Here is a 72,089-nt window from a genome sequence, read left to right as displayed (position 1 = left end):
CCATGTGGCCTCCTTCAATTCCATTTTACGATTGGCCAGCATTTTATTATAGTTAGTGCGAAGACTACGAATCTGCGATTGATCCCTAGGGTTTGCTTTCAATGCAGCCTTTAGTTCTCTGGCGGGTTTGGCACATAATGGGTTAAACCACTTGGGGTCACCGATAATCCTTCTTTGGGCCGGGACAGATAACAATGTCCCTACTTTAGAGACAATCCCATTGAAAGCTTTAAGAATACCCACGGCAGTAGAATGAGGTTTCACACAGTAGGAAAATTCTGCCGCACAGGATTCATAGAGCTTTTCATAAAAAATGGACGGAGTTACTTGGGCCCATTTAAGGCGTCGCCTACCATCGGTCTGCTTCGGCGTGCCTGAAGCTATCACCGAGTCCTTCCTTTTCAATATACTCCTTCCCAAGCACACACACACAGGGTTATGATCACTAAAAGTACTCGCTAATATTGCGAAGCCCACTAAGAGGGGCTGAACGCTTGTAGAGATCAAAATGTGGTCTATAAAAGATCCACCACTGCGACCTTTGTAAGACAGAACCTTTTGTTTACTAGATGGGGATACAAAGCTCATGGATGAAAACTGGTCATATTCGTTGAGAAAATCGTTAAGAACATCTCCCTGTGGAGAATGCTCAAAGTGAAGGCCCCGGATCCTTGGACATCCCAAATCACCCATGTTAGTGGATTCAGGATCCCCACATGGGTGAGCAATAAAATCACCTACAATCATAAGGCAATTTCTAAAGGGGCCACAATACTGCTTAACAAAGTTGCCCAGCTGGTTTATCTTACATGCCCCTTTATTTGCGTACTGCGTTATAAAAATTGATCAAACAAAGACTAAGGTTTCCGCGCCCTAAAACGATTGCCTGAAAATCACTATAATCAGCGGAGATAACCTTAATCCTGGATTTCAGGGACAAAGAAATAACAATAATAAACCCACCCCTTTGCACTTTTTCACTAGATGCTGGGGTTGCAGGAACAAAAAAAGCTGTATACCCCTTCAAAAAAGATTACAATTAACCAACCATGTCTCCTGGAGGCATATCACAGGAAATTGACAAACAAACTGCACCCATAATGGGTCTGCAGCCTTCTCTGCCAACCCCATGATATTCCAGGACAACACATTATAATCCTGGGTCTTAGGTTGGTCCTCAGTGGGAACAATATATGGATCCTGCTGTGGGGCAACAAGTAGTATTCCTGGCAGCTCCTGTTCCGTTGGCCCTTCGCCTATTATGACATCCAATGACTCTGCGTTTGGTAACACTGTAGACGTTTCAGTTGGAAGCCCATAATCTGACAAGACTGAATCAACAGGCACAAACTTCTGGGCTATTTGATCCAAGGGAACTTCATTTTTGCACAGTCAATCACAATCATTCAGCCCTGAGAGGACTGCAAATCTATTTTGCCCCTGAGCAAAGGAGGAAAGATGACAGTCACCCCGAGGATTATCCCTTTCTACCCAGGGGTTAAAAATACCAGTCCTACACTGTTCCACAGGCATATGGGGCCAAGTATAATGCTCTAAATTCAGATTATTCTGTCTAGGGTTCTCCGCCTTATAAAAGAATCCCAAGGGCAGTATCTGAATACCTTGGCTCCTATATGCCAGACCAGCATTGACCTCCCTGAAAATTCTCTCTACGGGCAGTGGGTTGCTAAAATTCACCACAATACAATCCCCCCTTCTTGTTTTCCTGGAATTTCCCAGGCAGGCAACACGACAGACCATAATGATAGCCAGGCAACACGACGGACCATAATGAATAATTTTACTTGTGGCCACATTACTTTTTCTTCTAAATTCTTTTGTTTATTTTCTAACTCGTCTCCACAATATTTTGCATATTTTAAAATTTCATCTATCGGCTTGGCCTGCCAACAGATCTTATGATCTTTAATCATTTGCGAAATTTCTGGTTTTAACCCTGACACAAACCGATAAATAAAATGTGTCATGTCTTTTGTATCAATGCTTTCTAAGCCTCTGTACTGCTTGAATACCCGTAGAAGGTGCTCGTAATATGCATGTACTGATTCATCGTTTTTTTGGGTAGTTCTGTCTATTCTTGTCCAATCTGTTTCTTTTGGGGGTACCTTTCCTTTCAAGTACAATATTACTTTATTATATTTTTTCATCACTTCATCTGACGGGGCTCCTGTTTTTGGATCTCTAGGGTACTCATCATTAGGCCAATCAACTGCTATTTTGCGCTCTGTCCATAAATCTACCGGAACAACAATGTCAAATAACCCATCCAAATCCTTTAGCAACACTTTCGAGACCTTTACAAATCTTTTGACCTGCCTGTACCACTCTACAGGTTTCTGTCCGAGTTTTGGGAAATCATTCGTAAATGACAAAATATCCTGTCTGGACAATGGAACATGCACATAACCTCCTCCTGGCACCTCCCTCATTGGGCACAATTTCTCTACTTTCTCTGATTCTTTCAATACATATTCTGATACAGTGCTTTTCGCTTGAGCTTCTTCCTTTTTCTTTATCCATCTAGCTTTCCATCTGTCTAAACCACCCCATTTTTTCAATAGTGCTAACAACTCTTTGATCTGCAATTTACCTCCTGACACATTCATGTTTTCTAAATCTTTGTCAGAAAATTCAGCTCGATGTGGTTTCTGTAACACTTTAGATTTACCAATATCAATTCCCATATCATTTGCCAAACTTGTTAATTTTTCATGAAATGTTTTAGTATTAAGAGTGATACTTTGACATATAAACAATAATTCATCTTCATTTAATGCATTTAATCGGTCTAACCCCATATTTCCAGCAAGCAGTTCTTCCAATTCAACTCTTAATTTAAAAATATCCAATGTCTTTGGCTGTGATTTTGTTTTTTCTATTTCTCGCGACCATCTTTCAATTTCTTCTGGGGTAACTACAGTAGCACTTCCCGTACTTGAAGAAGTTTCCATTTGTACCTCTCTAGAATTTACAGGTGTGGATTTCCTAGCTGAGTTACTTACTGGTTCTCTTATAGGTGAATCCATCAAAGAAATTTCTGACTCACATTCACTTGCTTGATCATCACTATTAATGTTTCTTTTCTTGGCTGCACTATAGGTGTAGTTAGAACAGGAGGTCTAGGACTGGTTTGCTTATCTCCATATAAAGGAACAACAGGACCTATAGTCACTGCAATCGTTAAGGCTTCAGGACTTATATTTAACTGTGTAATTTTCTGAATGAATTCATTTCTTTGTTTATTTATTGCTTCTCGTTCCTTTTCTTGTAACACTTTTTCTAATGATGCCTCATGTATTACTTGCGGAGCTAAAGGTGGCTTTAAGAACGGAGCATTAGGATTAACTTGATTTGGCTCCTCATTATAAGGTGGCGTATTTTTCATTAATAAATCCTCTAGGTAATCATCCTCTGGATCAACACTTGTCATTAGATTTTTAGATTTCTCTGTAGTTTTACTTCCTGTTTGTTCTTCTAAAGCTCGGACAGGATATAATCCTTCCACTAACATGGACTGCCTCCATTGTTTCATCTGTATATCTCTTGTCTCTATAGAAAATTTAGGATAGAATTTACTCCAATTTCTGTCGCTTCTAGTTCTATCTCGTTCAAAAGCTTCTGTTTCCCATTCCTCTAATGCTTTATATTGCGTTAATCTAGGTCTAGGATCTATTTCATTAATGCGTGCTCTTAAATTGTACAAAATTCTACCATTAAAGGTACCATTTTCTGGAAAGGCCAAAACTCCATCATCTTTTGTAAATTCTATCCAATTTTCTAACCATACGCAAGTATGATAGCCTCTTTCAACCATCATGTATGATGCGGGCGTATTCGATGGTGGAATAATAATCCAGTTACCAGTTTCAAATCTTTATTTTGATCGATTGATCATAAAAGATGTACAAATTATCTCACATTGTTTAAAACCCAAATGCAAAAAAAGAAAAGAAAAAAAGAATAAACATGTCGTTATTCTAAAATACATTGATGGTTAAAATCAACTTTATGAACAATTTCAATTAATCAAGGGCAAGAAAAATTATTAAGGGACTCCACCTCCCTTTACCAGTCTAGTGCGAACATGCCACATTGCAGTTAAAAATGTGGCCATGGAAAAGACAATCAATGGGGATAAGTCCGTCTTTAGAACTCTATATGCGGGTAACAGTGTTCTGAATCCCAGATTTTTAAGGACGGGGACAAGCCAGTATTTTCTACTTTTCCTGTAAGCTCCGCATATGAATACTACATGAACCTCGTTCTCCTCAGACTGGGCACATACCGGGCATGTCCCTTTTCCATACTCGCCGGACCATGTTTTTGTAAAGGACCCGAGGGGAAGAGTCCCGTACCTCCACTGTAGGAATAAATTTCTTGTAAGGGGCGGAGTTATATCGTTCAAAACAGCTTCCAGATTATAGGAATCCTTATTTTTAATGAACTGGGATGATAAGGATCCCTCACAAGTGCCCTCCAGAGCCCGTGCAAGCCTGTGGTCGTAATATGCTCTGGACAGCATTTTCCTTGAGATTCTGGTACAGGCATTTTCCGGGTCTAACCACAGTTCTGGCATTCTGAGAGTTTCACAGATCCTCCTGATGTAGATTAGCCAGGGCATGTTGGCAGCATTAGGTAATGTTAAAAATTCCTGGAGCTCAGTTCTGTAAATAGTAAGATCTTGGCTACTCCAGAGGCGACGCCAAAAAGTTAGCGGTTTGAGGCCAAGCTGCTCGGTAATAGGCCTCACGCCCAGATCCAATCTCAGGGGTAGTAGTGGCGTGCCTGGGGGGAGAGCTGTCAGCTGCCTAAGGAATTTATTTTCTGTAATTAGGAGGCTTTGTGATTGTAGGTGGCCCCAGAGCTCACCCCCATAAGTGACTGCCCCCCTTGCCTGGACTTTGTAAATCTGCAATGCAGGGCCTAGTGGGCGATGGGATGATTTGCTGGCCATTCTTAGAATGCCCCCGCCTTCTGGGATAGTTTCATGTTAATTTTTGTTTGGTGTGCCCCCCATGTCAGATGTTGATTCAATGTCATCCCCAGGTACTCAAATGTGTACACCCTTTCCAAGCTTACCGGACCTAGCATGGGATTAGGGCGATTGGAGGGCCAGGGGTTTAAAATCATGAATTTAGTTTTCTGGGGGTTTACTTCGAGACCCCTTGCTGCGCAGAAGTCCAGAAAGCCATCTAACACTCGCTGGATGCCCATTGGCGATCTGGACAGCAGCAGGGTGTCATCCGCAAACATTATTGCGGGCACATAATAATCCCTTCTCTGGTTTTTATCGGTTTATCCTTCTTAAAGACATTTTTTACTTTCTTGACAAATTACATTTTTCTTTTATCTCCATACATGATATAAGGTCTCCCTCTAATCATCTGTTCCTTTGCAAAACCTAGATATTTTCTATCTGGTCTATTTCCTATGAATCCTGGATCTAAATGCCACATATAATTTATGTCACTTTACTTTTGTGATGACACTCGGTTGTTTACAAAAACCCCCAATACCAATGCGTTTCTTATTTTTCAATGACCAATCAACAATTAGAATTCAAATAAATCCAGCCAATAATTGCGTGGCTTTTCTCGTGAGACAAGTTCTCACGCTCCTGTACTCATCCCTCCTTTACAATATTACCTCAGCTACACACCCGCTGTCTCAACCAATACCAGCGCTGCTCTGAGTGACGTCAGCGCAGCTCCACAACTGACGCCCTCCTTTGCAAGGTAATATGAGAACTTATTTCTATTTACTTTAAATGTTCATTTTCATTAATTAACGACATAAAACATTCGCCACTGTGCCTGAGTGACTAATTCAAAGAAAAGAATGATTTGTATTCACTACGAGTAACTCTCTTCCGTTTACTCTTCATACACTACAAGTAGATCCCTTCCGTCTACCTTTCACACAGAGAACCTGTTACTCCCTCAGTCTTACCCCTTTCTAGGTGATATAAGGCCAAAGTTTCATCAGTGAACCCCTTTTGCTGTCAATCAAGCTCAGAAGAACCTGTTACTCCTTCAGTGTGACCCTTTCTAGGTGATAACACACCAACGTTTTACTAGCGAACTCTTTGCTATCAATTATTCACACATTTATACAGAAAGTCCCTAAAACAGTGCTTCCGGTTTAACCTAACCATGCATTTACTTCCACAGGCAACTGAACTCACTACAGAGTGGCTTCCATTTACCACCTGTTATTCTGCCCCTGGGGATTCCAAAACAAACATATAACAAGTACGAACAAGTTTGGTTAATACATAAAATCAATATAAAAATAAACAATACAATTCAATTTAACCAGCTAACTACAACTAACTACCTATCTTAATAAACCCTAACCATCACGCTGCTACCAAATTAACTGATAGAGCGCAAGTTCACCTGCTCGATATACTCACCTGGGCCCATAAACTATATATATATTTAAAACAGGTAAACCTACACTCAATCAATTTTAAATTTTACCATTCGGGACTTTTACCATTTGACTTACCAATCCAAGACAGCAATACCTAAAGTCCTAGAGGATCAAGGGAGTTAGCAAGAAAATAGGAAGTAGAATAACATTAGCGTTTCATAAATAACCACAAACTCGGGAAAAGTTAAAGTTTTTTATCTAAGACAAATTCTTGAATGTTGAAAACATAACAGTAATGAAATAATTTCTTGATCTATTATAGTGATTAGGTTTTTAAATGAAATGTGCAATCATTTGGAAGAAATATCATTAAGCATAAAACACAGGGTGGGTAGAAAAGGGAAAACAGTATAATGAGAAAACCCACACTTTATAGTCACATAAAATGGTGTGAAAACCAACCCTGGCCACAGGCTGGGATAAAGGATAGGAACCCCAATGTACAGGTGCCAGCGAGAAAGAACAGGTGCAGACCAGATTCAGGACAGGTTACGGACCAAATTGGATCAGAATAGGACCACCGCAGATCAAGACCGGCACCCACAGCTAAAGTGCAACGCCAGCGTCACACCCCTCTCTGCAGCTAACAGTCGGACCCCGATTGGGTTATCGAACTCCTTCCCTGAACCCCAATTGGGTTATCGAATCTTCTGTCAGAGTGTTCCGCCAGCACCTCTGCTCTCGATCACCTATTGAGTGCGTTGGGTCAGTGACAGGTCAGCTATTCTGACAAGTCGTACAATCTAACTAGCTAAGCCTACCCTAGTTATACTATTTTCCAGGTCAGTGTACCACCCCCAAATGTTGCAAATGTGTAAATCCCACAATTTTATTGGTCAATGGACGAGGAGAGGTCATCACACCATATTAATGAGGTAACTGTCAATCATGTATTAAAATTACGTTCCCTCCCATAACTTTATCTTCCCATGTATTTTTATTCCATCCGGGAGTGAATATAACAATAACATACAATGTTTTAACAAATTATTCAATTTAGCTTCCTCTGGCAGGGTGAGGAGGTCACTTTCTCATAGTTTCACAGTTTGTGTCTGATGCTGGCATCGGTTCAATGCCACGGCTTCAATGGCTTGGGATTCTTTGCACAGGCGCAGTCTGTCCAAAGATGGAGTTCAGAGGTACATTTCAGGCCCAAATGCGATACATGCAAAAATAGAAGAGAAACCGTTTTAGAGACACAGAATAAATTAATGCACTGTATACCACTTATCTCTATTCTATTCTCATTATTTTATTTTAACTATTGCATTAAGGTTTAAGCAGAACGAACAGCTTAGCAAAGCAGCGATGCAAGCTTCTTGCACGTTAGCACACAGAACAGCCATCTTAGTTCTAGTGCACAGAAGCAAAAGTTTCCCACCAAGAGACACCAAGAGAAGGAATACGTCATGTCACGTGAGTGTGACAGACGCATGTGCAGTAGAAAATCCTGCATAGCAGCAGCCATTTTAATGCAAGCGGATTATAGTTAGTAAAAGCACATTGCCGAGCTTCCCCTAGATACTAAAAATGCCGTGTAATGCAATACTAATATAACAAAACATGTTAGTTAGTACATTAATTATTATTCTCGAGAGGGCTGAATACAAGCAATTCGCTTTACATGTGCAACCTTGCTCCATCATAAGCATGTGATTCTATGTCAGGACCAGAGGCGAGGATTATGCTTTACTTTCTTATACCTCCTTATCTTTCTGCAGACACTAAATCTTAGTGGCCTGGTCCTGGCTCCATTTCTACAGACCCAAAATTAAGTTCTCCTTTATTTCTGCATAAAGATCAGCTTTTATCGGATTAACAAAGTTGGTCAAGTTGTCTTTCAAAAGCACAATGGTCTCTTTGAATGGTAGAGGTTACTTCAGGGCTCCAGGAATTAAATAAGTTGCTGATGTTACTTTCCTACGTTCGAGGGATCCTGGTATGGCTCTCTGTGCGCGATCTATGGGTGCCATGAGTGGAACAGCAAAGGAGAGTCAATCCCACCTCCTGTAAGTCGATGCCTACACAATTATCTGTTCATTTTGCAGGTGTGCGTAGTTACACCAGTTGCTCTACAAGTCTTGTCGGTGGTGAATGAATCAATATGGCTCTGAGACACTACAGGCTTTGGTGTGGGGATTTCATTCGAGCTCATTAGTACAAAATTATCTGGATGACTTGGCTGGCCACCAGACCCCTCTCTAAATACAGATGGCAGTGGCACTTGGCCATCACCTGAGGTAGGTTTTCAAACATACTTGCTCACAGAAGTGTGCCGCTTAGGTACAGCTGAAGCTGTCTCTACTGGTGAAAGTTCTTGCTAAATATTTGTAGTCTCTACTAGCCGCCAGGTGGCAGAGGGCTGGGAGTGGATGGCCCCAGTCCAGCTGAAACAGAGCAGCAAGCCAGGAAGTGAGGTGGGTGTGATGTGTATTGTATCTTTAAGATAGCCATGGGGTTTTAGTTAGAAAGTAGGTAGGTGATGTAGTTCACAATTTGAATGTTAGGTGAGATCCAGAAGTCAGTTGAGAGGGACTTAGCTGCTCTTTAGGTCGTTTGGCGTGTTATAGCCTGCATTTCTCCAATAAATCTTCTGTGAAACCCTGGCGGTGCAAAGCATGTTTCCTTTCTAAACCAAAGCATATTTGGGGAAGAGTAGACCCACGCTGGCGCACATATTCGACACACCCAGAGCCGCCTTTAGAGCGGTGCGACTGGTGCGGCTGCATTGGCTACTAACCTGGGAAGAAGGGCGCTGACCTCGTGGGGGCGGGGGTTTATGAGGGGGTGCTGTGATTAGCAATAACTTACCATTTGAAAACAACTACTTCCAGTTCCTTGTGTGCTCAACTTTCAGGAAGCAATACAATGGCAAGATAACTCTTGTGATTAGTGTTCCTGGGAAAGAGAGAGCTTGGAGTTTTGTCTAGAGGCAGATTTGGTTCACCATAGCTCAGAGAGTTAATATGCCTGATGCAAAGACACCGTGCAGATCACAGATCTGTATTTTATGTGGAGAGATGAGTGGATTACTGCTTTTGTCCCAGTGATCCTTTTGTTACTGCAGTTCATAAGATACAACCCTAATAAAGAACAGTGATAGTTACAGAACTGTCTTCAAAGAGCTGCATGCAAACTGCTTTAAATAGGTCAGGAGGCATTAGGGAAAAAGTGGAGGACTGCGTGATCCATTTTGACCTGGTGTAATCTGAACAGAATAGGATGTGAGTTTACCAGAAAAATCTTGAGCTCAAACTACCCAGTCACTTTTTGCAATGATTTTGATAATTGCGCCTGAGAGGACAACGAAAGAATAAAAAGGCCTAGAAGAAGGTGCCGAAGCATACATTAATGAGGGTCCAAAGAATTTGCTTGAGGACCAACAGAGGTGCCCAAAGACCTTGAAATGTCCTTGCTAAATTTCATAATTTTGAAGCGAAGGAGGCAGTACTGGATGAAAAACGTATATATGAGGATGTGAACCTTCGTTATTTTCCAGAGATCCTGAAGACAAAACTCCATGGTTGTCCTTGACAGGTTGGGACCATCAGCAGGATGGCACCAGCAACTGATGGATATGTTCCTTTGGCATGGTTTTTGGATTCTAAGGCAAGATGCACTACTGCACTGGCCCTGAGTATACAACTACTCGAAGATCTGAGCAAGATCTATGGACTTTTTACAAACTTCTCCGAAATTGTGCGTTCCCAATCTCCCCAGAGGCTTCGTTTTGGTCTTTACTGTGTTGCAGATTCACGTTAAAGAGTAGCAGTAAAACAAAGGCTCTGTGATTAATTAAAACAATGTTTGCTCGCGTTCTTCTGCCCAGTTTTAATAGAAGACCAGAATAGGCTCTTAACCCCTTCTTTTTACAGACAGGCTATCTGTACTTGCCATGATTCTGTTATATAAAAATTGTTTAACTCTTCTGACATGCAGTTAGTTAGCATATGTGCAATATTTAAGAAACTAGTACAAAACGAAAGGGATGATTTGGTGGTGTGTGAATCTTGATGAATGTATTGCAACTTCTGTAGCAAAAGTGTGTTTGGTCAGACATTCGTGTATTCAGTATGAAACAAAATGGCAGAATTTGTGGTATGAGAAATCTGATTAACACTTTAATATTCTGTACTGTAAGGGCTGGTGTCACATGGTTTAAGTGTTCTATAGATTTTTTATGTACAAATTTCAATAATTTTAAATGAATGAATAGAAATGTTTTTAAAATTGACTTACATTCGTGTATTAAATTTAGTATGTTGTAATCAACTCAATATTCATTTTAAAGAGTCTAGAACGGGCCCTCTCACAAGATTGAAAACATGACTACCAGGAGCAACTTTTCTTCCGCCCTGCTTTCCCCCTCGTATTTCCTCTTTTTTCTTGCACTTTGCCCATTGGCTCATTGTCTTTTATACAGAATCAATTGTAGGATGTTTTAAAAATCAATGTTTACTCATTTTAACTCTACAAGACGCATATAATTCTTGCATGCAAATTACATCATTCAGCCAAAAGCAAAAAGATAAATAAACATCTGAAAATCAAGTATTGTATCATTATCTTCCTGGGAGACACTCTAACATGTTATGGACACAATATATGAGGGCGCTGATGATGCTCCCACACTTTGGACTTACATTTCCAGTGATCACGACTGATGACGGAAATTCCACGCTCTGAAAGTACCATTGGTGGAATTTACAACAAGGATCCCTCAAAGTGACTCATGTGCAGAACTCTCAAGTTTTTAAAACTCTCAGAAGTCAGAACTAATAAGCATGTTTATAACAACACATCAAGAAATGGTACACAACCTTAGATATCAATGACAACTTGAGAAGCAATAATTTCAAATAAATTAATTCAAATCTGTATAAATGTAGACACATAGCTTACAGATGTTGTGAAGTGGTCATCCAATTGGCCCAATATGCTTCCTCACAACATCTGGAGGGGTTTTCACATGGTATCCCTGCAGTTTGATGGCTTTCTGAATCACGTGCAGCTCTTAGAAACCGCTCTTCTCTGCGCACAGCAGAAATCTGAATAAAGCCATCACTAGGATTCAGATTCGTGCCCCAGTAACCAACGCTGGTAATTAAAATGTGAGCCTCACTGGCAATAAGTGAGGCCTGACGTCTGTCTCTGTGCCATGGCAGAGACTACCACGTTCGTAGAGAAACCCTGCCACCACGATGGAAACACAACATGCAGATGAATTTCCACTGACTGTGTGGCAGGGAACTAAATCTGAAAATTTCCAAATCAGCCGCATTGTCTGAACTACAAACCAAAGATAACTAAATGGGAAGAGGAGTTGGCCATAGAGCTTGAGCAGTCGACCTCGAATCTGGGGAACTGGGTTTGAGTCTTAGTAATGACACTGAACATCCTGTGATTCTGGTCAAATCACTTAACCTCCCCATGCCTGACAAAAATAAATGTGTCCTCATGTCATGTAATGCAACTGGTGCTACCTAAAGGTCTCTGATACCCGATTTGGGTCAAGTTTGCGCTGTATAAAACTCTGTTAAAAAAAATTAGATTTGAAAGATACTGATGTAGAACTTTTTTCTGGTCTCCAAACATAAGCACAACCTATGAATGCTGTCAGTCATGATTGCTAGGTCTATAGCTGTGCCACTGGTGTAACGAAAAGTGAGGGGGCCTCCCTGCACGGTACTTAGGGGGCCCCCCCTGCACGGTACTTAGGGGGCCCCCCCTGCACGGTACTTAGGGGGGCCCCCTCCGGGCTCAATCAGGAGCTCTCAGGCCAGAGTGCAGTGCCGAGGGGGCCCCTTGGAGCTAGGGGCCCCCGCACCGCGTGGGCTGCGGGGGTCTGTGTTACGCCCCTGAGCTGTGCTGATTGAAAGATACGGGGTTAAAAAAAGAATGGCATTTTAGTAAAGAGGCTTAAACAGCAGTAGATATGCTCATGCGATCTTATATGTGCATTGATTTACCATCTGTGGGTGTTCCTTTCATTGGAAACTGTCAGGCGTAAGAGCAGTCGACCTCGAAGCTGGGGAAGAGGGTTCGAGTCTCAGCAGGGACGCTGAACATCCTGTGATTCTGGGCAAATCACTTAACCTCCCCTTCCCTAACAAAATGAATGTGTCCGTCTGTAACGCAACTGGTGCTCATGTAAATCACTCCTGTTACATAAATGTGGAAATATACTAGTTTCAACTTCATTTATTCCCTCCAAAAATATAAATATGGATAAATACAGATACCATTAGCAAAAAATAAATTCAGATAAATACAGACGAAAATGTAAATAAAATAAATACCGGGAGCCCTAATTATAATGGAAACCGTGAAGATGTATCAAAAGTTAAAGGCATTGCAGTAAGTAAATAAATGTCACAGTCAGTTAGTTATTTGTCATATAAAAGCACGAAACTCTGAATAAAATGAAAATCATTAAATAGCAGAACAGATTGAAATCCAGCTCAGCAAATAAGTCATTAATCAGAGAACAAACCAACAGATTGCCACCTTCTAGAGATCAGGGAAGAGTGAACCCCAAACCCTCTAGTTAAGGCTAATTTTATATGGTAAAATATAATTAGGCTTATACATTTGGTGTATAAATATAAAAATCTCACCCAATCATATTACAATAAAGAGACTGAAGCAAGAGAATGAAGCATCATGTTGTAAATGAGAGAATGACGTTGTGTTTCAAACATTGTTTACAAATTAACAAGTGTTTGCTGAGCCTATGGTGTGGAAAGGACAGAGTGTTTACTATGTGTAAAAATAAAATGGCTGCAAACAGCAACAACCATTTTGAAATCGAGGCCTACATTACGGATGTTGAACAAACATAGATCAACAGTAAAATATCACAAATTAGTAATCCAATTATGTGTCTTCATAAAAAAACACTTTACCAACCCTTCCTCTGATGAGTTTTTGAACTTATCACAATACAACTTCACCATCTGCATTCGCTTTCATTACAGTTTTCTTTGTCTTCGGCTTCTTGCGTCCGCTTTCTTCCAACATTTCCATTTCATCGAACACCCTAGTTGGGTTTTCGTCCATTTCAAGATCATCCCTTTTCCTTCTGTTCATAGCTGACAGCTTCTCAGTATTTCCACAATTCAGTTTTTCCTTCATCATAACCCTTCTGTCAATACGCAAATAAAAAAAATTATTATAGTGGTCTGTATCCAGTTTCCGATACCCTGGCCTAGATTACCAAACCATTCGAAAACCTTCAAAAAGTCATCATTCAATTGCACTAAACCAGGTACCTGTGTTTTTCAAAACCTTTTATTTCACACATTATAATATTGATATGAACAACATATATGTTGCTCTGATTACTCTTATTAGGCACATACGTGGAGCATTGCTGAACATTTAACATGCAACAGAGTCTACCCTCTTTTGCTAATAATATATCTAAAACACTAGGCTTCCCACTTCCAAGGGGGTGTGCCATGAGGGGTTTAGTACCTTAGTCAAAGAAGATTTGCAGATCTGGCATGTATTGGCAAGGGGGAGGCCTGCATAATCCAGTATCCCAGCTCCAGAACTCATGCGATAGGCTCCCCCATAGTGAAGGCCGCGACCAACAGGAATTGCATGGGAAAGGTGTGCCTGTTTATTCCAGGACACCTGGGTGATGTAACCACTGTATCGGCCTGGTTATATACATTTTAGCAAGGAAGTGGCCTCCAATGGTAGGGGAAGACCGTCAGGAGGCCTAACCACCTGGGTTCGTTCTAATGTATTAGGGAAACTCAAAGAGGTTCCAGTGCCCTCAGCTGACTTTCTAAGTGTGTCCATCACTAATCTGACTGTTGTTGTGTACATATATAATGTTTAACCTTAGACCAGGAGGTTCAGACTATGAATTGCATACTTTGGAGCTGTTACTCTCCCATATGATTGATGCACCATGGCCGGCTCTCATAGTAACTGGTGGCGATTTCAATCGCCAGTTTGAACTATTGTGTGATGAAGGTGAAGCTGGCTCATATGAAGAAGACATTGTCTGGGGCATCCCTAGGTTGTCCCTGGAGCCCATTAAGAAATGGACATCACTCGCTGTCCAAATTAATGCTTCGACATTAAACGTAGGCTTTCGAGCAGTGAACGGGAGATCCCTCTCAGACAGTATGGGGAAACACACATTCAATAGACCATAAACTACCAGTCTTATTGGCTATCTTCTAATAGATCCACAATTATGGTTTTCCCTCATTGACTTTATGGTGATAGATCGGTTAGAGAGCGACCATAATTCCCTTTCACTTGAAATTGTTCTCTTGATATCAATGCCCGAAGTCTGTCCAAGAGTTTAGATTTGCATATAGTTGTATCTAGAATTATGCGCACAGTTAAATGGGTACGTTTGAGGGACTCATAGGTACAGCTGGGTAAAATGAATTACTATGTAGCTACAAGTTTACATGAGATACTGAACATGGGAAGGGACCGCACAGGGAAGAGGTATTTATCACCCATCTCCCAAATACATAACAGGCTGTTTAATGATTTGAGGGCTTTATTTTTTGTAGTATCTAGGAAATCCCGTTAACCTACCACTTCACAGTTGTGGTATAACGTGGATTGTAAAAATGCCAGACATGCCTTATTTCTATCAAAAAAGGGGGGGGATTAGGGACCGGGAGCCGTTATTTAAATAGGACCTACAAACAGGGCTCCTAGTAAACTGTGCTACAAGAGGTATGCAGTTCCTAGGGGGGACGGGGAAGACAAGTCTTTCTTCATAATGCCCTCACACACCCCGAAGGATATCATGCTTCATCATTGGGCTTTGCTCTTCGTCGGGCCGGCGCTGCAATGCTCGACGGGCTCACTGTAAACGGGGCTCTTTGGCGGGGATCTTTTTTGAAGAAGCCATGGGGTGCGTGCGGGTAAGAGGGCAAAGGGTAGTGCAAGGAATGTGGTAGTTAAAATAAGTCTGGAGCATTCCTAATCAAAAATGTAATGTTAACGGTAGTTCCAGCTTGGTTAAAAATATGTGGATACCCTATATGGATGCAATGTTCTTAGAGGGCTATCAGTGTAATGGGTCGACATGTTTCGTGCCTGTATTGCTCCTAACAAGTCATATGGCCCTTCATCAGGACCTATGTGAATAGCGTGGTGCACTACTAGAGGTCTGGCTCCATATTGGTGTGGTGGTAACCAGATAAAATAAGTGACGCCCTAGTAGACCTGTACTGGGCGGCAGCGAATGACCCTCAGTATGGAGGTCTACAGCCTGACGGCAACTAGCTTTCATCCTATCCTCGCTCTGGGCTTACCATTAGAAGGTCTAGAGGTTTTGGAAATGGAACGTTGGAAGCTTATGCTAACAGCAGTTATTGATAAAGACCAGTGCAGCTTCTGGAATTTGGTTGTGTTGGGCAGTAAAGGTGGAGTAGGTCCATCTATGTCCAATATCTCTGCTACAGACTGGGTAACACATTTTGCAGCATTATATTCACTGGAGGGTGGTGGTGATTCTCACCAGCAGTTGACTTTGCTTGAAAATTTACTGTAGGAAGGGAGTGATCTGCCACAGTCAAAATATTTTTCAACTATTTCCCTGGAGGAAGTTCATACCGTACTTGGTAAATTAAGTTGAAATAAAGCTCCAGGATTGGACAAAATCCCAGGGGACCTCTACAGGGAAAACCAGGATGTGTGGGGTCCATATTTCAGGGTACTATTTAATAACAATTTAAATGGAGCAGCTATTCCCCCAATGTAGACGGGTGCTAAAATTATCCCCATACATAAAAAGGGATCCCCAGAGGACCAACTAGCTTAATAGATTGTTCTCAAAAGCTCTTTGGCACCAAGCTTTTAATTTGGCTACATTCTTGGCTAGAGGAGCATAACGTTTTAACCCCTTTCCAAGCAGGCTTTGGAAAGAGTGTGAGTACAATTGATCAATCTTCTGTCTTTTGCTAATTTATTGGAAATTTGTGGTGCTGGGTGGATGCAGCTCTTACATTGTTTTTGTTGTTTTATGTTCAGCTTTTGATATGGTCCCAAGATATAACCTCTGGCAAGTTTTATCTGATAAGGGTATCCCATTGGATCTTCTGGCTATTTTAAACCGGCAAAACAAACAATTTGATGGACGTAATGTTTACAATGGCAAAACATTCACCCCCATTCACAGATCTGGGTTTAATCCATCGTTATTTTGCTCACCAAGCCACCCCAGTTCAGACATGGCCATATGCAAATCAGTCTTGACCCTGTGCCTCATGGGAACAGTCCAGCCTGAACTGCCAAGCCATGTCTTCCCTGGACCGGAATCAAGCATCTTAGGACCGGTTTCTGGCTATCAGTCGTCTTCAGCCAGGATAGTTTGACTCCAGTGGCGTAGTGAGCACGGGACCCACGTCTGGGCATACCCTTCCCACATATGGTGAACAGCAAAAAAAACAAGATGATGGACGGAATGTTGCACAATGGCAAACCATTCACCCCCAGTCACAGATCTGGGTTTAATCCATTGTTATTTTACTCACCAAGCCACCCCAGTTCAGGCATGGCCATATGCAAATCAGTCTTGACCCTGTGCCTCATGGGAACAGTCCAGCCTGAACTGCCAAGCCATGTCTTCCCTGGACCGGAATCAAGCATCCTAGGACCGGTTTCTGGCTATCAGTCGTCTTCAGCCAGGATAGTTTGACTCCAGTGGCGTAGGGAGCACGGGACCCACGTCTGGGCATACCCTTCCCACATATGGTGAACAGAAAAAAAAACAAGATGATGGACGGAATGTTGCACAATGGCAAAACATTCACCCCAGTCCCAGATCTGGGTTTAATCCATCGTTATTTTGCTCACCAAGCCACCCCAGTTCAGACATGGCCATATACAAATCAGTCTTGACCCTGTGCCTCATGGGAACAGTCCAGCCCGAACTGCCAAGCCATGTCTTCCCTGGACCGGAATCAAGCATCCTAGGACCGGTTTCTGGCTTTCAGCCGTCTTCAGCCAGGATAGCTTGACTACAGTGGCGTAGTGAGCAAGGGACCCACTTCTGGGCATGCCCTTCCCACATAGGGGAACAGCAAAACAAACAAGATGATGGACGGAATGTTGCACAATTGGAAAACATTCACCCCCAGTCACAAATCTGGGTTTAATCCATTGTTAGTTTGCTCACCAAGCCACCCCAGTTCAGACATGGCCATATGCAAATCAGTCTTGACCCTGTGCCTCATGGGAACAGTCCAGCCCGAACTGCCAAGCCATGTCTTCCCTGGACCGGAATCAAGCATCCTAGGACCAGTTTCTGGCTATCAGCCGTCTTCAGCAAGGATAGCTTGACTCCAGTGGTGTAGTGAGCACGGGACCCACGTCTGGGCAGACCCTTCCCACATAGGGTGAACCGCAAAACAAACAAGATGGTAGACGGAATGTTGCACAATGGCAAAACATTCACCCCTAGTCATAGATCTGGGTTTAATCCATCATTATTTTGCTCACCAAGCCCCCCCAGTTCAGACATGGCCTTATGCAAATCAGTCTTGACCCTGTGCCTCATGGGAACAGTCCAGCCCGAACTGCCAAGCCATGTCTTCCCTGGACCGGAATCAAGCATCCTAGGACCGGTTTCAGCCGTCTTCAGCCAGGATAGCTTGACTCCAGTGGCGTAGTGAGCCCGGGACCCACGTCTGGGCATACCCTTCCCACATAGGGTGAACAGCAAAACAAACGAGATGATGGACGGAATGTTGCACAATGGCAAAACATTCACCCCCATTCAGAGATCTGGGTTTAATCCATCGTTATTTTGCTCACCAAGCCACCCCAGTTCAGACATGGCCATATGCAAATGAGTCTTGACCCTGTGCCTCATGGGAACAGTCCAGCCCGAACTGCCAAGCCATGTCTTCCCTGGACCGGAATCAAGCATCCTAGGACCAGTTTCTGGCTATCAGCCGTCTTCAGCCAGGATAGCTTGACTCCAGTGGCGTAGTGAGCACGGGACCCACGTCTGGGCATACCCTTCCCACATAAGGTGAACAGCAAAACAAACAAGATGATAGACGGAATGTTGCACAATGGAAAAACATTCACCCCCAGTCACAGATCTGGGTTTAATCTATCGTTATTTTGCTCACCAAGCCCCACCAGTTCAGACATGGCCTTATGTAAATCAGTCTTGACCCTGTGCCTCATGGGAACAGTCCAGTCCGAACTGCCAAGCCATGTCTTCCCTGGACCGGAATCAAGCATCCTAGGACCGGTTTCAGCTGTCTTCAGCCAGGATAGCTTGACTCCAGTGGCGTAGTGAACCCGGGACCCACGTCTGGGCATACCCTTCCCACATAGGGTGAACAGCAAAACAAACAAGAGGATGGACGGAATGTTGCACAATGGCAAAACATTCACCCCCATTCACAGATCTGGGTTTAATCCATCGTTATTTTGCTCACCAAGCCACCCCAGTTCAGACATGTAGAGAAGTGTGGCTCAATGGTTAGAGCGGCAGACCCTGATGCAGTAGTCTGGCCGGGACCAGGGTTCAATTCCCGCCTCGGCGGGTCTCGGGCTCAATTTCCTCGGACCTGATCATTCTCACTTCGGTGCCTATTCTAATCATGAGTTCCACTCTGCACGCCTTCCGGACCGCCACTGATGCATTAGCACCACACTCCCCCCATGAAACCCATGACAATCTCCACCTCCATTACCCTCCCTCTCGTATATATTTTTCATGTTACTGTTCTAAAGTTTATTGATATACTGGTCCCATTCTCTTTGGGCCAAGCCTTTCCAAGTTGGATATCCATGAGGCCTCTGAGAGTAACAGACATGGCCGAAATTATCCTTTCTGGATACCGGTACAAATACCAAACACTCTCACTGGGGTGGATAAACTGTATTGGTATTCGCTCATCAACACACTTGGGATGCTGACTAACCTCATCCCTCACTATTCCTGCCCCACGTCCTCTTGGGAGGAGCGCTCCACTGACACTCCTCCTCATACCCAATGGGTATCTAAGCGAGCCACAATCCGTTCGGAGACATTGCTGAGAGCTAGCATAGCCCTATACCCACGGGATCACACATATTACAAAAAAAAGAAAACTCTACAGACCCACATCTCCACATCACCAAATGTCTGTATAATTGTACAGTGTTGATATTGACCGTTTACGCCGCCGAACCTCAGGGTTGTCGGCCTTGAGGCTGTGTTCATTGCATACCTGTGAAACGACTCGACATACATGCGGCTGGCCCGGATGGGTTGTAAGCGGAACGCTGTGTATCACCCCTGTTGATTCATAAAGGTCTTAAAAATTAAAAAAATTTAAAAAAAATGAGTCCCACTCTGCACCTATGGGCAATAGCTTGCTTAATCTCTACAATGGCCCCAACAACGCTGAGGATGCCTGACTTCACCTTGGGGGTGCCCAGGAGTGGGCTCCTCACAGGGAAAGGCCAGGAAGGGTTCCTTGGCGGTATTCGTACAAGCGCCGAGATGCCAACGGGTAGTCGTGCGCTATACAAGTGCGTAATCATTTCATTTCATTTCATCATTTCACAAACTGCCAAGCCATGTCTTCCCTGGGCCGGAATCAAGCATCCTACGACCGGTTTTTGGCTATCAGCCGACTTCAGCCAGGATAGCTTGACTCCAGTGGTGTAGTGAGCACGGGACCCACGTCTGGGCATACCCTTCCCATATAGGGTGAACAGCAAAACAAACATGGCTTGGCAGTTCTGGCTGGACTGTTCCCATGAGGCACAGGGTCAAGACTGATTTGCATATGGCCATGTCTTAACTGGGGTGGCTTGGTGAACAAAATAACGATGGATTAAACCCAGATCTGTGACTGGGGGTGAATGTTTTGCCATTGTGCAACATTGCGTCTATCATCTTGTGTGTTTTGCTATTTTAATCCGGCTTCTCTTTCGGGAAATTATGCACAAGTGCGGGGCAGGACGTCAGGCAAATTAACAGCCCCTTTCTCTGTGGATCATGGGATGAGGCAGGGATGTGTGCTTGCTCCCACCCTGTTTTCACTGTACATGAATGACTTAATTTAATTCCTGGATGATTGTGATGAGAATGCACCTAGATTAGCGAACACTGGAGCTCCGGCCCTAACGTTTTCAGCTGATACCCCATTCACCTCCAAATCTCTGATGGACCTTCAGAGTATTCTATGTCGCATTGAGAAATTTTGTGAACTGCAGAGCCTAGAAATAAATGTAGCGAAAATGTATGATATTAAACCCAGGCCATTCTACAAGACCTAATCCTAAACTTCTAGGTGTCTTGTTAGAGAGAGTTAAAGTTTTTGACTATTTGGGGCTGTCTCTTAGTAAAGGTATGGACTGGTGTAATGACATAGAAAAAAGTAGATATAAATTGTGCAGCATATTGGATCATCACTCAGAGTTTTAAAAAACACATTATACCGTCGAATTTCGCCCATTTGTGCATATCTATAAGGCACAGATACTGGGAACTGCAATGTATGGTTTGGAACTCTGGGGTTATGAAAACATCCATAGCATACAAGTCTTAGAGAATTGTATTATATGCCAATTATTAAGCCTTCCTAGCAGTACACCACTAGACCCCCCTGAGATTTGATTTGGGATTAAGGCCCATCTCAGAGGAAGTTGGTCTTATGCCCATTCTTTACTGGCGACGGATCTGGGCAACACCTACACTTTCATCCTATTTGGAGGGCCTTAAGGATGTGCTGGGGATTCCAGGGACAAGTAATATCCCCTGGTTCAAGTATGTGAGACAAACCCTCTGCAAGATTGGATGTAGAGATCTGTGGAAGGTATGCGAGGAAGTCCCAGTTACAAGTAAATGCTTGATTAAGGCAAGTTACTGCCAGTTTAAACTGGGACAGATTTGGTCAACTTCTAAAATGGGTACTATGACTGACCAACTTCTGCAAGTTAAATTCTCGTATTGTTGTGTAGTTCTTATAAATCTATATTGGATCTGCGCTTTTAGACAATATAAACTGTGGGATTGGTGTCCAGACTGATTCCAGACACCCGCACTGGTTACGTTCGCTTTTATACCAGCTAGCTCACAGTGCCACAATGAACTCCTCTTACCAAGGAGAGAATAGTTTCTGGCAACTATCGAACATGACAACCCTGTCTCTTCAGGGATGGTGGAAACAGTAAAGTACTTTTCATTCAGTCACTCGTGCTCACCTTGACTTAGAGAGATACACAGAATAAACGGTGGGGATGTTTTCAATAAGCATTTATTGAACCAGCGTTATTCTAGTGTGAAATAGGTGTGCTAAAACAACCATAAGACAGAAACAGATATAAATGATTATAAGCACCCTCAGAATCAATGGATGGTAGATTTCTACCATAGTGCTAAAACAATGAATATATGCGGGCATATAAATACATGACAATAATAACGCACACTCCTACTATGCAACCCTAACTAGATGTACCTAAATGTACCTAGCATGTATGTAGGTGTATAGCCAATAATCCCCCTAGGATGAAGCCTACCCCATTACTTGGTGTGAAAGAATGAAGGACCCCGTCTTGGTCTCGAGATGAACACCGCGCGAGGGATGTCAGACCACTGCGTTCTGGAGTGTCTGCGTGCAGGACCCTCTGTGTATCGCATCAGTGTGTCAGCATGAAAGTCTTTTTCCTCTGTCTGCCCCAGCAAAGATTTGGTGTTTATATACCAAAAGGTACCCTCAGGTGTTCTAACTTTGCTGTGTCATGTCGGCCGAGGATGACGAAAGGGATGACCCTTATACATAGTTAATTGGCAGAAGATGGTAATCCTGTTGTGCTTTTGAGAATCCTCAAGCTTAATAAATGAGGCTAGTTTTCTAGGAAAATCACACGAGATTAATGCAGCACCTAACTAGGTATAGGTTTTATGTTTCAGAAATTTTATAATAGAATATCCTAGTCCCTGTATCCATTATTTTAGACCTTTGTATTTTCCCCACAGATATCAGTTAATTAAGTAATGAGTCTGGTATTAATGTATGTGGCTTAATACACTATCCTTTCTCCTAATTTTATATTTGTTATCTTTTTTGTATCTATTATATACGAGTGTTTTATCGTGTACTTTTACGGCTTATGTATTTGCCGAATAAAGTTGTTGACAATAATATTAACAACATATATGTTACTCTGATTACTGTTATGGGGGTGTGAGAGTGGGCCCGCACACTGCCAAACTTGAACCCCACCAGATTAGGAGTTTTCTCCTGATCAATCAATCAATCAGTCATTTGTTAAGCGCACTACATACGAGGGTCTCAAGGCACTGGGGGGGGGGTGGGGGCCGCTACTGATCGAACAGCCAGGTCTTTAGTATCCTCCTGAAGGTCAGCAGGTCTTGGGTCTGTCGTTGGCTCAGCGGGAGGGTGTTCCATGTCTTGGCGGCGAGGTGGAAGAAGGATCTCCCGTCGGTGGTTCTTCGGATGCGCGGGACGGTGGCGAGTGGGAGGTCGGCGGAGCGTAGCTGGCGGTTGGGGGTGTAGAAGTAGAGCCGTCTGTGGAGGTAGGCTGGGCCGGTCTTGTGGAGTGCCTTGTGTGCGTGGATGAGGAGCTTGAAGGATATCCTCTTGTTGACGCGGAGCCAGTGCAGGTTTCTCAGGTGGGGGGTGATGTGGCCGTGTCGTGGTACATCGAGGATCAGTCGTGCCGAGGTGTTTTGGATGCATTGTAGTCGATTGATGAGCTTGGTCGGGGCTCCTGCGTAGAGGGCGTTTCCGTAGTCGAGTCTGCTGCTGACGAGGGCCTGGGTGACTGTCTTTCTTGTATCTGTCGGGATCCATCTGTAGATCTTGCGGAGCATGCGAAGGGTGTTGAAGCAGGAGGAGGAGACGGCGTTGACTTTCTTGGTCATTGAGAGCCTTGAGTTGCGGATGATTCCCAGGTTGCGTGCTTGGTCGGTGGGGGGTCGGGTCTGCCCCCCAGTGCCGTTGGCCACCAGGAGTCGTCCCAGGCTGACGGGTTGAAGCCGAGGATGAGGACCTCCGTCTTGTCAGAGTTCAGCTTCAGACGGCTGATCTTCATCCAGTCCGCCACGGCCTTCATTCCTTCATGGAGGTTGGCTTTGGCGGTGAGGGGGTCCTTGGTGAGGGAGAGGATCAGTTGAGTGTCGTCGGCGTAGGAGATTATGTTGAAGTTGTGCTGTCGGGCGACGTGTGCGAGCGGGCCATGTAAATGTTGAACAGTGTCGGGCTGAGGTAGGATCCTTGGGGTACGTCGCAGATGATCTCAGAGGCTTCAGAACGGAACAGGGGGAGGCGGACCCTCTGGGTTCTGCCGGAGAGGAAGGAGCCTTGTCTCGGATCCCTGTGGCGTGGAGGCGTGCGCGTAGTGTGCGGTTTGCAGACGGTGTCGAAGGCAGCGGAGAGGTCTAGGAGGAGTGCTGCAGTCTCCCCGTTGTCTAGCAGGGTCCTGATGTCATCGTTGGCGGCGATGAGGGCGGCCTCGGCGCTGTGGTTGCTGTGGCACCCTGACTGGGAAGGGTCCAGGATTCTGTTCTCTTTGAGGTATCGGGTTAGCTGTCTGTTAACGATTTTCTTGATGACCTTGGCCGGGAAGGGGAGCAGAGAGATGGGTCGGAAGTTCTTAAGGTCTCTTGGGTCTGCCTTGGGTTTTTTAAGAAGAGCGTTGATCTGGGCGTGTTTCCAGCTCTCTGGGAAGGTCACGGTCTCAAGGGATAGATTGATGACATTGCATAGGTGGGGTGCGATGGAGCTGCTTGCTTTGTTGAAGACGTGGTGCGGGAATGGGTCTGAGAAGAGCCGGAGTGGATTGTGTTCATGGTCTTGATGGTGTCATCGATGCTCACGCTGGTCCAGGCTAGCAAGGGGACGTGGTCGATGGTGTGCGGAGGGTCTCTTGTGTTGCTGTCTGTTGGGGCTGTCTGGGTTTTGAAACTGTTGTGGATGTTTGCTATCTTGCGGTGGAAGAAGGTGGCGAGGGAGTCGCACAGGGCTTGCGACGGCAGGATGTCATTGGTGTTGGAGCTGGGGTTGGAGAGTTCCTTCACGATGTTGAAGAGCTCCTTGCTGTCCTGTGCGTTGTTGTTGAGGCGGTCTTTGAAGGAGGTCTTCTTGGCAGCCCTGATGAGGTGGTGGTGGTTGCGGACGGCGTCCGTGTGTGCTGCGTGGCTATCCAGAGTTTGTTAACTGTGCCATTTCTTCCCTAGTTTCCGGCAGGCTTGCTTGGAATCTAGGAGTACTGGGGTGAACCAGCTGGCCCTCTTGTTGGTGTCTGGCGGGTGGGGCTTTGGCGGTCCCGCGGTGGAACTGTGATAAGGTTCGTATGAAGCACAGCAGAGCGGTGGGACCGCCAAAAGAAAGTTCCTGCGCGGCATGGACTGGTGCAGTCCATGCTGTGGAGGAACAGGGGTGCATACAGACAGAGGGGCACAACATGTGGCCCGCTGCATGCATCCCCACACACAGGGACAACAGGGGGCCCTGCACGCCCCCATTAGTTTCCTGACCACCAGACTTTTCATGGCAACCTCGCCGCCATGAAAATTGTGGAGGTTTGGAAACTCAAAATATCCTTGACGGTGTTGCAGTGGCACCACTAGCATATTGCTGCTCCAGACCACCGAGCTACCGCCAAGGGATCGCGGATCCCCATCGGTTGCGGTGGTCCTATGGTAGTCCAACTACCCAACTCGGAATATGGCGGTCGCACCACCACCATGGGTTTGGCGGGCCATTGGACAGCCAAACTCATAATTAGGCCCCAAGTCTGCTGGTACCCATCTTGGAGGGACTCAACTTGCGATTCTTTTTCTTAAGGATACACATGTCTGATTGGATTCTGACTCGGTGAATCAGTGGCTGTTGTCACTACTTCTTCATCAGTTTGTTTACCCTCTTTTTGTGGCAGATGTGAAACCACTGTTGCAATCTGGCACATTTTACAGCAGTTTTGGTCACAAGGATTACCTGGTGACTGTCCTTCCATTAGGTTTTCTGACTGTTCTTCTGCACATGCTTCTTCGCCAGACTCCAATCTCTGGGCATCCTGCTCTGACCCACCTCTCCTACTCATTGTCAGGTTCCTCATATTTAATGTCTCTAAGTTCATTCAGGGATTGGACTGTGTTCAGCAACACATTTGTCATATTGTCACTGTAGGTTTTACAAGATTCATCTAGATTGAATGAGCTGGACTCAAGAGCACGGTATTTGGCCACCTGATCCACATAGCAATTTTTGGATGATACCATGTTGTCACCCCTCTTGTTCGCAGCACATTTCACATTGGCAGCTTCTATTGGTAACAGTAATGCTTTGAGGAGATTGAAAATGTGAATCTCATAGTTAACAGGGGAAGCAGAGGATGTCATATGCACCTTTAAGAGCACAACATTCCAAAATCATGAACCACACCAAACCCATACAAGCTATCAGTGTAAATGGTAAATCTCAATTTATCGGCCACAGAACATGCCCTTGTTAGAGTGATTGATTCAGTTACTTGTGCTGAGGTTACATTGCTCAAGTAGTATTCTTCAACAGTACCAGATGTTGTTTACACTGTATATGCAGTTCTCAAATTTCCATAGTGGTCTCTCAAACAAGAGCCATTACAAATAAAGTAAATTTGTCTGATTCAAGAGGTGCATCCAGTATGTCTGGTCTTGGCTTGGCACACAGTTCGGTAACATCCATGCAGTCATGATCAAACTCATCATCCTCATCATTTGAATTTGAAATTGCCAAGAGTGTTGTAGGGTTTAAGATGTTGCACTTACAGATAGTAATGTTTTTCAGCTGCCACTATTATTTGCTCATATTTCATTTGTCATATACTTAGTTTGAGTACGAAGCAGCACAATTTCAACTGAATGAGGAACCCTCACAATAAGGGTATAACCCATTATGATCCCCTCCCACTGCTGGATTCCAACGCTAACATCAGCAAAGACTTTAAACATTGGGGAAGTGCTATGGCCAAAGGATCCAGTGTGGTTGAAAGTTAAGCCACTTGCCATTTCTCTTCTACATGGGCAGATGTCAACATAGACAATGCACACCCATGAAGTTTGTGACAAAAAGGAAGAAATTCTTCTTATAGTCTAACATTCCTAGTACTGGCGATACAGAGATTGATTCTAAGCTCTAGAAAGACACAAATGTATTCACCATCCCAGGGTGCCAGAACACTCATTGTGAGTAAGCCTCAGCAGAGTCATTGTCACTAGGGAAACGTTTGGACAATAGCTAACCCTTCCCAGGAACATTCTGACTTCTTTGTATGCAGTTGGTGGTTTCTTTCCCAGGATTACAGGGATCTGTTATTTAGACACCTTTCTCACTCCCTTCTCAAAGTAGTGTCCCAAGTATGTGACCTCTTTCTGACAGTACTGACAGTACTGGAGCTTACTTGGAGATACCTTGTGCTCATATATTGCTAGGGGATTTAACAGGACAATTAAGGCTAATCTGCAGCTTTCTTTTGTTTTACATGCCACCATTAAGTGGTCTTTATGTTGAACTAGCACTGAATTACAGGGCCTCTGTAAAGTCTCCAGATTCGTCCTCAATATTTGATTAAAGATTGAAGGGCTTTCTGTTTACCCTTGTGGGACCCAACTAACAAATGGAAATGGAAAAAGAAACTGGCTGTCTTCATAATGGGAAATGGAAAATAATGTTTGGCAGAAGTCTATAAAAGGATTACAGTAGGATTTGATACCACAGGACAACATGAGATTACAATTATATGCACCTTTCGTAGGCCCGGCACTATTCTCCATCATCTGTTCAATTACAGGAGTTTTTCTTGCGATTACCACTGGATTGAGTTTGTACTGGGACATGCAGGGATTGACCACTTCTGATTTTTAGCTTTATTTTCATAGTTTCTACTCCTTTGTCAATCCAATGTCTTTGCCCGTAGAAATGTCAAACATCCTCTTTTTCTGTGATTTTTAAATCAGGAGGTAAATATTTCTTTGTCAAAACAAGGAACAGACTTCTGGCTCTTGTGATTTTATTTTCAAGTCAGCATCTGGAGCACAGGTCTGAATTGCTATTCCATCTGGTGTGCAGAAAATTGGGCAATTATTTTACTGTAAATAAACAAGACTTGTAGCTCATATTATCAACTCATGGATATATTCACTTGTGCCAATCATTACAGGGATGTTTGTTGAAGATGCCTATGACTTTGATTTCTCTTCCAGAGGCGGTAGGATTGGAAACACCATCAGACAAACTGTGGAGCGTATAGCCCCAGTATCCATCAAAAATGATGCTGGGTCACCATTCACCTCCCCTTCTACATATGTGCCACTCTGTTCTACTTCTAAGATCGCACCAAGAAAGCAATCTCCTCCTCTGTCAGGCACCATCATTTTGATTTATCGGGCCCAAGTCAATGGAACTTTCAGTAGTTGCGAAAAAAACTGGGGACACTGTCATCGATTATTAAAGGATTCTGCCGAAATATTAATTTCAATGCAAATTACATCTGTTATTTTGGGTGTTTCACTGCACCATTGGGGCATTTGACAATTTTGCATGATTTGGTCTCAGATTCTGCATCTTCTGCACACAGGTCAGTTGGGTTTGGACTACTGACTTCATCACAACCTTTCTGAGACATCACATTCATGTTCTGAGAATTCATCTGAGCATCATTCTGAACTCTAGTTAGGATTCAGTCTACATTCACATTTTCAATGCCCAACCTTGTTACAAATATGTCATGCAATGACCTTTTTCAAAATACTGATGCTGACCTTCGCATTTGATTATCAAGAAAACCGCTGCCTCTTTGAAGAACGATATTCTGGGTATATGCATACTGAACATCACCTTGAATACCAACTCCCTGTTTGCTAATGTGCATATTCGAAAAAATCAGAATCCAAATCCACCATGGAAAACTCCTCTGCCCACATCTCTGTGCCAACTTTGTCTGTACCACAATGTACCTCTCTTTAACCTCTCTCCGATTGGTCTTTTGAGTATCATTACAATACCTTGCAAACTTCAAGATCTTATCTATAAACTTTGTATACCAACACATTACATTCTTCTGTATCTGAGAAGTAAGTCCCGAGTGACTAAGCATGAACGCTGGACCGCAAAGGCATTCACAGGCTTGTTCATCTATTCCACTGTTATGTCTGTTAATCTGCAGTAGCCTCTCATAATAAGCATGCAATGATTCTTTGGACTCTTGGGGTGCCCTGATAATTTTTTACCAATTTACCACTTTATGTGGAACTTTCAGTTTCAAATGCTCAATCACTTCCCTATCAGTCATAATATCAGGAAATGGACCATTTTGGAGCACCTGTGTGGAACAATTGATGACTCCCTTGCAAGCCTTCCACAAATCCCTTGGGATGACAACCTCAAATAATGTATTCAAATCTTCCCAAAGCATTTTTGACAATGGCACAATCCTTTCTACCTCTTCATACCATTTCCCTAGTTCCTCTCTCAGCTTAGAGAAATTCTTAGTGAATGAAGGAAGATCAGATCGATGCCAAGGCACATGTGAATATGCTCCTCCACGCATTTCTCTCAAGAGGAACTTACCTGTCACAGCTTCAGACTCATACTTCTTTCAGCTCCAACCGCTGTCTTTTTCTTTTTCACATTTTGTGGTCCCGATTTTAACTCAACTATTTAATATGGTTGTACGTACTGGTCTACCACATTCATTGTCCCAGTCTATTTTTGTTCCCTTATTTAACAAGCATTTGCAATGCAATAGGTCTCGCAGCATTCAAGTTTGAGTTATTGGCATTGTATATGACAATGTGTTGCATGAATTCTTTTGCAAACTCTGTATTGGCTGGTGGTGTTTGTGCCCGGTGAAAGCGTGCACTGACGGATGGTGGTGTTTGTGCCCGGTGAAAGCGTGCACGAACAACTTATGGTGTCTGTGCCTGGTGAAAGTGTGCACTGACGGTGGTGGTGTTTGTGCCTGGTGAAAGGGTGCACTGGTGGCTGGTGGTGTTTGTGCCCGGTGAAAGCGTGCACTGACGGCTGTTGGTGTTTGTGCCTGGTGAAGGGGTGCACTGGCGGCTGGTGGTGTTTGTGCCCGGTGAAAGCGTGCACTGACGGCTGGTGGTGTTTGTGCCTGGTGAAAGCGTGCACTGATGACTTATGGTGTCTGTGCCTGTTGAAAGTGTGTACTGACGGCCGGTGGTGTGTATGCCTGATGAAACCATGTACTGATGGCTAGTGGTGTGTGTGTGCCTGTTGAAAGTGTGCACTGATGGCTGATGGTGTGTGTGCATGGTGGAAAAGCGTGCACTGACATGTTTAGAAGTAAAGTGCGCCATACTGCGATTGCTACAATAGTTAATTGTGGATGTGCTAACCATTGATGCGTGCACTGATGGCTGGTGGTGTGTGTGTGCTTGTAGAAAATGTGCACTGATGGCTAATGGTGTGTGTGCCTGGTGGAAGTGTGCACTGCCAGCTAGTGGCGTGTGTGCCCGGTGAAAGCGTGCATTGGCGGCTGATGGGGTGTGCCTGGTGAAAGTGTGCACTGACGGTTGGTGGTGTGTGTGTGCGCCTGGTGAAAGCGTGCACCGACGTCTGGTTCTGTGTGCGTGTGGTGGAAGCGTGCATTGATCGCTGGTGTTGTTTAAATAGCAACATACTTGGGTCCAGCATAAAGAGCACTCTTTTTAAACAGGCATTAAGAGTGAGACAGCACACAATGATCCAATGGTAATTACTAGTTGAAGGCAAATCGCATATAGAATATTAGGAACACTGCAATTCTTTACATTCATTCAGACGGTCCTTGCTGCATTCAGGACATTATCAAAAATCAGTCTGTTTCGTGAGAAGTAATACCTTACATCCTAAACAGCTGTTTTAACAGAATGTTTCCGACTTTAAAAAGAGAGATGCCTAAAACATTGGCAGGGAGGCAGCATCCTGAATTTAGGTTGTATGAATGTCACTTTATTGTTTAACTGAAAGAAAAAAGCTCAACTATAATAAACTCCTAGCCAACGCTGCAACACCATTCTGCCAGCTAAGCAAGCCGAGTAAGAAGGGATGTGCGGACTTCACCCGAAGGTGTCAGAGCGAATTCACAATAGAAACAGAACTGATACATGAGAACATTACTAGTGAACAAAATACAAAGGCAAACGTTACATTACATGAGGCAAAAGTGACAATGATAACAAACCGTGCCTTACACAGTGTGTAAGGCACTTTTTGTTATCTTAGTCTAAGCCCGCCTGATTCTATGAAATGGCGGCGGGACGCGGGACAGGCCTTTATCCTTTTCTTTCACTTTCCGTTCCGCACTTCCGCCGCCGCGTATGCGCGTGCCGCGTGCGTGGGGGGCGTGGGCAGCAGGGCTGGCTGCTGCGGAGTGGTGGTGAGCAATGGCAGGCAGCCCCAGGGCACGCACAACATCATGCGGGCCAATAAGCAGTAAGCCCCTGTGCGTGGCATATGGGGCGCGGCAGGCGGCGAGCATAGCCAAAGAAGAAGACAAGAGAAGAACAACGAAAACTACGAACTTAACTGCCTTCCAAGTCCAAGACAAAGCAGCCAGGCGGCCAGGCCCGCCCACGCTGAGCTGCCCTGTCCGATTTCCGAATCCGAGTCCGAAGACCAAAGTAAGTCACTCAGAGTCTGTCACTCCGTCTCCGTCACCGACCGGCGGGGCAGGGCTGCTGCTGGCTGCCTGCCTCCAGGCCTGCTGCGTGCCCTAATTAGTTGCTTTCCTGTCGCGCATTTGCCTGCTTCTTATTTATGTCCCAACTTGTCACTCGTGTTTGTCCCTCCTATAGAACATGCTTTCTCGCTTCTGTACTTCTTTGCTCCCGGGGCCGCACTCAGTGTTGCTCTCTGTTCTTGCCTGTGTGCCGCTTCCCTCCATATTGGGTTCGCCCTTGCACTCAACCAGCCCCCCAACCCCTGTTGCTTCCTCGCCTGCTCCATTTGCCCTCGGCTGCTGCTGAAGCAAGCAAGCAGGCAAGCCTATATTATAATAGTTACAGTGCGCAACGCACGCCAGGGACGGATGGTAACGGGCCCCGGCCTATAAACATTAATTATGGTGCCGTGGTGCGCACGCCCTGCCGGCCTGGCCTGAGCCTCTTTAAAATTAATTAAATAGTTGGTAGTGGTACGCACTGGAGGCGGGCCGGGTCTTCATAATTAAAATGGTGCACGGGAGTGGCGGCGCGCAGAGTAGTGCTATTTTTATTTTGTATAGTGGTCATTTTCCTGCAGTTTTGCTCTTTTAGACTACTGTAAATAAAATGCGCTTTTATCAGCCAACGTAACGGTGTTCAATGCATTGGTCTTGTTAAGATGAATAGCTAAAATACTAGATTGTTATTCCATCATGTTTTTAAATGTTCAGCATCACATGCTTACTTTCGTGAGCTTTCTATGTACTTATGACATATGCATCATCGTTATAGTTGCTTCAGTCAAGGAAAAAATGCGTGTCTCTGCATCAGATGTTTGGTGATTAGCAGCTGTCCTAAGCAGGTGTTACAAAAGGAACCTTACATTATTAATCTAGTATGTTTGCACTCCGGAATTTTTCAAGCTAGCTCAGTTGGTTGATGCACCTGTTACAATGATGCAACTGCAACCTAATGGCCACTAGTTTGGAATCAAAGCAAGTTCGGCTCAGCATTTCATCCTTCTCATGCTGAGAAGATGAGCACCATGCCTCGAAATTGTTTGAACACCTTCTGGGGCCTAATCCATTTTTAAAATAAAACGTGTTCTAGCATCACTTCGTAATGGACATACACAGGTGATATTCACGTGGCTCCTTGCTCGTAGTGGGGAGTAGAATCAGGCCAAGCCCCTCTCCTGTGATAACAAAAACAACACTCGCAGGCAACAAAATACACATAAATGAGAGAGCTGGACCAAAAGCAGCAGAGTGCGGATCATCCTTCTCTTGCTCTGTCAGGGTAAGCTGCTGTCTGCTGAGCTACAAATGGGATCACATCTGAAAAGAACCCACCCGAGAGAGGAAGTGTAAACAAACACAGCGCGGTGTAATTTAGATTGATTATTGCAGTGGATTCTCGTGGATCGAAGCGCTCTCTTGTAGTGGGCTCAGGTGCACCAATTATCCCTAGACACCTGCGACTGACCTCTGTCTTTTGGGGTCATGAGACGATGAGAGAGAGGCAATGTGACCTGTCATCACTCAAAGATCTCTAAGCAGTTGCAAGACCTGGCATCCTTGACGTGTTTTCCTCTGTCTTTTTGCTCTACCACCTGTATTTTTGATGTTATGCTGGACTTCTTTTTTGCTGTTTTATGTACTCCGTACACTTTACCACTGCTAATCAGTGCTCAAGTGCAAATGCTACCTCTGTCATTTTTAATTCTGCTGGGTTCTCCATAATTTGCATATTTGATTTACTGGTAAGTCCCTAGTAAAGTGCACTGTGTGTGCCCAAGGCCTGTAAATCAAATGCATCTAGTGCGCCTGCAGCAGTGATTGTGCCAACCATATAAGCACCCCTGTAAACGTGTCTCCAGCCTACCATTGCAGTGCCTTTGAGTACAGTTTTAAACTGCCAAGTCGACCTGGCAAGTTCAGTCTCTTGCCAGGCCCTAAGCCTCCCTTTTACTACATGTTGGACACCCCTAAGGTAGGCCCAAGACACTCCCAGGGGCAGGGTGCAGTGTATGTTAAAGGTGGGACATGTGTAGGTATGTATTACATGTCATGATAGTGAAATACTGCTAATTTCGTTCTTCACTATTGCCAGGACTAGCTCGCCAATAGGATATTATTGGAGCTGCCTTGTATGTTTGCTGACTGGGAACACATTTTAAACCTAGATTGAGGACAGATTCCTCATCCCTTGTCAATACTTTCGTGGATAAATTGACTACTGTCGATGGTGGGATTTCTATGATTTGTAAAAGTTTCTGCGCGCGGGGCGCTGTAGAGTGCGGGGCGCTGTAGAGTGCGGGGCGCTTTAGAGTGCGGGGCGCTGTAGAGTGCGGGGCGCTGTAGAGTGCGGGGCGCTGTAGAGTGCGGGGCGCTGCGTTGCACTGTAGAGTGCGGGGCGCTGCGGTGCGCTGTAGAGTGCGGGGCACTGCGGGGCGCTGTAGAGTGCGGGGCGCTGTAGAGTGCGGGGCGCTGTAGAGTGCGCTGTAGAGTGTGGGGCGCTGTAGAGTGCGGGGCGCTGTAGAGTGCGTGGCGCTGTAGAGTGCGTGGCGCTGTAGAGTGCGGGGCGCTGCGGGGCGCTGTAGAGCGCGGGGCGCTGTAGAGTGCATGGCGCTGCGGGGCGCTGAGAGCGTGGTTCGCTGTAGAGTGCGTGCGCTGTAGAGCGCAGGGCGCTGTAGAGTGCGGGGCGCTGTAGAGTGCTGTAGAGTGCGTTGCGCTGTAGAGTGCGGGGCGCTGTAGAGTATGGGGCGCTGCGGTGCGCTGTAGAGTGCGGTGCGCTGCGGGGCGCTGTAGAGTGCGAAGCGCTGTAGAGTGCGGGGCGCTGTAGAGTGCGGGGTGCTGTAGAGTGCGGGGTGCTGTAGAGTGCGGGGCGCTGTAGAGTGCGGGGCGCTGTAGAGTGCAGGGCGCTGCGGGGCACTGTAGAGTGCAGGGCGCTGCGGGGCGCTGTGGAGTGCGTGGCGCTGTAGAGTGCAGGGCGCTGCGGGGCGCTGTGGAGTGCGGGGCGCTGTAGAGTGCGGGGCGCTGTAGAGTGCGGGGCGCTGTAGAGTGCGGGGCACTGTAGAGTGCGGGGCGCTGTAGAGTGCGGGGCGCTGTAGAGTGCGGGGCGCTGTAGAGTGCGGGGCGCAGTGCGTGGCGCTGTGGAGTGCGTGGCGCTGTAGAGTGCGTGGCGCTGTAGAGTGCGGGGCGCTGTAGAGTGCGGGGCGCTGTAGAGTGCGGGGCGCTGTAGAGTGCGGGGCGCTGTAGAGTGCGCTGTAGAGTGCGGTGCAATTTAGATTGATTATTGCAGTGGGCAACAAAATACACATAAATGAGAGAGCTGGACCAAAAGCAGCAGAGTGCGGATCATCCTTCTCTTGCTCTGTCAGGGTAAGCTGCTGTCTGCTGAGCTACAAATGGGATCACATCTGAAAAGAACCCACCCGAGAGAGGAAGTGTAAACAAACACAGCGCGGTGTAATTTAGATTGATTATTGCAGTGGATTCTCGTGGATCGAAGCGCTCTCTTGTAGTGGGCTCAGGTGCACCAATTATCCCTAGACACCTGCGACTGACCTCTGTCTTTTGGGGTCATGAGACGATGAGAGAGAGGCAATGTGACCTGTCATCACTCAAAGATCTCTAAGCAGTTGCAAGACCTGGCATCCTTGACGTGTTTTCCTCTGTCTTTTTGCTCTACCACCTGTATTTTTGATGTTATGCTGGACTTCTTTTTTGCTGTTTTATGTACTCCGTACACTTTACCACTGCTAATCAGTGCTCAAGTGCAAATGCTACCTCTGTCATTTTTAATTCTGCTGGGTTCTCCATAATTTGCATATTTGATTTACTGGTAAGTCCCTAGTAAAGTGCACTGTGTGTGCCCAAGGCCTGTAAATCAAATGCATCTAGTGCGCCTGCAGCAGTGATTGTGCCAACCATATAAGCACCCCTGTAAACGTGTCTCCAGCCTACCATTGCAGTGCCTTTGAGTACAGTTTTAAACTGCCAAGTCGACCTGGCAAGTTCAGTCTCTTGCCAGGCCCTAAGCCTCCCTTTTACTACATGTTGGACACCCCTAAGGTAGGCCCAAGACACTCCCAGGGGCAGGGTGCAGTGTATGTTAAAGGTGGGACATGTGTAGGTATGTATTACATGTCATGATAGTGAAATACTGCTAATTTCGTTCTTCACTATTGCCAGGACTAGCTCGCCAATAGGATATTATTGGAGCTGCCTTGTATGTTTGCTGACTGGGAACACATTTTAAACCTAGATTGAGGACAGATTCCTCATCCCTTGTCAATACTTTCGTGGATAAATTGACTACTGTCGATGGTGGGATTTCTATGATTTGTAAAAGTTTCTGCGCGCGGGGCGCTGTAGAGTGCGGGGCGCTTTAGAGTGCGGGGCGCTTTAGAGTGCGGGGCGCTGTAGAGTGCGGGGCGCTGTAGAGTGCGGGGCGCTGTAGAGTGCGGGGCGCTGCGTTGCACTGTAGAGTGCGGGGCGCTGCGGTGCGCTGTAGAGTGCGGGGCGCTGTAGAGTGCGGGGCACTGCGGGGCGCTGTAGAGTGCGGGGCGCTGTAGAGTGCGGGGCGCTGTAGAGTGCGGGGCGCTGTAGAGTGCGCTGTAGAGTGTGGGGCGCTGTAGAGTGCGGGGCGCTGTAGAGTGCGGGGCGCTGTAGAGTGCGTGGCGCTGTAGAGTGCGTGGCGCTGTAGAGTGCGGGGCGCTGCGGGGCGCTGTAGAGCGCGGGGCGCTGTAGAGTGCATGGCGCTGCGGGGCGCTGAGAGCGTGGTTCGCTGTAGAGTGCGTGCGCTGTAGAGCGCAGGGCGCTGTAGAGTGCGGGGCGCTGTAGAGTGCTGTAGAGTGCGTTGCGCTGTAGAGTGCGGGGCGCTGTAGAGTATGGGGCGCTGCGGTGCGCTGTAGAGTGCGGTGCGCTGCGGGGCGCTGTAGAGTGCGAAGCGCTGTAGAGTGCGGGGCGCTGTAGAGTGCGGGGTGCTGTAGAGTGCGGGGTGCTGTAGAGTGCGGGGCGCTGTAGAGTGCGGGGCGCTGTAGAGTGCAGGGCGCTGCGGGGCGCTGTAGAGTGCAGGGCGCTGCGGGGCGCTGTGGAGTGCGTGGCGCTGTAGAGTGCAGGGCGCTGCGGGGCGCTGTGGAGTGCGGGGCGCTGTAGAGTGCGGGGCGCTGTAGAGTGCGGGGCGCTGTAGAGTGCGGGGCACTGTAGAGTGCGGGGCGCTGTAGAGTGCGGGGCGCTGTAGAGTGCGGGGCGCAGTGCGTGGCGCTGTGGAGTGCGTGGCGCTGTAGAGTGCGTGGCGCTGTAGAGTGCGGGGCGCTGTAGAGTGCGGGGCGCTGTAGAGTGCGGGGCGCTGTAGAGTGCGCTGTAGAGTGCGGTGCGCTGTAGAGTGCGGTGCGCTGTAGAGTGCGGTGCGCTGTAGAGTGCGGGGCGCTGTAGAGTGCGGGGCACTGTAGAGCGCGGGGCGCTGTAGAGTGCGGGGCGCTGTAGAGTGCTGTAGAGTGCGTTGCGCTGTAGAGCGTGTTGCGCTGTAGAGTGCGAGGCGCTGTAGAGTATGGGGCGCTGCGGTGCGCTGTAGAGTGCGGTGCGCTGCGGGCGCTGTAGAGTGCAGTGCGCTGTAGAGCGCGGTGTAGAGTGCGGAGCGCTGTAGAGTGCGGGGCGCTGTAGAGTGCGGGGCGCTGTAGAGTGCGGGGCGCTGTAGAGTGCGGGGCGCTGTAGAGTGCGGGGCGCTGTAGAGCGCTGTCGAGTGCGGGGCGCTGTAGAGTGCGGGGCGCTGTAGAGTGCGGGGCGCTGTAGAGTGCGGGGCGCTGTCGAGCCCGGGGCGCTGTAGAGTGCAGGGCGCTGCGGGGCACTGTAGAGTGCGGGGCGCTGTAGAGCGCGGTGCGCTGTAGAGTGCGGGGCGCTGTAGAGTGCGGGGCGCTGTAGAGTGCGGGGCGCTGTAGAGTGCGGGGCGCTGCGGGCGCTGTAGAGTGCAGGGCGATGTAGAGTGCGGGGCGCTGTAGAGTGCTGTAGAGTGCGTTGCGCTGTAGAGTGTGTTGCGCTGTAGAGCGCGTTGCGCTGTAGAGTGCGGGGCGCTGTAGAGTATGGGGCGCTGTGGTGCGCTGTAGGCTGCGGTGCGGGCGCTGTAGAGTGCAGTGCGCTGTAGAGCGCGGTGTAGAGTGCGGAGCGCTGTGGAGCGCTGTAGAGTGCGGGGCGCTGTAGAGTGCGGGGCGCTGTAGAGTGCGGGGCGCTGTAGAGCACTGTCGAGTGTGGGGCGCTGTAGAATGCGGGGCGCTGTAGAATGCGGGGCGCTGTAGAGTGCGGGGCGCTGTAGAGTGCGGGGCGCTGTAGAGTGCGGGGCACTGTAGAGTGCGGGGCGCTGTGGGGCGCTGTAGAGCGCGGGGCGCTGTCGAGCCCGGGGCGCTGTCGAGCCCGGGGCGCTGTAGAGTGCAGGGCGCTGCGGGGCGCTGTAGTGCGCGGGGCGCTGTAGAGCGCGGTGTGCTGCGGGGCGCTGTAGAGTGCGGGGCGCTGTAGAGTGCGGGGCGCTGTAGAGTGCGGGGCGCTGTAGAGTGCGGGGCGCTGTAGAGCGCGGGGCGCTGTAGAGCGCGGGGCGCTGTAGAGCGCGGTGCGCTGTAGAGTGCAGTGCGCTGTAGAGTGCGGTGCGCTGCGGTGCGCTGTAGAGTGCGGTGCGCTGTAGAGTGCGGAGCGCTGTAGAGTGCGGGGCGCTGTAGAGTGCAGGGCGCTGTAGAGTGCGGGGCGCTGTGGGGCGCTGTAGAGCGCGGGGCGCTGTAGAGCCCGGGGCGCTGTAGAGTGCAGGGCGCTGCGGGGCGCTGTAGAGCGCGGGCGCTGTAGAGTGCGGGGCGCTGTAGAGCGCGGGGCGCTGTCAAGCCCGGGGCGCTGTAGAGTGCAGGGCGCTGCGGGGCGCTGTAGAGCGCGGGGCGCTGTAGAGCGCGGGGCGCTGTAGAGCGCGGTGCGCTGTAGAGTGCGGTGCGCTGTAGAGTGCGGTGCGCTGTAGAGTGCGGGGCGCTGTAGAGTGCGGGGCGCTGTAGAGTGCGGGGCGCTGTAGAGTGCGTGGCGCTGTAGAGTGCAGTGCTATGTGATGTAGAATACTGTGTGCTGTAGAGTGGTGTACATTGTAGAGTGCTGTATGCCGCAGAGCGTTGTGTGCTGCAGAATGGTGTGTGCTGTAGAATGGTGTGTGTTGTAAAATAGTATGTGCTGCACTGCCCCTGAACCAGTAAGAACAAAAACGAAACTTTAAAACTGCAACAAAGTAGCACACTGTAGAAGCCTGTGTAAAACTGAAACTGACGAGGCAGGAGATGGGCTGTGCGCGCTCACGAGGTCAAATCTCGGCCTGAAGCGCGTGGCACTTTGCAATCCTCATTCCCCTGAAAGTAACAACATTAGTTGTCTCGCCTTAGACAGCAAAGCTTCGCTTTGCTTTCGTCTAGGCGAGACCTAAAAAGGGTTCTAGAGACCTTCCCTGCTGTTATAGGCCCATTTCTTTGATAGACTTGTTTGTCAATGTAATGGGCAGGGTGATCTTAGAAAGGGTCATGTCGCGGGCCAAGGATGGATCTGTTCTATCAGGTTAGCAGTATGGCTTCCGACCGGGCCGAGGTATGTGTCACCAGTGTTGAAATTTATACATGATGATCCACAAGCGCACTGTGGCAAAATCAGGACAATTCTCCATTGCATACATGGACCTATCTTCCACATTTGAAAGGGTAATAAATCTAAACTGTGGCAGATATTGTTGGATGTGAGCTTGGATACAGCCATTGTTTATTTTCTTAGTGAGTTACACAGTGACAGGATGTATGACAACGCATACTTTCACAAGGCATACCTTTACAACACATTTTTTTACAACGCAACATCCATTACAACGCATTTTATTACAACGCATGCCATTACAACAAATTTTTAAAAACTACCTTTACAACGCATTCCATTACAACACATACTACCTTTACAACGGATACCATTACAACGCATAACATTACATTGCATGTATGGTAAGTATTGGATAGTGTAGGGGTAAAAATTACTATTCTAACTCCAGGGGGGTGCAACAGTAGGGTAAGTGTTGGATAGTGTAGGGGTAAAAACTAGTATTCTAACTCCAGGGGGTGCAACAGTAGGGTAAGTGTTGGATAGTGTCGGGGTAAAAATTACTATTCTAACTCCAGGGGGTGCAACAGTAGGGTAAGTGTTGGATAGTGTAAGGGTACTATGCATTGTAATGTTATGCGTTGTAATGGTGTGCGTTGTAATGACATGCGTTGTAGTGGTATGCGTTGTAGTGTCATGCGTTGTAATGGTTGCGTTGTAATGGCATGCGATGTAATGGATGTTGCGTTGTAAAAGTTTCGTTGTAATGGTAGTGTGTTGTAAAAGTTGCGTTGTAAAGGTTGTTTCCCCAGGGACATGAAGGTCGGTGGTTTAATATAATATGGACGGGTTTTGTTCAAGCTCCTTGAGCTTGAGGAGTAGGAATACATAATGGCCCATTTTCTATTCACTTTGAATGTGAACGACTTGGGACTAGGTTACTCGATAAGCAAGTGGAATGCCCGCGAATAGGTTCCCACTAGATTCCGGCACTCCTTTATGCAGATGATACCATTTTATTGTCAAGAACAGCCCTGAGTCTCCAGACATTGCTTGATGGTTTTGTGCGATATATGAATGGTTATATCTCTCTACCAACTGTAGTAAATCACAGTGAATGGTGCTGGGACCCAAAAAGACCAGGTTGAGATATTTTCATGTACAGGGCAATAGGCTGTCTAGGGTTCAGATTTATCCTTATTTAGGGGTGTTTTTTGATGACCAATCTGAGTGGGCCCCTTTGATAAAATCCAAGAGTTTAGCTTTGTCAAGAAATATTGGGGCACTCTTTTTTTTTCTGCCAGAATCGGCACCAAACCATTGAGAGCCTTAATTAAGATATATCAGGCCAAATTGGTCCCAGTAGCCACCTATGGTAGTGATGTGTGAGGCTATATAAATCTAAGGAAACTTAAAGTGATTGAAAATGGGTTTTGTAGGTATTTACTAACGGTTCCTGCTTTTACCTCTACTTTTATGGTACATGGGAAATTAGGGCTGCTCTATTTGTCGGATCTCATTGCCCTTTGCTCTTTGATTAGGTGGCTCAATATCTGGGTGCGACCAGAAAAGCACCTAGGCAGAGAGAGATAGTCAAGGACTGCCTTGAATTTGATGGGTGGAGTTCAGTTAAATGGCTGACGTATATACAGGACACTTTTGTCAAATTAGGTAGGTCCGCCTCGTTTAAGCTCCCTTCCTCTAGCTCAAAAGCTGATATTGCCTGGACTTGGGACAATTTCTGATTATGGAGGACAGCCGAGAGGCAGGCTATTGAGTTGGAGAAACCCATGGCTCGAGGTCATGCATTGATTGTAATAAGTCCCGCCATTGAACCTTATCTGCTCAGAACTTTAATGTCCATCATCAATTCCACCTTACTAGATTTAGATTTAACCAGTTCCACATGATGTTGACATTCCTTAAACCCAAAGCTAAGTCCCTTTACCTGGGATAATTTTTCTCCTCGGGACCTCTTGCATTTTGTTTTTTTCTGTAGATTTTATGAGATCCCTTGAAAAATGTTTCTATTGCCCTTTTGAAACTTTGCACTTTGTCCAGGTTAAGCTCTCTTTAACACCTTAGGAGCTTCGTAAACATACCTCCCCAGTGCTGCGCTGTCCATTATCCAGTGCTGAACTGGACGTCCAACGGTCGCACGCAGCACTGGGGAGGTAGTGCCCGTGACGACCGTTGGCCGACGGCAGCACTTAAAGGGTTAATGTATTTATAGTTACTTCTGGATGTACATTCAATTTATGCTGTTGCTTGTTTTCTCGCCTCACAGAGCAGGAGCACACATCCAGGAGATGAACAGGAGTGTTCAGGCAGGCAGCAACTAACAGAATGGACACATAGAAGAAAGGAAAGGAGCCTGCAGAAAGGAAAAGGAGGCACAAGTTTAGTGAAAAGGAGTTGGAGGTCCTCATTGAGGAAGTAGTAAAGACCCACGATCTACTATTTGGTAATAAAATCACTGCATGTTCCAGAATCGCAAAAGAGGAAGATCTGGCTGGAAATACAAGCCAAAGTCAATGCTATTGGGGTCGCACAGCACTCCATCGACGACCTAAAGAAGTGCTAGTATGGCTTGCGCTCCAAGGCGAAAGACAGGGTTGAAAATAGGCTGAAGGAAGCTAAAAAAAACAGGTGGAGGACCATTTACAGAGCCAGCAACAACACCCCTGGAGGATATGGTGGAGTCCATCCTCCAGCCTGAGAGCATAAGTGGCAAAGGAGAAGTGGAGAGCTCAGCCACAGACAACACCAGACAAGGTAAGATGCATACACAATTTGTCCTGAACTCTCATCCTCCCAAATCCCAATCCCCAATAACACAAGAGCAAATTAGAGTGCCACTCCAGTCTCCATTTTGTTAACAACCTGCAATGCATCATGGGATTGCAGTCCCAAACATTGAATAGCAAAGCAGTGACACAGGTGACCTCAGTCGCAGGAGACTCACATCAGTCAAAAACCAAGCGTAGAACTTTTAGTGTGAATCTCAACTCGTGCACATTTAATGACTGTTAATTGATTTACGGAAACACAGTTAATGGTCCTCTTCTATCCACAAGCAAACCTGTGCCACAGGCAGAAGACAAAGAGACAGATGAGGCACCTGGGCAACAACATGCAGGGGAGGAAGAGTCGCAGACAGGCATAGATAGCACACCTACACTAAGACCTAGTAGGTACACTGTGGAAACACTGCAGGAGATGGAGGGAGGATTGGAAGAGACACAGGAAGATCCACAGTCCATGCCCGAGGAACCAGCACAGTCTCCAAATCAACAGTCTCCTGTGCAGCTTAGTCACATCAGTGGTCTCAGACACAGACCAAGGTTACAATGTGTTGCTGAGCAGAGCGAGGAATCAGGTGTCTTTGCGGGTCTTGAGGGCACCATGGTCAAGGTGCAACGGCTGCAAATGAAAACCATGAAATTAATGCAACAGCAGCTGGTGTCCTTGAATAAGAAAATGAGGGATATCAAGGAGGGCATTTCTTATCTGAACACCAAAGTTGCAGAAGGCAGTGAACTAATACAGAGAGCATGAAGGACATGACAGTGGCTATACAACAGCTGTGCACCACAATGCAGAGGGAACATGGCTCAAGATACCATGATAAACAACGCATGGATGGGTACACAGAGGCGGTCAACCGCCTCTGCAATGTTACAGCTGTCTTGAGCAGACGCACAGTTGCCATGCAGGTGGAAATGGCCCACTGCAGCCAGGATGTTACGAGGGGTTTGGTGCAGGTCACCAGTGCTGTGGAATTGCTCCATACAGCCAACATAGCTGCCACAGGGCTGGGAGTCCTGGGGACAGTGAGGCGGTCACAAGCCGCAGCAGCATCACTCCACCTATCACTGAGCCCAGACGGTGGAGTGCAAGGCAAGGGACAGCAGCAGAACCTCGTCAAGGGAGGGCAGTGTGAACACTGACCATAGCAGTGCTGTGTGTGAGCACAAGAAATAGGTTCATGCTGTGGCAGACATTTGCAAATGGGTGAGGTAACCCATGTGTGACAGTGCAAGGGTTGTAAATGTATGTGGAGTGTTAATATGCCATGATGTGTAACTCAAGGCACACAGAGGCCAGGATTGTGAGGCTGTGTGCGTACACATTGCCTGATGTAAAGGACAATAAAACATAATTATTCTAAGGTCATTTTCAGCTTTGTGTCATTACTCATTTAGAAATAGTTGTGTGTGATCTCATCACATCTGTGTCTCCCATCTGCGGCACCTACACCACCTGCTGCTCTGTGATGTGGCCTTGGGCATTCCTCATCCTCTGAGTCCGAATCTGTGAGTTCCACTGAGGTTCCCTTCTTTGTGGCCAGGTTGTGTAGCATGGCACAGGTGGTTGCAATGATTTTGCAGCATATCTTGGGCGATACTGCTGTGCACCTCCACTTTTGTGGAGGCAGTGGAACCTGCTCTTCAGCAGTCCAAATGTCCGCTCCACCACATTCCACGTCGACTTATGGGCAGCATTGTATCTCCTCTAACTTGGGGAAGTTGGGTTGGGAAGATGCACTGCATATGCACGGTCACCTAAATGGGTGTACAAGAGAGTGTGTCACATGCATTTACCTAGCAGGTATCCTTCTCTGAATTCTCTCCAGGTCAGACGTGTATAGATTCCACTATGCCTGAAGAAGTAAGAGTCATGCGTACTACCTGGAAATTTGGCAACGATATCAGTGATGCTGTGTGAGGCATTACAAATGACCTGGACGTTGATGGAATGATAGGATTTTCTGTTTCGATACACATACTCAGTAGCTGGGGGTGGACAGATTGCAATATGTGTCCTATCAATGCACCCAATGACATGTGGGAATTGAGCCATCTGATAAAAATCCATTAAAGTTTTCTGCAGTTCCAGTTGCGTGGTGGGAAACCGGATGTAATAGTGCATCCTTTGAAGCATTGCATCCAGAAAGGTGTTGAGGAAGCGTGACAGGCAACTTTGTGAGGCCCCTCCTGCTACAGCTATCACTCCCTGGTAACTACCTGATGCAAGTAGGTGCAGTGAACACAGGACCTGCACATGTGTTGGAATTGCGTGGGTCCTGCGTGTCTGATGCTCCATGACTGGATGCAGGTCAAGTATCAGGTCCAGGATGGTAGCAGAGTCAAGCCTGTACCCATCATGTATTTTTTCTTCTGTCTGTTGGTTGGTCTTGTTTTTTGTGAATCCTTATTTTGCAATTGGGTTTTTTCTGCTCTACATTGCACAATGCTATTTTGCGATCCCAAACGTGAAAATTCTGCGAATTTCAGCATTTGCAATCGCAATTTTGCTTGCTACATCTGGCCCAAACATCAGTACACTGCACTGACATGAAATAGATTTAAAAAATGTTTCCCAAATTCCAGGCATTTTTTAGATCAGTAATCCATAAATCCCCAGGCTTTGGCATCTTTATAGAACATACATTTTTCCCACGCCAACTAATAGACTCTGCAGTAGCACCCTCACAATTTCACCAGACCTTACTCGGATCACCTTCCAGTAGACAGATTAAGCTGGTATTTTCTACATTACATCAGTAACTATTTTGTATTTCAATCTAGCCTGCCAGTTACTGATTCCAGATTGGGCATGGGGAGGGGGGTTAAAGGGGGAGAGGGTAGATAGGAAGGAGGATTTCCCTGTTTCGGTCAGTTTGCGCAACAGGCTATGGTTTACTGGTCAGTGCTATTCTCTGCAGCCTCATCAGTCTGTTCTCGTAAATAAACTTGTAGTGGGCCCCGAATATCTAGTGGCCCTGTAGTGGGCAGTAACAGTTCTGCATACGTGGTTAGCTGGTTTTTGCAGTAAATGATGTCATTTAACCATACCTTAAATTTTGGCGGCTGCCCTCTCCCCCATCTGCATGCAACCCTGCACTACGCTTGCAGTAGCCCCAGTGAAATCAGCTTTCTGTATGCTGCTTCTGTTTCCTCAGTGGATCCTAGCAGTGCCATTATCAGGGTGATGTGTATGTGTTGCTCTGTCATATGTGACAGGGCATCTGACACTTTCATGCAGTAATCTTGTATCACTGTACATCCCCACGCTGTGTGCAGGAAGCCTGCCCCCTCACTTCTGCATCTTGCACACCGATCATCCAATCGTAGCTGATATCTATACAGTCTCACTGGGGTGTAATAGACTCCCTGAAGGTATTTATAATGTATGATTCATAACCGACTGCTAGCAGTTATGTCTCCTGTTTGCTTAAAGCAGTAGTGCCATTGCATATCTGTCAGTGGTGTAGCTAGTTCTGAGTCTCACCCTGCGTGTGCCCCGCCCGTCACCCCGGGGCGTTTTATCAGTGCACTCCTATATACAGCCAAGATACCATATGTGTGGGTTGCAGAGCTTGTTACAGCGTATGCAGTGTAAGGAGCATGGGGGCTCCTTTGCATAGGCAGGGGTGGGCGCTTTGACATCATGACTAAGTCTGATATATAAAAAAAACTCTAATGGAGTAGCTGTGCCACCCCGTAGGAACATCCTATGATCCGTGAACTCCCCCTCTTGGTAGAGATCTCCCCATGTTGTGACCCCCTCCCTTCTTTTTAACATATTCCTGCAAGTTGTCTCATGAGCAACTCGGATGAGAGGGTGACAGGGCAATGGCACTAGCGGGGTGTAAAGTAGTGGCTTGCCCATTTTTTAGCCAATCTTTGCAGGCCAGCACAGTGCAGCCAACAGTTGTGAGAGAATGTCCTGCACATGGGACTTTAGCTCAGAGAAAGGCAGAGGTGGGGAGGAGTGCCATATACCCCTGCCCTATTACTACTTGCAGCATATATGGCGGTGGTCGAAACCAATATACCGCGAAGTGTACTTGTGCATATAAATAGTAGATTTCCATATCTGGGGCTTCAAAGCTGCCTTTCATAAATGGCTGGGTAAGTGCACTCAATCATATTCTGGATGGTTTGCCTCCCCACGTCTATCTAATAAATTTTGTCTGTAAGGTGTGAAAAAAGTGGCGTCTGGGGGTGAGGTTGATATATTTGTGAAGACGTAAGTAACTTTGGCAGGTCACCATTTTAATCAAGGAGATGTGCCCTGCCAGTGACAGCGGTAGAATGATCCATCGTGACACCAACACCATGAGAGCTTCAATTACGGTAACATAGTTATCTCTTAGTGTTGCCTCCCTATCTCTGGACACTACAATCTCTAAATATTTAAGGTCAGAGTCACACCACGTCAAGGGGTAATCCAGTAGGAATTCATGTGTGTTTGGTGTAATAGGGAACAGCTGAGATTTGCCCCAATTGATGGTCGCTCATGACATCTCCCGAAACCATATAAATTCTCTAAGTACAGGGTTCAAACTAATGTGCGGATCTCGGAGATATAGAGTGATATCGTCCACGTACATGGACACCAGTAGGTGCCCGGTAGGGAACCGCCGCAGTGTGTATTCCCTATGGTGCTGTCGCAATTTCTCAGCCAGAGGTTTGATTGCTAGTGCAAATAACAGGGGTGACTGTGGGACCCCTGTCTGGTACCACGAAAAATCATTATGGGACGAGAGCATCACCCATTGATCTGCACAATCACTGCTGGTTGTACAGTTGGGTAACCCATGAGAGGAAGGTGGGAAGGAATCTCATTTGTCGCAGTATGGCAAATAAATAGTCCCATTCTAATGAGTCAAAGTTTGGGTGGCGTCTAGAAAGGACGCCACCGCCGTGAGATCAGGATCTATATCCTGTATGTGTGCAAACAGGGTTCGCAAATTGTGGGACGTGGCCCGTCCCAGCACAAAGCTGGATTGGTCCGGCAGGACCAAGTTGTACATCAGCAAACTAAGTCTATTGACTGACACTTTAGCCAGTATTTTGGTATCACAATTTATGAGGGATAGCGGCCTATATGCTTCACATTTAGTTGCGGAGTTTCCCGGCTTAAGGAAAGAGATGATCATGGCTTTGCGCATCGTGGGTGCAGCAAGCCAGCTGTATTAGGTTGTACATACATTTTTTTTCAATATGGGGACCAGAGCTCCTGCGTAGCATTTATGAAAGTCGAATGGAAGCCCATCCGGACCAGGTGCTCGGCCTGACCTCAACTGCATTATGTCCGTCCTAATTTTGACTTCTTCTATCTCTGCAGCCAAGAACTCTCTGTGAGCGTTTCTGAGCCAGGCAAGCGCAGTATCAGCTAAATAGCTGGCTACCTCCACTGGTCGTTCCCTGTGCGTGGAATACAGATCTGTGTAATATGTTGAGAAAGTCGGGAGTATGTCAGTGGTATCTCTCTGCATATTCCCATCTGTATCTTCTACTTCTAATATGTAGTTACCAGCGGTAGAAGTGGGCGGGAACGGAAGGGCACGGCGTGCCTCTACTTCTAAAAATAATTTAAATCCGTTCCCCTACTTCTTACTTTCAATAAAGTATCCTGGGACGGCAAATATAGTCCGACTTAAAATCGATAACTTTTTTCACTAGATTCCAGGGGCTGCTCGCACTTCTCTGTGAACTCCAGAGGCTGCAGCAGCCCCCGCCCCCCCCCCCCCCTCAGCTCGCACAGAGCGAGGGCAGGCCCATTGTCATTCCGATTGAGGCTGATTACCCCCTTTCGAATGAAAATGCACCCGCCCTCTACCTTTAGCATATCAAGTGCCAGTGAGATCGGATTTGGTGATTACAGAGGACCTTTCCCCAGACAGAGTATGTGGGAAACTTGACACCATGTGTAATTTTGTTAATGTTGTACACAGAGTGAATTGGGCAGGAGCAGTGACCAGACAGAAGAGGCGACAGGAGCGACAGGAAAGGAGAGGTACTAGGGCAGGAGAGGTGACCGGGCAGGAGAAGTAAAGGATAGGAGAAGTGACGGGGCAGGAGAGGTGACGGGGCAGGAGCAGTGAACGGGGCAGGAGCAGTGAACGGGGCAGGAGAAGTGATGGGACAGGAGAAGTGCTGGGACAGGAGAAGTGATGGAACAGGAGAAGGAGAAGTGACGGGACAGGAGAAGTGACGAGATAGGAGAAGTGACTGGGACAGGAGAAGTGACTGGGACAGGAGAGATGACGGGGCAGGAGAGATGACAGGACAGGAGAGGTGACAGGGCAGGGGAGGTGACGGGGCAGAGGAGGTGACGGGCAGGAGAGGTGACGGGCAGGGGCAGTGAAAGGGGCAGGAGCAGTGAATGGGGCAGGAGCAGTGAATGGGGCAGGAGCAGTGAATGGGGCAGAAATGAAGGGACAGGAGAAGTGAAGGGACAGGAGAAGTGATGGGACAGGAGAAGGAGATGTGACAAGACAGGAGAAGGAGAAGTGATGGGACAGGAGAAGTGACGGGAGAGGTGACGGGACAGGAGAAGTGACGGGGACAGGAGAACTAACGGGGACAGGAGAAGTGACTGGGACAGGAGAAGTGATGGGGAAGGAGAGGCAACAGGGCAGGAGAAGTGACCGGAGAAGTGACCGGGCAGGTGACGTGACGGGCAGGTGAGGTGACAGGGCAGGAGAGGAGAGGTGACCGGGCAGGAGAAGTGACCGGGCAGGAGAAGTGATGGGCAGGTGACGTTACTGGGCAGGAGTGGTGACAGGGCAGGAGTGGTGACGGGGCAGAAGTGGTGACGGGTCAGGAGTGGTGATGGGGCAGGAGAGGTGATGGGGCAGGAGAGGTGACTGGGCAGGAGAGGTGACGGGGCAGAAGCAGTGATTAGGCATGTGCAGGAGCAGTGACCGGGCAGGAGCGGTGAACGGGGCAGGAGCGGTGAACAGGGCAGGAACGGTGAACCGGGCAGGAGCGGTGAACAGGGCAGGAGCGGTGAACAGGGCAGGAGCAGTGAACAGGGTAGGAGAAGTGACAGGCCAGGAGAAGGGAGGGGGCAGGGGAATTGATGAAGCAGGAGTGTTGATCGAGCATGAGCAGGAGTACTGACTGGTCAGGAGCAGTGAAAGGGCAGGAGCAGGCGTTTCCCAGGGCGACTTGAAGTGTAGGGGCCAGTTTAGTTTGGGTGGACCGGTTTTGTAGAAGTGCAGGAGTTTTAAAAACACTGCAAAGTTCTTTGTATATTCAGCAGGTTTCGGTCAACAATACAAGTGCCAAGATAACTTTGGTGATCAATGTACCTGCTGGAGAGAGATGGGAGCATGTTTTGTCTAGTGGCTGTTTTACTCATCTAAGGTAGTGCAGAGGGGTAATATGCCTGTTGCAAAGAACATGTATCATGCATATCAAAGAGCAATACGTTATGTGCATAGTTCAGTGGGGACTGCTTTGTGTTCACTTCCCGAATGAAAGGACACATGAATACATATGGCCTGGCAGTTCGGGCTGGACTGTTCCCATTGGGTGCAGAATCTAGACTGATTTGCATATGGCTGGGTCCAAACTGGAATGGCATGGTGAGCAAAAAACGATGGATTTAAGCCCAGATCTCTGAACTGGGGTGAATGTATGACATTGTTCTGCATTCTGTCCATCAATTGTTCTTTTTTGCATTTGTCACCCGAGTGGGACAGGTATGCTCAGAAATGAGTCCTGTGCTCTCCATGCCACTGGAATCAAGCTATCCTGGCTGATGAGGGCTGAAAGCCCGAAACCAGTCCTAGGATGCTTGTTTCCAGTCCAGGGAGGACCTGTCCTGGCAGTTCAGGCTGGACTGTTCCCATTGGGTGCAGGATCAAGACTGATTTGCATATGGCTGGGTCCAAACTGGAATGGCATGGTGAGCAAAGAAACAATGGATTTAGGCCCAGATCTCTGTACCGGGGTGAATGTATGACATTGTTCTGCATTCTGTCCACCAGTTGTTCTTTTTGCTATATTATGATTGAGCAGCTAGGTGGCTGACATGAATATGAAGGAACCTTTGTGGGTTGTCTAGATTCTCCTGAAGAGTCCCTTTCTCTTCTGAACCCTGCTTAACACATGCGTACAGGAGGAGCCCTGTATTCATGAGACAAAACATAATCATGGATTTCTGAACAATGAGAGTAAAAGCATTAAGGTAACATGTTGTTCCTGCTTATATTTCACACGCTTTACATAAACCTGTATTCCGTATGAGTGTTTGCTTTTTCCTGAATTAAACCTCAAATAAACATGTTTATCCATTGTTTTAATTAAATAACATTAAAAGCTGTAACTGGTCAGTGAAATGCTAAACGTACAAAAAATTGGTATGTTCTGCTATTTCTAGCCACACCCCTGACTCCGCCCACTGATTCAAACTTCGGTTATTCCCGCCCCCTGATTCTCCACCCACAGTTCCCCTACTTTTTTTCCCCACTTCGACCACTGGTAGTTACAGAATCTGGTCGGCCGTATCATTTCCGCTAGGGCCTTTCCCGGCCGCTCCCCCTCTCCATAGTGGCACGCTCTATGATATTTAGTGCGAAACAGACATTCTCTCTCTGCTTCTCACTGGTATTTAGTCACAACAGAATACAGAGTTCGGCCTGTAAACCAGGGCCGGACTGGCTACCGGGCAGTTTTGAATGCTGCTGAGCTGGGGGCTGATTTCGTTCATGGAGACCTGCGTGTGCTAAACGAAATTCGTTTTGCTTTAATTATTTCGAAGCACACGCAGGTCTCCATGAACGAAATCTGCCCCCACCACATTGAAATGAGCCCCCAGCTCGGCAGCATTCCAAACTGCCCGGTAGTCAGTCCGGCCCTGCTGTAAACGCCCCTCCGGTGCGACTGCAATCTGGGCTTCAGTGTTCTTAACGTCTGTCTCCGATTTCTGCAGTGTCCCTCAAATAGCACGGAAAATTCCACCTCCCTTTGCAATGCATACACCCTGTATTGTTACTTTAAAAACTTCATACACCGTTGCTATTTTCAGCACTGTATCTAGGTTTCTATCGAAGAATTCACCAATCTCCTGTCTCACCTCCTCCCTGAAGCAGACATCTAGGAGTGTCGCGAGGGATAGTCTCCATGATTGGTAGGGGGAGACAGAAACTAGGGTCCGTAATTGCAGCAGCACCGGGAAGTGGTCAGAGTAGGTGCGTGCTAAATTTTCCGATGGGTGAAGCAAGTTCCCAAGCCTCTCGATAGAAGCCAATAGTTGATGCGTGACCAGCTAGAGTGAACGCTAGAATGAAACGTGACCACTCTGTGTGTGGGGTGGAGTATTCTCTGTGGGTCTATCATTTAGTGATCTTGCATATTTACTCTCAAGTGTTTCCCCGCCTTGTTAGGTTGCCCCAATTCGCTGTGGGATCTATTCATGCACAGGTCTAACACTGGGGTGAAGTCTCCTCCCAGAATAAGTGCATGGAGCCAATATCTACAATAGCGCCCCATAATCTGTCATAGAAAAGGGCATCGTCTATATTTGGGCCATAGCAATTGACCAGCATAACTGAGTGAATGGCAAGACGTCCCCACATTAGGCAATAGCGGCCCTGTGGGTCCTGAATTGAGCCAGCAGGGTGGTACGGATTATTTAGTTTAATCAATATGGTTGTGCCACTGGAGTAAGAGGAGTAGGATTCAAAACATCTGTGGGAAGCCCATCTCGCTGCTTAACTGATTGTTGTTGCAGGATTAAAGTGTGTCTACTGTAGCATCGCAATTTGGATGTTGGGTCTATCTAGATATCCAGGTATGTGTCTGCGTTTATGGGGGTCTCCCAACCCTCATACATTCCAGGTCAAGAGATTGTAGTGAGGGTGCATAGTAGTATCTAATGTACTCATAGGTCAGATAATTTGTGTGTGCCTTACGCTGGATGAGTGTAAAGCCTTGGTCCATAATGAAGGACTGTTACTCATTTGGAGGCAGTGATCTAGTGCAATGTAAGAACAAGAACTCATCCCAACTTTATCACTCCCCCCACCCACACCAACGGCCCAATCCCATTGGCTGATCCCACCCCATTTGAATACACAACCACAGAGCAAGAAAAGCCAGTACCTGCCATGTAGTTGCAGTGGAGAGAACCTATTGGAAAGCTGATTCCAGAGTTTGAAGACTACCCTGGGGTTAAAAGTAGGCAGGCAACATAAGGAACAATGAATATAGAACAGAATAGGGGGATAAGAGGGAGAGGACAGGAAATGGTATGACAAGGAGGGAAAGTAGAGTGTGAAAACAAACCAATAAACAATTGCACTTATGAACATCCAAATGAGAATTCAAGCTTGGGGACATCTCCGGAGAGCCAGGCATCTGCCCTCGACTAAACGAAGGTGCCCGGGCAGAAGATTATTTCCCTGAAACTTCAGAAGTGTTCAAGTTTCCCCTAGAGCCCTTTCGCGTGGGGAGCCAATGATCAATAGATGTAGTCTACACTTGAATACAGCTCTGTAGGTTCTGTATAGATTGTTCGAGCGTAGCGCCTAAAGTTTCGCCCATTACAGTTCTGCTTTCATGTTAGTAGAGTCACATCTTAATGCAGGCGAAAGGTACAGTGAAACTGCGTATGGTGGGAGGGAGTCTTTGCTTCCTTGGAGAAGCTCCAGAGCTTTTGTCAACCAATTTCCGATAGCGGAGTTGCTGGTCTGGAGGCAGGCTTCTCCTCCACCGCTGAAGTTCAATTCAAAGAAATTCATGGGCCTGTGGCAGAGTATTAAAAGTGTGTTGTTTGCCTTGTACAGTGATGCGTAGGTTTTTGGGGTACAGCATGGCGTATGGAATATTTGCTTGCTGTATTTTCCACTTCACAGGCAGAATTTTTTTACGTGCCTCCTGCACTGCCATTGTAAAGTCTGGATAGAAAGTGTCAGCGTCTCACCTGTTTTTTCTACAGGAGCGCCATGGAACTGCAGAAGAGATCCGCAACCTCCCCCAACCACCTCTCACGCCTATATGAAAACAGGCTACAACAGGTAATTAGGGGAAGAGGGGAAACAAAACAAGGGAAGGATTGCGGGGGGCATCTCGGTAGTTTGCAGGCTTCCGACCCGGCAATCATGACAGAAAGACACTGCATTCCCCTCATAAGTGAGGTGATGCTTCTCCCTGGCCATCGGAGCATTGTATCACAATCTCTATAATTTAGCAGTCTAGCTATAATGGGCCGGGGTGTCGCGCTAGGAGGGGGTCTTGCTGCCAGAGATATGTGCACCCTCTCTACCACTAGTTGCTTTAACAGAGCCGAGGCGTCAAATACCACTACTAGCATGTTCTCAAAATAGTCCTCCATCCATCCAGTAGCTGTAGATTTTGGAATGCCTAAAATGCAGAGGTTTTTTTCTCCAAGACCTTGCTTCCAAATCTTCGTTCTTGGCCGCAATGGTCTACAGGAGATGTTCCATATGTTGTACTTGGTCCACTCTCTGCGGAGATGTATCTTCCAGGTTGAAATTGACTGTTCAGCCTCGCCAATGTGCCCGTCTTATTTTTCCAATCATTGTGTGATGAAATCCATGCGCACGCTCATAGAGTCCATTTTTGCTTCTATAGAGTTTAGACTGTGACGCATGGTAAGTAACAGGGAATGTATGTCTACTTCTTCTGGCTGAGTCTATGGAGGCTGCCCGTCAGTCGTTCCCATGGTTGAGTCCCCTGCCAGTCCACGCGGCCTCAAAGGAGAGTTTTTATGTTTACCCTCAGCGCGGCCCATACCCCTGGCTCAAGACTCTCAGGGTACGGAGTGGTGCAGTGCTTGATCAGCCAGTGTGGGGGGGGGGGCATGGCAAAGCGTGGCAATGTGTATTACTGTAGATGGGCGGGTGTGTGAGTATTTGCTCCGCAGTTGGTTCCTCCTTACAGGCCTGTCAGGGGACGGTCTCTGAACCCTTCAACAGCAGGAGCTATACCCTTAGCTTCCTCCCTCAGGCCTCGAGGGGACCAGTCACACGCTCTCTCTCTTTCGCCACTCACCTCATGTGTGGCAATCTTTACAGTAAACGTGATGGCTGATCCTCCCTCTTAGCTCCATGTTATTTTCCAATGCAGTGGGGTCTCTAACTACAGCTCTCCTTGCCAAGAGTGTGTGTGCCCATATTAATGGGTGAAAGGGTAAAGAAACAGGCCCCCCTTACTGTCTCTTCCGATCTGTTCTATCCCGTGGCTCTTTAGGATTCGCCACAAGCTGTAGCAGGGGAAGTCACCTCCTGCCTCGGTCTCCTTGAATGTTTCGTCTGCGACCTGATCATCAGTTGGCCTACAGGGCGCCGGGCAGCTCCCATATGCCCCCCCCCTCTGCTGTCCACTGCAAGCTCCTGCCACTCACTGGCGTCTCTCTGTCTCCGGAGGGGGACTACTAGCTCAAGGCCCTGATCTCTCCTCATCAGCCTCTGCAGCAGCTCTCAGTTGTGGGTGAGACGCTGCGCAGGAATCATCTCGGCCACCATTTTTTCTGTTGCGTGTTGGCCTCTGCTATGGCGTGGCCGCTCCGTCAGTCCGTTCAGGGCTCTTGCAGTCTTTCGCCTGCAGTTCAGTCGCTCCTCTGACAACAGTGTCTAATCAGCAAGGTTATAACCAACTCAAAACTCTGCGTTAGCCCCGTGAGGGACAGGATATTGCCAGATTGCTAGCCCGAGCGGCAGGAGCCTCACATCAGTGCGGCCATCTTGCTCATCAGCTCTCTAATGATTAACTTATCTCTTTAATATGTTTTTGAGGTCCTTTCTAGGCTTTTAGTGATGCAAAATGATTATTGTTAAGACAACTAAGACCTACTTATGGACCTGGATCTTATGCAGTTTTTAATGCATTTATTTTAATTGACTGATGTAGGTATTCATGCTTTATGTACTTTTATGGTCTTATTTATACCGAATAAAGTTACTTTTGATTTTGATTTTTGACTACTTGTCTTTGAACTTCTTTAATTCTCCCCACGTTTTGTGTTTTTCAGTTACGCTGTGTACCTTCAGAATTGGTACTTTTATTTTTTGTAATTCCTCATCACTCATGACTATTCTGAAATGAATATGAAACTTTTTAATTTCTTCCCATTTATATCATTCCTATGCTCCTCAGGCAATGCCTCTAATTTGTTATGTGCCTCGCGAGAATGCCTAGCAGAGTCCTCACTCAAGAAACTTGTAATCTTAATACATTATTCTCTTTGGGCACTTGTTCTCTTTGAGGAGGCTGTGATTCTATGTTTGCAACAATGGTAATGTAGATGCAACATTTGCACCAGTCAATGCATGTAGTACAGAAGGAGGTGTTTATGGGAGTGCACTCACGGTAGTGGATACACTTGGGGCCAGATGTAAAACCGACTTTTGCATGCTCAAACGGGTCAGCGACCCATTTGCGCATGCAAAAACTGTTAGTGCCATGTACAAACCCTATTTAGTGAGTTGAAATTTATTTGTGACTCACTAAATAGGATTTGCGACTTGTTATTAGGAAGGGGCTTTTCCTTTCTAATAGCGACCCCAAATGCCATGTATGGCAAACAGTCGTAGGTTACCACCCTTCACAGAAGGGTTGTAAACCACTGGCAAACAGGAAGGGGTCCCCAGAGGACTCCTTCCCCTTTGTGACTGGCTCTAAAAATATTTTTAAGGGCAGGCAATGGTCCCATGGGACCAATACTTGCCCTTAAAAAATGTAACGAAACATTTATTTTTTCTTTTTCTAAATGCATCCTGTTTTTATTTAAGGAAAAGGGGCTGCATTCAAAAAAGAAAAAACTGCTTAATTTAAAAGCAGTCCCAGAAATGGAGGTCTTCTGAGCCCAGCAAGCCACCATATCTGGGATGGCCAGCCATTCCCAAGGGGGTCGCAAATTGTAAGTGCCTCAGGAATATGCATGAGGCATGCAAAGTGCGACACCATTGGGAATCGCAATCAGTGTCGCAGACACTGTTGTGCATACCAATTTGCGGCTTGCAAATTCCTTGGTCGTATATCTGACCCTTGAACCCTTGGTTGCACTGGCTCCTGATCCTTCAGTCCCTGACCTCTGAGATGCTCACCCCACTGGAGGGGGCACAACCTGTTATGGAGGTGGTCACGAGCATAACAAATCATCCAAAAATCGTTATCCTTCATTATCAGCTGACGCTGAGTCTCTTTCTGCTGACTCTTAATTGTCTCTCTTGCCTCTCGGTCATTTTCCTTTTATTCTCCCTCATGAATGCAGGGTAAAAACCCACACTATCGAACATACCTTAATGCCATGCCTGCTGTCTCCAGTTCAAATTTGCATCCAAACAATTACTAACTTCATTATTACCCTTCTTTTCGATAGCAGCATGTGTCCATGCATTCACAGATTCAAACTGAGTGGGTTTAGGTTGGGGTTTCATATCATACATCACACATCTCAAGTGCTCAGGTTTTCTCACTATAAAGATAACATTCCCAAGAAATTGTATGTTGTTTTAATCAGACGTGATCTTATTCCATTCTTTAATCCACAGGACCATGTGTAACTTCTCATTGAGTGTGTCATAGGTATTTTCACTCCCTACAAACAAGACGAGGAGATTTACTGACCAAGCTCCCATTTTGCCTTCTGAATCTCACCCTACTCACTCACGTAACATGAACAACAACAGCTCACAGATCCGCATGCAGCACTCAGCAATAACTGGCTGTTAGAACTCCTTTCAGTGGGTCACAGGGTAAGCAGGAACTATTGAGCCCAACGTGGAGTTTTAGGCCTTTTACTGCTACTTTTCTGGGGCCCGACTTACAGAGTGAGCATGTACGTGTAGAAATGTTTGGAAATTTAATTCATATCTTATTGTTATTTACAGTTTTATCCCTGACGAAGGGCCCATGTGGCCCGAAATGCATTGGATTTTAATAAACTGCTTTGAAGAAAATTTGCCTTTGTACATGTTTATGAAGAAGAGGTTCGGATGGCCCACTTAAACATGAGAAGCTTAGGAAAACGCATTTCCCTGCATATGGATTTGAATGGATTCAAAATGGTTAACAGTGAAAGAGTGTAAGAATTATGGTCAAAGGAAGAGGGAAAAAAAGGAGTAAAACAAAGGAAAAAGCAAAAGATTATTTGGCTGTGTCACTGGTTTTGGGGTAAAAATGCAACCCCAATATGATGTTGGTCACTGACTTCACTCCACACATGGGCTAACCTGATCTGCACAGCAGTCATGCAATCTTCACGGCGGGCCCCTCTGGCATCAGGGTTGACAACTTAATTCTGCACACAAGCAACGGCCTGAACGAAATAGCATTCGTGCAATCTTCAAGGTGGCCACCTCTGGTATACGAGGTTGCCGACTTGAATCTTCACATGGGTAATGACCCGATCAGTGCAGCCAGGGGCGTAACAAACGCCCCCGCAGGCCCCGCGGTGCGGGGGGGGCCCCACTCTCCTCAGTTAATGAAGGGGGCCCCGGCCCCCACCCCCATCAGCTCTTCTGAGAGCTGTGAGAGAGGCTGAAGCAAGCCTCTCTCCCTCGAAAGCAGGTGCAGGCTGCAGCCTGCTCTGAGCCCCTCGCCCCCCTCCCTCTGACTGAAGAGAAACAAAGTATTTACATTGTTTCTCTTCAGTCAGAGCCAGAGGCAGGCCCGGGACAAGGGTGGGGGCCCCAGAGACAGCAGTCTCCACACCTCCTCTGAGGCAGCACAGAGCAGGGACCCTGACAATAAGAGGGGGGGCTGGGGGCCCCAGAGAGCAGGAGGCAGCACAGAGCAGGGACCCTGACAAGGAGAGGAGGGGGGGCTGGGGGCCCCAGAGAGCAGGAGGCAGCACAAAGCAGGGACCCTAACAAGGAGAGGGGGGGCTGCGGGCCCCAGAGAGCAGGAGGCAGCACAGAGCAGGGACCCTGACAAGGAGAGGAGGGGGGGCTGGGAGCCCCAGAGAGCAGGAGGCAGCACAGAGCAAAGACCCTAACAAGGGAGGGGGGCTGGGGGACCCCGAGAGCAGGAGGCAGCACAGAGCAGGGACCCTGACAAGGAAAGGGGGGCTGGGGGCCCCAGAGAGCAGGAGGCAGCACAGTGCAGGGACCCTGACAAGGAGAGGGGGGGCTGGGGGCCCCAGAGAGAGAGGAGGCAGCACAGAGCCCTGCTCAGGACCCTGACAAAGACGGGGGCTGGGGGCCCCAGAGAGAGAAGAGGCAACACAGAGCACTGCTCAGGACCCTGACAAGGACAGGGGGGGGGCTGGGGGCCCCAGAGAGAGGGGAGGCAGCACAGAGCACTGCTCAGGACCCTGACAAGGACAGGGGGGCTGGGGGCCCCAGAGAGAGCAGGAGGCAGCACAGAGCACTGCTCGGGACCCTGACAAGGGTGGGGTGGGGGGGCCGAGAAGGGTGCAAGGCAGAGGGGAGACGGGTGCAAGGCAGAGGGGAGAAGGGTGCAAGGTAGAGAGGAGAAGGGTGCAAGGCAGAGGGGAGAAGGGCGCAAGGCAGAGGAGAGAAGGGTGCAAGGCAGAGGGGAGAAGGGTGCAAGGCAGAGGGGAGAAGGGTGCAAGGTAGAAAAGGGTCCAAGGCGGAGGGGGAGAAGGGTGCAAGGGGGAGGGGGAGAAGGGTGCAAGGCAGAGGGGAGAAGAGTGCAAGGGGGATGGTGATGAAGTAAAAAATGTGCCCCCACTGTCAGCATTTCTGCGGACGCCCATGGCAACGTACACTACTTTGTGAGAGAGAGAGAAGAGAGAGTGGAGTGAGAGAGAGAGTGGAGTGGGAGAGAGTGGAGCAAGAGAGAGAGAGGAGCAAGAGAGAGAGTGGAGAGAGAGAGAGTGGAGAGAGAGAGAGTGGAGAGAGACAGTGGAGAGAGACAGTGGAGAGAGAGAGTAGAGAGAGAGGGAGGAGAGAGAGAGTGGAGAGAGAGGCAGTGAAGAGCGAGAGTGGAGAGCGAGAGGATAGAGCGAGATTGGAGAGAGAGAGTGGAGAGAGAGTAGAGAGAGAGAGTGGAGAGAGAGAGTGGATAGAGAGAGTGGAGAGAGAGAGCGGAGAGAGAGTGTGGAGAGAGAGAGAGAGTGGAGAGAGAGAGTGGAGAGAGAGAGTGGAGAGAGAGTAGAGAGAGACAGTGGAGAGAGACAGTGAAGAGAGAAAGAGAGAGGGAGTGGAGAGAGAGTGGAGAGAGAGAGTGGAGAGAGTAGAGAGAGGGAGAGTAGAGAGAGAGTGGAGAGAGCGAGTGGAGAGAGACAGTGGATAGAGAGAGAGACAGTGGAGAGAGAGTGGAGAGAGAGAGTGAAGAGAGAGAGTGTAAAGAGAGAGAGTGGACAGAGTGGAGAGAGAGTGGAGAGAGTGGAGAGAGAGTGGAGAGAGAGAGTGGAGAGAGAGTAGAGAGAGAGTAGAGAGAGAGTGTGGACAGAGTGGAGAGAGAGTGGAGAGAGTGGAGAGAGGGAGTGGAGAGAGAGTGTAGAGAGAGGGGAGGGAGAGTGTAGAGAGAGTAGAGAGAGTAGAGAGAGAGAGTGGAGAGAGACAGTGGAGAGAGACAGCGGAGAGAGAGAGAGAGTGGAGAGAGAGTGGAGAGAGAGTGGAGAGAGAGAGTGGAGAGAGAGAGTGGAGAGAGAGTGGAGAGAGAGTGGACAGAGTGGAGAGAGAGTGGAGAGAGAGTGGAGAGTGTGGAGAGAGAGTGGAGAGAGAGAGAGTGGAGAGAGAGAGAGTGGGAAGAGAGTAGAGACAGTGGAGAGACAGTGGAGAGAGAGAGAGAGAGTGGAGAGAGAGAGAGTGGAGAGAGTAGAGAGCGAGAGTGGGGAGAGAGTAGAGACAGTGGAGAGACAGTGGAGAGAGAGACAGTGGAGAGAGAGTGGAGAGAGAGAGAGTGGGGAGAGCGAGAGTGGAGAGAGAGAAAGTGGAGAGAGAGAGAGTGGAGAGAGAGAGAGTGGAGAGAGAGAGAGAGAGAGAGCGGAGAGAGAGTGGAGAGGGAGAACGTGGAGAGAGAGAGAGTGGAGAGAGAGAGAGTGGAGAGAGAGAGAGTGGAAAGAGTAGAGAGAGAGTAGAGAGAGAGAGTAGAGAGAGTGGAGAGAGAGTGGAGAGAGAGTAGAGAGAGTGGAGTGAGTGTAGAGAGAGAGAAGGGAGTGTAGAGAGAGAGAAGGGAGAGAGAGAGTGGAGAGGGGGTGGAGGGAGACAGTGGAGAGAGAGTGGAGAGAGATTAGAGAGAGAGTAGAGAGAGTGAGAGACAGTGGAGACAGAGACAGCGGAGAGAGAGTGGAGAGAGAGAGAGTGGAGAGAGAGTGGAGAGAGAGTGGATAGAGAGAGTGGAGAGAGTAGAGAGACAGTGGAGAGAGAGTGGAGAGAGAGTGAGTGGAGAGAGAGTGAGTGGAGAGAGAGAGTGGAGAGAGAGAGAGTGGAGAGAGAGAGAGTGGAGAGAGAGGAGAGAGAGAGAGAGGAGAAAGAGAGTGGAGAGAGAGTGGAGAGAGTGGAGAGAGAGAGTGAGAGAGGAGAGAGAGGAGAGAGAGTGGAGAGAGAGTGGAGAGAGAGTGGAGAAAGAGTGGAGACTGACTGACTCAGAGTCTGAATACTGACTGACGGAGAGACTGACTGGCTGAAAAACTGACAGAGAGAGAGAGATAGAGAGACTGACAGAGAGAGAGAGACCGAATAACTGACTGACTGACAGAGAGAGAGAGACTGACAGACTGACTGACTGAGAGAGACTGAATGACAGAGAGAGAGAGACTGACCGAGAGAGAGAGAGACTGACTCACTGAGAGAGAGAGAGAGAGAGACTGTGATGGAATTGGGGTCACAGTGTGTATGAAGCTATGCAATGCCTCTTAAAATTGCTATTGTCTACTAATAAAAATTTATTATCAAAATGTGTCCTTTGTAGTTACATCTGCTTTTTAAATACTTTATTGTCGCTTTGTCTAATGTTTTAAAACAGAAACCAGAAGGAGCAGTGGATGCACTTTTGTCAAAACTGAACGATGAGTGGGCCCGATGTTGTATATCATGACAGGAGTCTGCATCAGGAACCCCACCTAAAATTGGGCAAACTTCCCCGGCGTACTGATGGCAGGGAACCTGTAATGAATGGACCACCACCTATGATAACCTGTGGGCAGACTAAGCCCAACCTTTAACTCCACTATCCAGTTACTTATAACGGCTGCATTGGTGACAGTGGCGTAACAACAGCCCCGCATCCCCTGCAGTATGGCGGATCGCTGGCCTGAGAGCTCTAGACTGGCACGGAGGATGGGAGGTGGGCCCCCTCCATGTAGTTTGCAGGGGGGCCCCTCAAGTTTCGTTACGCCACTGAGTGCAGCAGCTGTCTCCTCACATCTTGCGACAGCGATCCTCTTTCTCACAGGACACACTGGTCTTGGCAAGCAGGCAGGCACTGATGCTCCAGACTCCAGGGGCGAGTGGTCTTGGATTTCCCTTGGTGATGTCCCTCATCCAGATGACAGACTTGCAGGCCTTAGCACCAAGTCTTGGTCATAGGCATAGCCTCTCCTCCTTGACATACAGCCAGACTGAAAGCTTGACAGGTGACAATTTTGGAGGCCTTGATCTTCCCTTGTGTATTTCCAGACACCAAATGTGATTTAGGGTCTGAGTCTTTAATGTTTGTGTTGGGGGTCCACTTCATTTTGAAGTGCCCACTCCACTGTCCTGCACTTTCTCCAGAAAGTAGTATGTCACCCCAGCAGTGACTCCAAATCTGATAGCTCCGCAAAACAGGTCATGGGAGTGAATAGAGGTTCGACCCTAGATATCAGCCACATGGATATCTACATCAAAAGGTTACCCTAGGGCCTGAGCCCTATTCTTTGTGATTCTCTTATCAGCTCTCCTACATCCTGAGATGTGCCCAGGCCTCTTTCTAGTGACCTCTTCATGAATCACAGCATACCCTTTGAAGTGTACTGAAGAGCCTGGTTCTCCTTCCTCCAGTGTGTGTCCCTCCCCACTCTCAGGATCACAGCAATCCAAAAATATGTCTAGGAGGATTTGTCTACCTCCTCATGCTCCTCTGGGCAGCCAGGGGTCTCCCAAATCAGAACTCGGAGTCTTTAATGTACTGTACCATTCCCAGGCACACATACACACAGCTGCACAGCACTATATAATAACTTGATGTAGACCAAGGGTGAGTTAAGCACACAGCAGCAGAACTTTATATCAGTGAGCCAGTAGTTCTCACTCCAGTGACACAAGTAAAAAAAAAGCCTGTTCACTCCTATTGATGACTACACAGTATGCTGATCCCACTGCACTTGTACTACTTAACTCCTAGCAAAGGCAGTAGCCTTTCACCACTATGAGGCTAGTGCTCTGGGCACCCCTCCCTGTCCAACAAGACCATAATCTGTGAGACAGACCCATGTCATGTTGCACATGCAAGATGTGTGTCCACCCATCACAAAACAAATCAGCACCAGGGATCCATACATCTTTGCAGCAGGGGAACTCAGGGGTGCCTGTCCATCACCATGTAAGGGACTTTTCTGATCCAACAGAGACCCCTCCCACATTAGCCAACCCTGAACTAACTCCTAAGCTGATGAGGTTGGATGGTCACATTGGTAAAACCGGTGGAAAAGTCCATCAGCATTCACGTAGCTTAATCAGGCTCTGTGATTCACTACAAAATCTAACCCTTACATAGAAATAAACCACATCATCAACTTGGGATTCTCTCCCTTCATAGCCATGAGACGTTTTAATGGCTTATGATCCATATGCACCGCAAGCTTAGCGTTAGACAAGCAAGGGCGGAGCTTATGCAAGGCACGCAAAATGGCAAGGCACTCTTTCTCAATATGTGCCTAAGTCTGTTTTCTGGGTAGTAACCTCCAATAAATAAAGGTTTCCAGAGGCAGTCTACCCTTATCAACCAGCTGCGTTAACACAGCTCCAGCTCCCTTGTCAATGGCATCCAAGGGGGCGTGGCTTGGGCGCCGATGAGCATGGCGGCGTGAGCTAAAGGCTCCGTACCTGATCTCGGAATTACTCCTGAAATCGATCCTGTAAGGTGGCGAAATTCGGTCACCAGATGTCGGAACACGAGGGGGCTGATTTCCGATTGCAGCGGTACTGTGAGATGCTCCCAGTGTAGCCCAGACGTGGTTTAAATAATCCCAGAGCACCGAGGGCAGCAAGATGGCGGCGGTACGGAGTTAATGCCGGGGAGCTGAAGGAGTGGTGCTGCATTCCGAGCGCGGAACGTTCTCGCACAGAACTGCTGACAGACCAGGGGCGCGGGCCCGACCAGGTTCTTGGGACCGCGGAGGTGTAGGAGGCACGTTCACCCCTGCTGCGCCGTTCGGGCCACTGCGGATTCCGAGATGGCGGATGTTGGCGATGCAGCTGCCTGACCGGGGAGACTGACCCCTGCCTTCCGGCACACCAGAGGGAAGCGTAGGCGGCGAGAGCGGCCCTACGGAGGAGCACTGTCCCAGCGCCGGAGAGCTGATTTCCTGGAGCCAGGTCCGGAGCTGCGCTGGGTGACCCCCTGCGCATAGCGGCGGCCGAGTACTGAACAACGGGCCACAGGAGACGCAACGTGAACCGGAGTAGAACCCGCTGGGCGCCCACAGACCACACGACAGGGCGGCCGACCTGCAGTGCATCAAGAATCCCGGTAAGTGGGGTGGACCGGGCCTGCACCCAGTGCTGCGGAGGTGGGGGCGGGGGGCAGGTCTGGGAAGCCACACGAACCGGAATAGGGACAGGCACCAAAGGGGAATGGGACCTGTGGGGGTGCGGCGGCGGACCAGCGGCTGTGCGGGCACTAACTTTGGCGTGATCCCCGGACACACTGACATAGAGAACCTGGCAATTTAGACCGATAGAGGGATCGGATTAAGAGCTGATAGGAACACGGAGCCTGACAGTTAGCCCTGGAACCCTGTCGGCATACTACAGGTGGAGACCCACACTGGGGAGCACCGCTTGAGACCGGCCGCACCAGGATCCCTAGCCTGATTCACGTTCGAGTGACTAATATTCCCCGGGACTGGTCACGGAAGGACGGAACTGTGGTCAGGCACTGAATTCTGGCGCTACTTGGGGCACTACAGCTGGAATACTAGTGAACGTTTGTGGAGGGGAGCTGCCACTGTCTAGGAACTGTCTAATTGGAGATATTTGTATCCTCACTGCCATTACCACTGTCCAGAACCGAGTCACATAAGGGTGCACGCGCAGAATAGTGACATATCTACGTCGTCTAAATGAAACCGAAACTGAAAGCTGGGGAGCCCACGATGCAGGACCATAACCAGGGTGCGGCGGGCGGATCGGAGGAGCCGCTACCCGAAGCTGGGACACGCCAACAACTTCACCAGATCCTGGATAGCGACCATGAAGGAATCGATACATCAAGATATAGGACAAGTAGCGACGGGATTGGGACTGCTACGGGCGGACCACTCGAACTTAGCGGACAGAGTTAAGGAACATGAAACCACCCTCCAAGAGCTGAAACCAGTACAAATTGGCATGGAACGGCAACTGAAGGATATCCTGGGACGCATGGAACTTCTAGAGAAGAGGGCGGAGGATTCAGAAAGTAGAAATAGACGAAACAATATACGCGTGGTAGGTCTTCCAGAAAAAGTGGAAGGGTCCGACATGGTCACGTATCTGGAGAACTGGCTCAGAACAGAAGTGGCTCTGGAGGGGCTGTCTCCTTTTTTTTACATTAGAGAGAGCGCACAGGGTGCCGGCCCGGCCGCCGCGGCCTGGCCGACCACCGAGACCAGTGGTGGCCAAATTACTCCATTATAAGGACAGAGACATGCTTATCCAAAGAGCACGGTCTGTGGGGCCATTTAATGTGGATAATAGCACAGTCACAATATTCCCTGATTACACCCAGGAAATCCAGAGACGTAGGGCCTCCTATCTAGCAGTCAAAAAGGAACTCCGAGAGGAGGGCATTCAGTATTCCTTAATCTTTCCAGCGAAATTAAGAGTGGTGGTTGATGGAACGACTCAGTTCTTCATATCACCTGATGAGGCTTAGACATGGCTTGAGACGTATCGAAAGGGCACAGACCGTCACGCTCAGAAACACCCTGACTCGCCCAAATCATCCCAGGTGCGCAAGTCTCAACGAATCCGGAAAAGGAATAAACACCTGCAGAAACAACAGCTGAGTCAGATAGCGATGGACAGACAGGGGGCATTGGCAGCAACAGCAGAGCTCACGGGCTCCCAGGGACAATCTTCTGGAAGGGTAGCAGACTCGGATGACGACAAAAGGAAGTCGGACATGGAGGTTTCGGAGACAGGCAGTAACAGGGGGCCTCTGGTCACACCGAGAACAGCAGATGGATTGTTCGACGAATAACCTGTTAATACTGCTTGACACAAAATGCAGAACTACAAGACACTGCCTGGCGTGGTGCTGGCACCGGGCACTCCCTGGCTAGATACCTAGTAAAAAGCCACGTACAGGGATCTAGGGTGGCGGAGCTGGGGCAAGGGCGGCCGCTTGTCGACGCTAGAGCAACCCCTCACTGCCCTTAAGGCGCCCCGCAGTGGCTACTGTGGGTTAATATTGTGTGTATTGTTGTGAAGTTTGGATGGGGACTGATAGATTGATATTAGGTCCTGTTCTGGGGGGGAGGGATGTGGGGGGAGCATGGGAAGTTAAGTTTTGGGGATGTAACAGCCTAGGTGTGGGCAGGAAATGCACAATAGGAAGAAAACTGAGAAACATTCATAATGGGAACGTTACCTGACTTGAAATGCATCACATGGAACGTACGTGGATTACATACCATGTCCAGACGCCATAAGGTGCATGCCTATTTGGTGCGACGAGGGATCCAAGTGGCGATGCTCCAGGAGACCCATCTTACCAAAGCGGAGTGTAGTGCCTTACAACGGCGATGGCGGGGCCAGGTGTTTGGCACGACTTATTCGGCATTCGCCCGCGGAACCCTGATATGGGTGAGAGCAGGGGTCCCTTTCCAGCCCACGAATCATGTTGCTGACCCAGAGGGTAGATATGTAGCAGTAGAGGGGAGATTGTATGGCCGAGATGTAGTGCTCTGCAGCGTTTACGCCCCGAATACGGATCAGGCCCGCTTCCTGGATAGATTATCAGGCACACTGGCACACTTCCTAGCAGGGCAGGTGATAATGGGGGGTGATTTTAATTCGATAACGGACATAACTTTAGACAGATCACACCCACCTTTGGTGGACTCACCGGTTCGTAGGCTAGCTACACAGAGGTCAAATTGGCAGGAAAAATGGGAGCTCACTGATATATGGCGGGGGCACCACCCCGATGATAGAGATTATTCCTTCTTCTCAGCAGTCCACGATCTACATGTTCGTATAGACACCATCTTGTGCAGCCACTCGATAGCGCCGCTGGCAGTGCGCTCTGAATACCTGGCTAGGACCATTTCAGATCATAACCCCCAGTTGGTGTCCATTAGTTGGCAGCGCGCAAGGGCTGTGGTCCCTACATGGCGATTGCGCCTAGACACCCTTGAGGACTCGGTGTTTTCCGCAAACATTGAGGAAGGCATAGAACACTATTTCACTGATAATCAGGGGACAGCATCTACCAGAGCAGTGGAGTGTGATGACTTTAGGTGGTGATGAGGGGGCTATGCATCAGTAAATACTCGGGGGAGAGAACAGTGGTACTTGCGGATGTAAGGAGGGCGGAGGATAAATTGAAAGATATCGAGAAGTTGAGGCCGGAGCAACCGGCTCTGCAAGCGCAGTTGCTGGAGGCTAAGGAACTATCTGCTGCTGAAACAGAGCGCCTAAGATGCTTTGATTTTAGACAATACACAGCGAAGGTTCATGCGGAAGGAGATAAGGGGGGCACTCTCCTGGCGAGACTGGCGAACCCGGTTCCAAGAGGCTGCCCGATCATGAGGACTCGAACGGCCTCGGGGGAGATGGTCTACTCTCAGGCCGCGGTCCTTTCAAACTTCCTAGACTATTATAAGACCTTATATCAAAGCAATCTAGAATCCGACGAGTTGGAAATAGAGGGCTACTTGGCGGAAATTCAGCTCCCACAGCTGGATGAGGCAAGCGCCGAGACACTGGGCCAAGGCATAACGATACATGAGATCAGGAGTGCGATTAAAAGTATGGCGCGAAACAAGACTCCAGGGGTGGATGGCCTGCCCATAGAATTTTATGCGAAATACGTGGACAAGCTGGCTCCTCACCTGCTGGAGATTTATACAGAGCCAGCAGAGTTGGGTTGTCTACCCAGTTCAATGCGAGAGGCGTTAGTGGTACCCCTTCTGAAACCTGGGAGGGAGGATGGTGAGGTGACCTCTTATAGACCGCTGTCCATGTTAACAGTAGACTACAAAATCCTAAGCCGCATATTGGCTACCAGACTCCTGCCGCATATGACCACTCTGGTTCATGCGGATCAGGCTGGGTTTATCCCAACCAGGAATACCTCAACTAACATTCGACGCCTACTGCGGGTGCTTGAGGGCGACTTCCGTGCGACACGGACACCGGCTGTACTCTCTGTAGATATAGAAAAGGCCTTTGATAGCCTGGAATGGGTATACCTACATGCAGTGCTGAGGAAGTTCGGCGTAGGCGAACAATTTGAGCGCTGGACGAAAGTACTATATTCCTCTGCAACGGCTAGGGTGAAGCTGGGATCAGTGATATCCTCCAGTTACCCAGTACGAAGAGGGACGAGGCAGGGGTGCTCGCTCTCCCCTCTACTGTTCGCATTGGCGATCGAACCCCTAGCCGCCAAGGCCAGAACGGGAACACCGTATAGAGGGCTTGAATATTGCGGAACCCTGCAGTACATTTCGCTGTATGCAGATGACCTGTTGCTGTTCTTGAACACGGACGGGGCACTGCAGGGGGCGATAGGAATGCTATCACGATTTGGAGAACTATCGGGCCTTAGGGTTAATTGGAATAAGACGCGCCTTTTCCTGGTGAGAGCGGATACGCCCCAGCCGAGGCTCAATGAGGCCATAATATGGGAACAATCCTGTTTCACCTATCTAGGGGTGCGTATTTACCATGAAGTTGCTGACCTGCTCGAAGGGAATATAGGACGCTGTATAAGGGGCCTGAAGGGTTCCATGGCGTTCTGGGCAACTCTTCCCCTTTCAGTAATGGGGAGAGTGGTGTTGCTCAAGATGGTGGCTTTGCCTCGGCTGGTCTATTATTTCCGCGTGCTGCCGGTATGGGTCCCTCCACGGATATTCGGAGAACTGAAAACACTAACCACAGAATTTTTGTGGGGCCATGGACGGCGACGAGTAGCGCTATCCACGTTGATGAGGCCCAAAGAGGCAGGAGGAATGGCAGTTCCTAACTTTGAACTTTAATATTTAGCTGCACAATTGCAGATCCTCACACAAAATGTTGCGGTGGAGTTTAGGGGACCTGAAGAGCACCGGGAAAGGGGGATACAGAGACACATTCTCTCGTATATAATCATGCAGCAACGGCTGGATTTAAGGGACCTAACACTAGAGGAGAAAACTTTGTGTTTATGCTGGAACAGGAGTCAACGGAGGGCAGGGGTAGCACACCCATATGCACCGGAAATCCCCCTGGGAATGATGACGGCTTTACCCCACGGGGGAGACTGGTCCTCGCTCCTTGAATGGGAGGAGTTGGGAATTCAGGTAATAGGAGATCTATATATCGATGGCGAATTATTGCAGTTTCAGGTGTTGCAGGAACAGTATGGCCTTCCTGACGGTAACTTCCTATTACATGCGGCTCTAACTACGGCAATACAGAAACACTGGAAATCTGGGCGGGCGGAACCACCTACCACTATGGCCTGCCAATATGTGGTGATGGCTGCGGGTACATACAAGGCGGTCACCTGCCTACACTCTCGAATGATGAATGAGGGTTTGGAACCACTGGTGACACTGAGGTTAAAATGGGAGACAAGCGTGGGACGATCCATACCAGACACAACTTGGGGCGGTATACTTCAGAGAACATGGAAACGGAGCAGAAATGCTAGGTTCCAACAGGTACACTTCTTTGTGCTACATAGGGCATATTTAACACCAGGGAGAATCCGGAAGTATTTCCAGGCCCAGGATGCGGCGTGCCCTAGATGTATGGCGCCCGATGTGGAACTGGAACATATGTTGTGGAATTGCCCGAAGATGGGGCGATACTGGTCTGAGGTAGGAGCGCTCCTTAATGAAGTTACAGACAGGCAGGTGGAGTATGATATGGCAACCTGTCTGCTGCTATGGTTTCCCCACACAGCCAAAACAAAGATTACCAGTAAGTTCATTGACTTGGGCCTAATTTTAGCGCAGAGAGAAATCACCTGGCATTGGAAGTCGAGGGAGGGCCCCTCTAGTGGGCGATGGAAAACAGAACTATGTAAATGGGCCAGCAGTGAGAGTACTGTTAGATTACGACAAGCAACCCGCACAGCGAATGAGAAAAGCTTAGAAGCGGCACGAGCATGGGAGGTATTGGTACAGGCTTTAAGGAATTCCCAAGAGGAAAGTGGAGACTAATGTGGGAGAAGGTTGAATTGTGCTCCATGTGAAGAGGAAGTTGATATGTATTGATCCGTCAGTCTTTATCAATTGAGCTGTTATTTCTACCTGCGCAATGCCCACACCAACAGCAGTAGGGGGGTGGGACACGAGGGGTTTGTTAGGGGTTCAGATGAAGACACGTAAAGATGACTGACTGTATAAGATGTCATATGTAGATGCATGTGCTGTTTAATTATTAAAATATGTTTTCAAAAAACAAAAAAAAAGCCAATGGCATCCAACTGTACAATGAAAGGCTGACTGTAGTCACATGCTTTTAGTACAGGTGCAGTGAATAGTGCCTTCTCCAGTTCCTCAAATACCTGTTGACACTTTGCAGTACATATCACTTTCCTGGGCTGCCTCTTGGATGCCAAAGCAGTAAGTGAGGCAACTATATTTCCATAGTTTGACATAATGTTCCTGTAATACTGGGTGAGTACTAAAAAGGTCCTAATTTCAGTCTAGGGAGTAGGCACCTCCTACTCCGTAATGGTCTGATTCTGGGCCTCCGGGGGGGGAGTGATCTTCTGATTCCCCACCTCATCCCCAAGGTACACTACAAAGAACTGCCCCACCTGACACTTGATCACCTTGATAATTAGTTTCACCTCCTGTATCCAAGCCAACACATGTTCAAGGTATCTCAAGTGTTCCTGCCATGAATTGCTTAACACCACAAAGTCCTCCAGACCTGTGAGAACATGGTTCACCAGGAGCTAGGAGCATTCTTCAACCAAAAGAGCATCATCTTAAATTGATATAGCCCTCTGGAGTAGAACAAGAGGTTTTCTCTTTAGGATTTCTTGTTAAGGCAATTTGCCAGTAAATACCCACTGGTCAGATCCAAGGTGCTCAAGTACTTTGCAACACCTAACTGATCCTCAAGCTCATCCGCTCTTTGGATTGGATGGCCATCAATTTTGGTTACCTTATTGAGGGCTTAGTACGCCACACAGAAACATAAGTCAGTAGACCCTTGCTTTGGCACTGGCACCACAGACCTAGACCACAGACCACGAGATTGCTCAATGACCCCTATGTCCAACATTTTGGCAACTTCAGCCTTAATGCATCCCTGAACCTGGTCAGACATTCTGTACATCCTGCCCTTCACTGACAGATTGTTTCCTGTGTCTATGTCATGCACACAGGCACGTGTTAAACCTGGAGCCAGCGAGAAGAGGTTGGCAAACCATCCCAACACCTCTATATACTCTCTCTGCTGCTCGAGCGTTAACTCAAGACCTAACTGAACCCCTTACACAGTGCCATCTCTCATCTCACTATGAAGCAAGTGAGAAAGAAGCTCACTCTCTTCCTTAACTTCCTCCGACATAGCCATGACATTCAGTGTATAAGCTCTCCAGAAATAAGGCTTTGGTCTGTTCACGTGGAACACCCTCCAGTGTTCCCTTGTGGCACATGTGTCCACCAAGTAGTTAACCTGAGAAACCTTCTGAACTACCTTGTATGGACATGTGTCCTCTAAAGCCCTGGGACAAATAGGTTTTAACACCAACACCTACTGACCTCACTGATTCCCAATTAGTGTAGCCTTCTTGTCGTACCACTCCTTCATCAACGCTTGGTTAGCCTGAAGGTTTTTCATTTGCCTGCCTCATGTATTGCACCATCAACTTCATGAAGCCAATCATTTTGTCCAACACATCCTTCTGTGGAGACTCTGAGATTTCTTCCCACCCTTCTCTGACTAAGGTGAGTGGACCCCACACCAGGTGTTGATACAGTAGTTCAAAGGGACTGAACACTGCCCCCTTCTGCCAAATGGATGAGAGACAACTGCCTCCAGCTCAGCTCCAACAAAAATTGAAGTACTGATCTTTGGGAAGAACACCTTCCCATGGGACCAGAGATGGTGGCTGGAAGAACTCGCAACCACGCCCAAACCGACCGACAATGCAGGCAATCTCGGCATCATTCTCCTAAGTCCACACACTTCGCATGCTCCCCATAATCTTGAGATGGATCCCAACCAACACCAGAAAGACCGTCACTCAGGCCTCGTCCCCAGCCTCCTTGACTACGGCAACACCCTCTACACAGGCATCTCCACCCAGCTCCTTACAAGACTCCAGTCCATACAGAACGCTGCAGCCAGACTCATCCTGGACCTCCTCAAATTAAATCGAATAGCTCCCACCTGAGAGACCTCCACTGGCTCCCCATAAATAAAAGATGCCAGTTCAAGATCCTCAAGCATGCTTACAAAGCCCTGCATGACCTAGAACCTGCCTGCCTCAACCACCGACTGAACTTCTATCAACCTGCTAGACATCTGCACTCCTCTTCCCTCACCCTTGCACCCCCCACATCTTTCGCAGCCACAGCAGTGACCGTTCCTTCTCCTACATTGCTGCCAAGACCTAGAATGACCTTCCCTCCTGCTCCGTACAGCCCCCTCACTGGCAGTCATCTCTAGTTCCACCTAGCTGGCAGACTTCAGAAAGAGACTCAAGACCTGGCTCTTCGACGGAGACACAGCGCACACATACACACACAGAACACACATATAACCACAAACGCACTGCACAGTGCTACAAACTAACTTGATGTTGGCCAAGTTTGAGTTAAGGACACAGCAGCGGAAATTTAAATGAGTAAGCCGGTAGGCCTCCCTCCAGTGACACAGGTATAAAAGGCCTGTTAACTCCTATTGATCACTACACAAATGCTGCCACCATCTAACTTGTGCTACTTTACTCCTGGCAAAGGCAGTAGCCTTTCAACGCTATGAGGGAAGTGCTTTGGGCGCCCCTTCCTGTCGAACAAGACCGCAATCCACGAGACAGCCTTATTTCATGACGCACAAGCATGATCTTTGCCATACATGACAATACAAATCAGCACCTGGGATCCAGACATCATTGCCACCGGGGCAGTCAGAGAAGGGTTGCATATCCGTTACGATGCAAGGGACTTTTTCCATCCCAACACCTAGTATGACACCTGATAATGCAACCAACCAGTCACAGCATGACACACTACACGATCAACCAACTGTAGCACACCCAGTTCAAAGACTAACCAATCCTAGGGCTGCGCCA

This window comes from Lissotriton helveticus, chromosome 6 (assembly GCF_964261635.1).
Source record: "Lissotriton helveticus chromosome 6, aLisHel1.1, whole genome shotgun sequence".
In the NCBI taxonomy this organism is placed as follows: Eukaryota; Metazoa; Chordata; class Amphibia; order Caudata; family Salamandridae; genus Lissotriton; species Lissotriton helveticus.
This window is presented reverse-complemented; position numbering follows the sequence as displayed.